Below are 72,089 nucleotides of genomic sequence, written 5' to 3'. Positions count from 1 at the left end.
TTATATGTGGATGACATATTACTGATCGGAAATAATATAGAATTTCTGGATAGCATAAAGGGATAGTTGAATAAGAGTTTTTCAATGAAAGACCTCGGTGAAGCTGCTTACATATTAGGCATAAAGATTTATAAAGATAGATCAAGATGCCTAATTGGACTTTCACAAAGCACATACCTTGACAAGATTTTGAAAAAATTCAAAATGGATCAAGCAAAGAAAGGGTTCTTGCCTGTGTTACAAGGTGTGAAGTTGAGTCAGACTCAATGCCCGACCACTGCAGAAGATAGAGAGAAAATGAAAGATGTTCCCTATGCTTCAGCCATAGGCTCTATCATGTATGCAGTGCTGTGTACCAGACCTGATGTGTGCCTTGCCATAAGTTTAGCAGGGAGGTACCAAAGTAATCCAGGAGTGGATCACTGGACATCGGTCAAGAACATGCTGAAGTACCTGAAAAGGACTAAGGATATGTTTCTCGTATATGGAGGTGACAAAGAGCTCATCGTAAACGGTTACGTTGATGCAAGCTTTGACACTGATCCGGACGATTCTAAATCGCAAAGCGGATACGTGTTTAAATTAAACAGTGGAGCTGTCAGTTGGTGCAGTTCTAAACAAAGCGTCGTAGCGGGATCTACATGTGAAGCGGAGTACATAGCTGCTTCGGAAGCAGCAAATGAAGGAGTCTGGATGAAGGAGTTCATATCCGATCTAGGTGTCATACCTAGTGCATCGGGTCCAATGAAAATCTTTTGTGACAATACTGGTGCAATTGCCTTGGCAAAGGAATCCAGATTTCACAAGAGAACCAAAAACATCAAGAGATGCTTCAATTCCATCCGGGATCTAGTCCAGGTGGGAGACATAGAGATTTGCAAGATACATACAGATCTGAATGTTGCAGACCCGTTGACTAAGCCTCTTCCACGAGCAAAACATGATCAGCACCAAAGCTCCATGGGTGTTAAAATCATTACTGTGTAATCTAGATTATTGACTCTAGTGCAAGTGGGAGACTGAAGGAAATATGCCCTAGAGGCAATAATAAAGTTATTATTTATTTCCTTATATCATGATAAAAGTTTATTATTCATGCTAGAATTGTATTAACCGGAAACATAATACATGTGTGAATACATAGACAAACAGAGTGTCACTAGTATGCCTCTACTTGACTAGCTCGTTAATCCAAGATGGTTATGTTTCCTAACCATGAACAAAGAGTTGTTATCTGATTAACGAGATCACATCATTAGTTGAATGATCTGATTGACATGACCCATTCCATTAGCTTAGCACCCGATCGTTTAGTATGTTGCTATTACTTTCTTCATGACTTATACATGTTCCTATGACTATGAGATTATGCAACTCCCGTTTGCCGGAGGAACACTTTGTGTGCTACCAAATGTCACAACGTAACTGGGTGATTATAAATGAGCTCTACAAGTGTCTCCAAAGGTAGATGTTGGGTTGGCGTATTTCGAGATTAGGATTTGTCACTCTGATTGTCGGAGAGGTATCTCTGGGCCCTCTCGGTAATGCACATCACATAAGCCTTGCAAGCATTACAACTAATAAGTTAGTTGTGAGATGATGTATTACGGAACGAGTAAAGAGACTTGCCGATAACGAGATTGAACTAGGTATTGGATACCGACGATCGAATCTCGGGCAAGTAACATACCGATGACAAAGGGAACAACATATGTTGTTATGCGGTCTGACCGATAAAGACTTCGTAGAATATGTAGGAGCCAATATGGGCATCCAGGTCCCGCTATTGGTTATTGACTGGAGATTTGTCTCAGTCATGTCTACATTGTTCTCGAACCGTAGGGTCCGCACGCTTAACGTTACGATGACATTTATTATGAGTTTATGCATTTTGATGTACCGAAGTTTGTTCGGAGTCCCGGATGTGATCACGGACATGACGAGGAGTCTCGAAATGGTCGAGACATAAAGATCGATATATTGGAAGCCTATATTTGGACATCGGAATCGTTCCGGGTGAAATCGGCATTTTTCCGGAGTACTGGGGGGTTACCGGAACCCCCCCGGGGGTTATTGGGCCTACATGGGCCTTAAGGGAGAAGAGGAGAGGAGGTAAGAGGTGGTCGTGCACCCCTCCCCTTCCTAGTCCGAATAGGACAAGGGAAGGGGGGCGGCGCCCCCCCTTTCCTTCCTCTCTTCCTCCTCTTTCCCCTCTCTCTCCTTGTCCAACTAGGAAAAGAAAGGAGTCCTACTCCCAGTGGGAGTAGGACTCCCCCTTGGCGCGCCCACCTTGGCCGGCCGCCCCTCCCCTTGGCTCCTTTATATACGGGGGTAGGGGGGCACCCCAAGACACACAAGTTGATCCACGTGATCGTTCCTTAGCCGTGTGCGGTGCCCCCTGCCACCATATTCCACCTCGATCATATCGTTGTAGTGCTTAGGCGAAGCCCTGCGTCGGTAGAACATCATCATCATCACCACGCCGTTGTGCTGACGGAACTCATCCCCAAAGCTTTGCTGGATCGGAGCCTGGGGAGCGTCATCGAGCTGTACGTGTGCCAAGAACTCGGAGGTGCCGGAGTAACGGTGCTTGGATCGGTCGGATCGGGAAGACGTACGACTACTTCCTCTACATTGCGTCAACGCTTCCCTTGCGGTCTACGAGGGTACGTAGACAACACTCTCCCCTCTTGTTGCTATGCATCACCATGATCTTGCGTGTGCGTAGGAATTTTTTTGAAATTACTACGTTCCCCAACAGAACTCACATATATTCATGAAAACATAATAGGTTTAGATCTGAAATCATGGCACTCGGGCCCTAGTGACAAGCATTAAGCATAGCAAAGTCATAGCAACATCAATCTCAGAACATAATGGATACTAGGGAACAAACCCTAACAAAACTAACTCGATTACATGATAAATCTCATCCAAACCATCACCGTCCAGCAAGCCTGTGATGGAATTACTCACGCACGGCGGTGAGCATCATGAAATTGGTGATGGAGGATGGTTGATGATGACGATGGCGACGGATTGCCCTCTCCAGAGCCCCGAACGGACTCCAGATCAGCCCTCCCAACAGAGTTTAGGGCTTGGCGGCGGCTCCGTATCGTAAAACGCGATGAATCTTTCTCTCTAATTTTTTCTCCCCGAACATGAATATATAGAGTTGGAGTCGAGGTCGGTGGAGCTCCAGGGGGCCCACGAGGCAGGGGGCGCGCCACCCACCCTCGTGGACAGGGTCTGGGCTCGCTGGCCTTGATTCTTTCGCTAGTATTTTTTGTTATTTTCAAAAATAATCTCCGTGAAGTTTCAGGTCATTCCGAAAACTTTTGTTTCTGCACAAAGATAACACCATGGCAATTCTGCTGAAAACAACGTCAGTCCGGGTTAGTTCCATTCAAATCATGCAAGTTAGAGTCCAAAACAAGGGCAAAAGTGTTTGGAAAAGTAGATACGACGGAGACGTATCACACATCACTATAAGCCTTGCAAGCAATGTGACTAATGAGTTAGTTACGGGATGATGCATTACGGAATGTGTAAAGAGACTTGCCTGTGATGAGATTGAACTAGGTATTGAGATACCGACGATCAAATCTCGGGCAAGTAACATACCAATGAAAAAGGGAACAACGTATGTTGTTATGCGGTTTGACTGATAAAGATCGATCTTCGTAGAATATGTGGGAGCCAATATGAGCATCCAGGTTCCGCTATTGGTTATTGATGGAGACGTGTCTCGGTCATGTCTACATAGTTCTCGAACCCATAGGGTCTGCACGCTTAACGTCCGGTGACGATCAGCATTATGAGTTTATGTGTTTTGATGTACCGAAGATAGTTCGGAGCCCCAAATGTGATCACGGACATGACGAGGAGTCTCGAAATGGTCGAGACATAAAGATTGATATATTGGATGACTATATTCGGACACCGGATGAGTTCCGGGGGTCACCGGATAATTATCAGAGTGTAGGGGGCAAGCGCGCCTCCCACCCTCGTGGACAGGGTGTGGGCCCCATGGCCTTGCTTCTTTCGCCAGTATTTTTTGTTATTTACAAAAATAATCTCCGTGAAGTTTCAGGTCATTCCGAGAACTTTTGTTTCTGCACAAAGATAACACCATGGCAATTCTGCTGAAAACAGTGTCAGTTCGGGTTAGTTCCATTCAAATCATGCAAGTTAGAGTCGAAAACAAGGGCAAAAGAGTTTGGAAAAGTAGATACAACGGAGACATATCAACTCCCCCAAGCTTAAACCTTTGCTTGTCCTCAAGCAATTCAGTTGATAAACTGAAAGTAATAAAGAAAAACTTTTACAAACTCTGTTTGCTCTTGTTGTTGTAAATATGTAAAGCCAGCATTCAAGTTTTTAGCAAGGATTATGAACTAACCATATTCACAATAACATTTAGGTCTCATGTTTACTCATATCAATGGCATAATCAACTAGCGAGCAATAATAATAAATCTCGGATGACAATACTTTCTCAAAACAATCATGATATGATATAACAAGATGGTATCTCGCTAGCCCTTTCTGAGACCGCAAAACATAAATGTAGAGCACCTTTAAAGATCAAGGACTGACTAGACATTGTAATTCATGGTAAAAGAGATCCAATCATAGTCATACCCAATATAAATTAACAGTAATGAATGCAAATGACAGCGGTGTTCTCCAGCTGGTGCTTTTTAATAAGAGGGTGATGACTCAACATAAAAGTAAATAGATAGGCCCTTCGCAGAGGGAAGAAGGGATTTGTAGAGGTGCCAGAGCTCGGTTTTGAAATAGAGATAAATAATATTTTGAGCGGTATACTTTCATTGTCAACATAACAACCAAGAGATGGCGATATCTTCCATGCTACAGACATTATAGGCGGTTCCCAAACAGAATGGTAAAGTTTATACTCCCCCTCCACCAACAAGCATCAATCCATGGCTTGCTCGAAACAACGAGTGCCTCCAACTAACAAGAGTCCCGGGGGAGTTTTTTTTGCAATTATTTTGATTTGGTTTGCATAAAGCATGGGACTGGGCATCCCGGTGACCAGCCATTTTCTCGTGAGTGAGGAGCGGAGTCCACTCCTCTTGAGAATAACCCGCCTAACATGGAAGATACGGACAACCCTAGTTGATACATGAGCTATTCGAGCATACAAAACAGAATTTCATTTGAAGGTTTAGAGTTTGGCACATACAAATTTACTTGGAACGGCAGGTAGATACAGCATATAGGAAGGTATGGTGGACTCATATGGAATAACTTTGGGGTTTAAGGGATTGGATGCACAAGCAGTATTCCCGCTTAGTACAAGTGAAGGCTAGCAAAAGACGAGGAAGCAACCAACTAGAGAGCGACAATAGTCATGAACATGCATTAAAATTAATAAACATTGAGCGCAATCATGAGTAGGATATAATCCACCATGAACATAAATATCGTGAAGGCTATGTTGATTTGTTTCAAATACATGTGTGAACATGTGCCAAGTCAAGTTACTCGAATCATTCAAAGGAGGATACCACCCTATCATACCACATCACAACCATTTTAATAGCATGTTGGCACGCAAGGTAAACCATTATAAGCTCCTAGCTAATTAAGCATGGCATAAGTAACTATAATCTCTAATTGTCATTGCAAACATGTTTATTCATAATAGGCTGAATCAAGAACGATGAACTAATCATATTTACAAAAACAAGAGAGGTCGAGTTCATACCAGCTTCTCTCATCTCAATCAGTCCATCATATATCGTCATAATTGCCTTTCACTTGCACGACCGAACGATGTGAATAATAATAATAGTGCACGTGCATTGGACTAAGCTGGAATCTGCGAGCATTCAATAAACAGGAGAAGACAAGGCAATATGGGCTCTTGGTTAAATCAACAACAATGCATATAAGAGCCACTTCAACAATTTTATTATGGTCTTCTCCTATTGACCCCCAAAGAAAAGAAAAGAAATAAAACTATTTACACCGGTAAGCTCCCAACAAGCAAAAGAAGAATAGGAAATATTTTTGGGTTTTCTTTTAATTATTACTACTCAAACAAGGAAAGTAACTAACTAAAATCTACTACTAATTTTTTTTGGTTTTTCTTAAAGTTTTTCAAACACACAAGAAGAAAGCATAAAAAGGAAAATAAACTAGCATGGATATTACAGTGAAAAAGTATGAGCACCGACAATTAGCAATGAGTGTGTGAACATAAATGTAATGTCGGTGAGAGATACGTACTCCCCCAAGATTAGGCTTTTGTCCTAAGTTGGTCTATTGCCACAGCTGGCCTGGCGGATATCCAAAGTTATAGTTGGGGTCGTACTGAGATGCAGTGGCTATTGCATCATGGGCTGCAGCTTGGAGGCGAGCTGCGCTCATCCTCCTCTCATACTCATTTGCCTCCTCCCTAGTTATGACATATCTCCATTTTGCCTGAAAGTCAAAGAGAGTAGGAGTAGGGAGGGCAATATTGACGGCGTGACGCCTGTCAAAGATTAGTCGTTACTGGAGAGGCGGTTCATTCCTCTCAACAAGCCGATGGTGAACCATGGCATTAAAATCTAGATAAGAAGGAGGCAATTCCATATCATAATCACGAATGGGTATATTAAGAAAATTAGCTAAACGGGTTGCATAAATTCCACCAAAGAAATCTCCATTAAATCTATTATTATGCAACCTACGTGCAACAATGGCTCCCAAATTATAATGTTTATCTCCTAATACAGCACTCCTGAGAACACTGAGATCAGGGACACACATGTGGCATGCTTCATCCTTACCATTTATGCACCTACCTATGAAGAGAGCAAAATCATGTATAGCAGGAAAATGAGTGCTCCCTATGGTATCTTGTGTTATGTCTCTAGATTCCCCCACAGTTATACTAGCAAGAAAATCTCTAAATTCAGATTTGCGGGGTTCACTTGGACTACCCCATTGTGGAAGTTTGCAAGCAGTATTAAAATCCTCTAAGTCCATAGTATAAGAATTTTCATAAAGATCAAACAAGACAGTTTGAGAATTGCGTGATGATGAAAATTCAAACCTCCTCACAAAGGAATCAGTGAGATATTGGTACTGGCGGCACTTATCTGCCTCGAAGCTCACAAGATCAGCGTTACGCACATATGCGTTAAATTCTTCCTTGATTACTGCTCGATCCATGAAGTCCTCTGAAGGCCATTCACAAGCCCGCACTTGAGCATCCCTTGGTGGTTCATGGCCGGCATCGCGCATTGCGAGCCTGGGTCCTTGCTTCCTTGAAGGGCCACCTTGGTACATTTTCCTAAACATATTTATTCCTCTGAAAAATTTCTGAAAATTTAGTAACTTGAAAATAAAAGTGAACCAAACTCAACAAAATTGATAGCAACTACTTCCACAAGTGCCTAGAGACTATATCATGCATTAGAACTACATGGAACCATATAAATTTGACATGCAAGCTCAAGAACATGGTCACCTAGGCAGCACAAATTTGCAATGAATAAAGCACTAGAACAAAAAACTAATTGGACCATTGGAGGAGTCACATACCGAAGAACAATCCCCCAAAGCAGTTTTGTGAGTGGAGCTTTAAGCAAGGAGATCGAAAATCACAGCAAAATGAGCTAGAACTCGTGCTTGAGCTGGTTGGTGATTTTTTTTGGGAGGAAGAAGGAGTGTGTGGTGGCTGGAATAAGTGGAGGGGAGACACCATGGGCCCACGAGGCAGGGGTACTAGGGGTGGGCGCGCCCTGGACCCTCGTGGCTAGGTGCTTGCTCCCCCTACTGTGTTCTCAGTGCCAGATATTCTCAAATATTCCAGAAAAAATCATATTTCAATTTTGGGGTATTTGGAGAACTTTTATTTTCAAGGTATTTTTTATTGCAAGGATAATTCAGAAAACTGACAGAAAATACTATTTTTAACTCTATTTCAACTAAACAATAGAAAGTGAAAGGAGGGTACAGAAGGTTGTGCTTTCTAATTTCATGCATCTCATGCTCATCAAAAGGAATCCACTAACAAGGTTGATCAAGTCTTGTTAACAAACTCTTTCCGAATAACATGGAACCGGAGAAATTTTGAATAGCACTAGGTTACCTCAACGGGGATATGCACGTCCCCAATAGTAAGAATATCATATCTCTTTGTGACAGTAGGAGGAGGAAATTCAAAACCTGCAAAAATAATCGATGGAATTTTTCCAATAGAATTTATACTATGAACTTGAGGTTGTTTCCTCGGAAAGTGTACCATATGCTCATTACCATTAACATGAAAAGTGACATTGTCTTTGTTGCAATCAATAACAACCCCTGCAGTATTCAAAAAGGGTCTTCCAATAATAATAGACATACTATCGTCCTCGGGGATATCAAGAATATCAAAGTCCGTTAAAATAGTAACATTTGCAACCATAACAGGCACATCCTCACAAATACCGACAGGTATAGTAGTTGATTTATCGGCCATTTGCAAAGATATTTTAGTAGGTGTCAACTTATTAAAATCAAGTCTACGATATAAAGAGAGAGGCATAACACTAACACCGGCTCCAAGATCACATAAAGCAGTTCTAACATAATTTCTTTTAATGGAGCATGGTATAGTGGGTACTCCTGGATCTCCAAGTTTCTTTGGTGTTCCACCCTTAAAAGTATAATTAGCAAGCATGGTGGAAATTTCAGCTTCCGGTATCTTTCTTTTATTAGTAACAATTTCTTTCATATACTTAGCATAAGGATTCATTTTGAGCATATCAGTTAAACGCATACGCAAGAAGATAGGTCTAATGATTCAGCAAAGCGCTCAAAATCCTCATCATCCTTTTTCTTGGATGGTTTAGGAGGAAAAGGCATGGGTTTCTGAACCCATGGCTCTCTTTCTTTATCGTGCCTCCTAGCAACAAAGTCTCTCTTATCATAACGTTGATTCTTTGATTGTGGGTTAGCAAGATCAACAGCAGGTTCAATTTCTACATCATTATCATTGCTAGGTTGAGCATCAACATGAACATCACCATTAACATTATCACTAGGTTCATGTTCGTCACCAGATTGTGTTTCAGCATCAGAAATAGAAATAGCATTGGGATTCTTAGGTGTGTCAACAACAAGTTCACTAGAAGCATGCAAAGTCCTATCATTTTTCTTTTTCCTCTTCTTAGAAGGACTAGGCGCATCAATATTATTTCTCTGAGAGTCCCGCTCGATTCTCTTAGAGTGACCTTCAGGATACAAAGGTTCCTGAGTCACTTTACCCCCTCTAGTTGCAACTCTAACGGCAAAGTCATTATTCTTACTATTCAATTCATTTAGCAAATCATTCTGAGCTTTAAGTACTTGTTCTACTTGAGTGGTAACCATAGAAGCATGTTTACTAATGAGTTTGAGTTCACCTTTAACTCTAGACATATAATCAATCAAGTGTTCAATGATATAAGCATTGTGTTTTAATTGTCCACCAACATAAGCATTGAAGTTTTCTTGTTGGACAACAAAATTATCAAACTCATCTAAGCATTGGCTAGCAGACTTATAACGAGGAATATCACCTTCATCAAATCAATAGAGAGAATTTACCTTTACTACCTGTGTTGGGTTATCAAGACCCACTACTAGGGAAAAGCCTAGCAGCAGCGAGGGTTTTGGGCCTCTCAGTAGCGCGGGTACCGGCGCTACTAATAAGGTGCTACAGCTATTTCTTAGCAGTAACGCATGCCCGCATGCGCTACTGCTAGGACAAGTACCTGCAGCGTTTGTTCAATCCCACGCTACTGCTAATGTAACTACTGTCAGCGCGTTTTCTGTCCATCGCTACTAGTATTCTTTTTTTATTTTTTTATTTTTAGTGTATTTATGCACTGTCATACAAATATTGGTACAATACCAGTTATGAGGTTTACATCATTATGTCCATAACAGTGTGTCAAATGAAGGTGGATTAGTTTCAAGTGGAGGCAATATGTGGTGCATGTCAAAAGTATACTACAAATCCAAACTTGATCTAGTTTGGACTAGTAGTACTTTCGATGTGCACCACATGTTTCCTCCACTTGAATCTAATCCTCCAACACAAGTGTCGGGGGTGCTGATCCCACGTACACCTATGGGGATCGGCGGACCGAGCCCCTTTTGGTTCGGCAGGGGGCGGAGAATGCACAAAGAGCAGATCGAGGCGAACGCACGAACGACGCGATCGGTTTACCCAGGTTCGGGCCGCATGGATGCGTAAAACCCTACTCCTGCTTTGGTTTGTATTGGTGTTCCTGCTCGGGAGCGATGATTGCTACAGTACGCTCGGGTGGCTAGCGAGACCGAGCGTGAGAATGGCCCTCCCCCCCACTGTTGCGCATGGGCCTCCTTTTATATGTCAAAGGGGTCACCGACAGGTGGCAACAGAGATGGGGGTAAAAAGGTAAAAGAGGTGGTGGTTGGGCTCCACCGCTTGCTACAGTTGTATCATACCTAACCCTGATGGCAGGGGACAAAGGCATTAAATGCCTGTCTGTGTCGCCTAGATGATGCGGAAAGGGACCGTCAGGGGCGCCACCGTTTGCCACGATGGCTATCTTGTCAGCGCCTGCTTGCCACCACATGCCCCTGGCTGCACAGCCTCCCGCCACTTACGCTAGGAGCGGTCCCAGAGCGACACGTTGGTGGGTGAGCTGGAGCGCGGGCTGCGGAGTAGTAGCTTGCCGCGGCAAGTGCCTTGCCGCGGATGTTGTCTTGTCGCGTCCGGGAGCTTGTCGCTCACCGGGTCTCGCCGGGACGCGTGGCATGCTGCGGCGAGTTCCTCGGGATGCCTTGGTTGGTCTTCCTGGCAAGCTCCTCTTGCCGGGGTCTTGTCTCCTTCCCGGCAAGCTCCTCTTGCCCGGGTCTTCGTGCTTCGAGCGGCCTTCTCGGCAAGCTCCTCTTGCCGGGGCCTTGGATACTTTGTTCTTGAATGGCTCCAAGGGAAACACGGAGGGTCTTGGCGGTCGCCTGGCAAGCCTTGCCGCGGGGTGCTGCGACTGCCCGTGCACAAGTTCGGGATACTAAGGTACCCCTACTTTAGTACACCGACAGGAGCCCCCGGGCCTGGGCCATACACGGTGCCGAACGCTGTTGGGCCAGGCCCAAAACAGTGCACGGGCACGCGCGGCCTGGGTCACTAGGACCGGCAAGAAGGAATCTTATCTGGAGGGGGAGTTCCGCGACAAGTGGGAGGAGTGGAGAGCGGATTGGTGTTGGATTGTTGAGGAGAGCCCGCAGCCATTCACCGTCCGGCATCAAGTAGCAGCAGTGCGCGGTAGTGACTGGAGCGACGTGGCCCCGGAGGACGGCAGGCTGAAGATCGCCGTCACCAGGATCCAGCGCCTTAGGCTTGCCGGACTCACTGTAGGGGCCGTCGGCGCGGACTTTCTTCGTCGCCGCATCGCTTCCCTGCAGGAACGGGGGAGGCCTGCTTGGGAGTTCAAGAACGCGGCAGACGTCATGAGGCTGCGCCCAGGCCTCAACTACAATTTCACCGTCCTCGAGCTCAACGGAGTACTGCAGGAGCTCTTCAAGTACGATTCAGATCACCCCGAGGTCTTCAGATTGCCGCAAGGCGTCGTCCCTCTGTGCAACAATTCGGCGCTCGACCACATCAGGGCGATGATGCCACTGTTCGATTCGCACGGAATCGTGCCAACCTGGCAAGAGCCGGAGGACGAGGTTGTGCAGCAATTCTTCGACGACTTGGTGGAAGTGCCAATCCGCGCCGACGAGAAGGACGCTCTCACCCGCGACACCACCGAGGCGGAACTGGCGTACATCGCCACCAGGTTGGAAGAGGCGGCAGCAGTTGCCGCGGCGGGCGAGTTCGGCTTCACCTTGGAGGAGGCTGCGGCGGCAGAGGCGGCAAACCGTGCCGAGCGGGAAGCTCTTGCCGGCAGGAAGGATCTTGCCGGCAAGAAAGAGGTCGCTGGGCGCGATGCCGGGCCAAGCCAAGTTGCCGGGCACGACGCCGAACCGAGCGAGCCTGCCGATGATGCGAGCGGCTCTTTGGAGATCGGTTCCTCCTCCACCTCGTCCTCCGACAGCACGCCGCCAGCGGCGTCTCCGTCCCCACCAAGAAGGCGTCTCCGCAAGGCCGGGGATGCGGCGTGGCGGCAGGTGGGCCGGCAGTCGCCGCGCCGCACGACGCGCTCCACCGCGGCAAGCACCGTTGCCGCGGGAGCGCCCCATGCTGCTGCTTCGACTGGAGCGGGGTCTTCCCGGACTGCCGCTTCGGCTCCCGGTAAGCGACCAAGGGAGCCTACTCCTCCACCTTCCTGCGCCAGACGCGGGCCAGATTTTGACTTCTCCGCATTTAGCTCCGATGAGGAAGAAGAAGAAGAGTAAGTTCTTCTTATTGCACTTGCAATTCTTTGTTCTTTGCTATTTTTGTCTTGTCTTGCTCCTCACTTGTCTTTCCCCGTATCTGTTCCTTTTTAGGACTCTGGCGCAGAGGGCGGCAAAGAGAGCCAAGGTGCCAGTGATCGTCATCGAGGACGAACCCACTGCATCAACAGGGGACGTGCCTGAGACGAACTTGCCGGACCCAGCGGCTGATCTTCGGAGCAGCCCCCAGCGTAAGTGTCTTGTTTACTTCCCGCTGTTGGGCGCCCACGAAGATTCTTGCTGTGTTGATACTTGTCTGCTGACTTGTGCAGGAGCAGAGCAGCCTCACCAGGAGAGCCTGGAGGCCGCTCCCGAAGCGCCAAGGGAGAGTCCTCCGGTGAGGAAGAGGTCTCCGGCAAGGGAGAGCTCTCCGGCGAGGGAGGAGACTCCAACAAGGGAGGAGCCCCCGGCGAGGAAGGAGGCTCCGGCAAGGGAGGAGCCCCCAGCAGGGGAAGGATCTCCGGCAAGGGAGGGGACTCCAACAAGGGAGGAGCCCCCGGCGACGGAGACCACAGCTGCAGACCCTGGCACAGGTAACTCCCTTGCTTCCAAACTCCCCTTGGCTTCTTCGTCTTCTTGATCTTTCTCTTGGGTTTTGCTCGAATTTTGCTTGAATCTTTTCCCCTCTTCCGGCCGTCATATCCGTCTGCTGCAGAGCCGATGGAGATGGAGGTCGCCGCCAAGGAAGCAGCCGGTGCCGGCGAGGAGGCCGCCGGGGGTGCCGCCGCAGACGCGGGCGGGGAGTCTGGCGGTCGTACTGACGACCCAGAGGCCGCAGGAGCGCCAGGCGCTGCTCCGACTACCGACTCCTCCGCCGCAGCCACCGCGCCAGGCTCCGATGAGCCCCAGCCTGGCGTCTACCTGAAGGCCGGCGAGAACATCTTCATCAGCCTCCCCTGGGCGTCGGGCTCCAGGGCGCCGGTCGAGGGAGAAATGCTTAACGGAGAGGTGCTTGCTTCCGCCGGGCTGAAGCTGGTCAACGCGCCAAGCAGCAGCAGCGGCGAACCTAAAGAGGAGCGCCTGCTGCGGAAGCTAGTGGCGCTCTACTGTGCCCGGCAGGCCAAGCTGGAGTCCCGTGAAGCACTCGCGGCGATGGCTGGCGCTTATATCGAGAAGCGCGCAGAAGAGCTCCGAGGCGCCAACCAGGAAGCTCTCCGTTCCTTGGCAAAGGAGCAGGAAGATCTTGCCGAAGCGCAGCAGGCCTTCCTCCTCGAGAAGGCCGATGCCGAAGAGCGCCAAAGGCTTGCCACGGAGAAGCTGTCTTCGCGGGAGGGTGACTTGGTGCAGCGGAAGGTCCACCTCGACAGCCACGAAGAGGAACTTGCTGCGCGCGAGCGGGCAGTTGGCGGAGCTGTCAAGCAGGCCGAAGACGCCGCCGCAGCTGCCGAGGCCGCCAAGACTGAGCTGGAGCTGAAGGTGGTGCAGCTGGAGGCGGGCCTCAAGGCGAGCGGCGACGAGCTTGCCGCGCTCAAGCTTGAGCGTGAGAAGGACGCCAACAGCTACGCGGAGCTGCAGGCCCTTTTCGCCGAGAAGGGCAAGGAACTGGACGCCGCCAAGAACTCTAACGCCGATCTCGAAGCGAAGCTGGCGGCTCTAACGCAATCTCTGGACAGTGCCAAGGAGCGGGAGACGGCCTTGAAGGAGGAGGTCAAGGCTGGCAAGGTGCTGCTGGCGAAGGCCGCTGCCGCCCGGAAGACTTTGTCAGAGAATGTGGAGCACTGGACGGAGGGTCTGGTGGACGTCGCCGCGGACGTCGACAGGGAGCTGGCGCAATTGGGGATGGTAGATCTCGGGTACTCCTCCGACGAGAATCTCCAACCCAGCGCCAAGCTGACTATGTTCTTCAAGGGCGTGGCGACGGCGCTCCAGCGACTCCGGGAGCAGATCCCAAAGCAGCTTGCCGACGAGTCGCGCAAGATTTGCGCGGGAGCTCTCGAGAAGGTGCTGATGAAGGTGGCCTTCCGCAACCTAGGCCTCCGCCTCACCAACGTCCTCCGAAGCCTGCCGCCAGATGCTGATTTGGCGGAGCTCAAGGCCCTTGTCGCACCTATTGTGGACAGGGTGAGCGGAATCAGAAGGGTCGAGGGCGACCGCGTGGACTAGGCCATTTATCTTCTTCTTTCTTGGTCGCTATCAATCATGTTATGAAAAAATAGTCTGTTAGAGCTGGGACAAGTTATTTTGTAATATATTCTATCCTGGGTAGTAATCGCTATGTTATTTCCTTTACTTGACTCCTTCCCTTGTATGTTTTTACCCTACGCTTTTAGGGAACTTGCCGGCGCAGGCACCATTGCCGCGAGCGCTGAGTGCGGAACATTAGCAGCCTGCAGACACTGCCGCGGTTGGCAAGAAACCTCGTCGCAGAGCTAGTCGCAGCTCACTTAAGTTGTTGAGCGGACTCGAAACAACAGTAAGGGGGCGACTAGCTACGAGTTGGCGGTGCCGCGGCCGGCAAGAAACCTTGTCGCAGAGCTAGTCGCGGCTCACTTAAGTTGTTGAGCGGACTCAAAACAATAGTAAGGGCGCAACTAGCTACGAGTCGGCTCCTCCGCGCCCAGGTTATCCATACAAGGGATGGTTGTTCAAGGAAGATAACTCTATGAATTTAATTGCTATGTTATTTCCTTTACTTGACTCCTTCCTTTGTATGTTTTTACCCTACGCTTTTAGGGAACTTGCCGCCGCGGGCACGCTTGCCGTGAGTGCTGAGTGCGGAACGTCAGCAACCTGCTGGCGGTGCCGCGACCGACAAGAAACCTTGTCGCAGAGCTAGTTGCAGCTCACTTAAGTTGTTGAGCGGACTCGAAACAACAGTAAGGGCGCAACTAGCTACGAGTCGGTTCCTCCGCGCACAGGTTTTCCATACAAAGTACGGTCGTTCGAGGAAGATAACTTAAAAATTTAAAGGAAATTTGATTGCTCAGACTTTGGCAACTTATCTTTTCTGTTATTTGCTCCCGGCGAGGCAAAACCTTCTTGAACGGCGCCTGGTCCATACCGTATCTTCTCCCCTCCCCCTCCGGCAAACTTGTGCGCGAGGGAACCTCCTTTTCTTTGCGAAAAAAGAAAGAAGACGAGGTAACAGTATGGAGCCTTATGGCTCGTTATTGCTTACCGGGAGTAAGCGCTGCACAAAATGTTAGATAATACATGCAAAATTTAAAAATCATGAAATAGACAAGGTGTGCTGAGCACATAATCTTTATGCACGGGATCTGCGCCCGGCTTTGTACAAAGGATTACATGCAGCAGCGGCAAGACTTTGCACAAAAGGGTGGTTGCCGGACAGGGTCCGACAACCGCGCCTTACGGGTAAAACTTACGAAGATGCTCAATATTCCAGGAGTTGCTCACTGGGATGCCATCTTCGGTCTCCAGGTGGACAGCGCCAGGCCTGGTGACTCGCTTTACCCGGTAAGGGCCTTCCCACTTCGGTGTCAACTTGTTGGAATTCTTGGCAGACTGAACACGCCGAAGAACAAGGTCGCCTTCCTCGAAGCTTCTGGCTTTAACTTTGCGGCTATGATAGCGGCGCAAAGCTTGCTGGCAGCGAGCGGCTTGCACAGCAGCCTGAAGACGATCTTCCTCAAGGAGCAGCGCGTCATCTTGCCGCAGCTGCTCTTGCTCAAGCTCATCATAAGCGAGCACTCGAGGTGACCCGTATACGAGTTCCGTGGGGATAACTGCCTCCGCTCCATAGACTAGAGCGAAGGGTGCGGCGGGCGGCGGCGGCGAACGGTGCAAGGAGCGGGATATGCTCGGACTTCTAACTACGTTAGAAGGAGCAATATCTCGCCCAAGCAACCGTGCCACGCTCGTGCCAGCATGTTGGTCTTGAGCGCTCCGAGATCCGCCAGCTTGATCTTGGCCCGGCAAACGTATGGTACCGTGGGTACCATGACGCTGCTAGTCCCGCGCCTCCTGGGACGGGCGCGGAGCGTGTACGGACGCTGAGGTCTTGGAGTGCGCTCGGTCATTGTGGGAGCCGACCGCGCCGCCGACATGCAGCGCAGTCTTGTCCTTGGACCTGGCAGCACCACGAGCCTCCTCGTCGGCACCCGCTCTTCCGCCGGCGCCTTCTCCACCAGCCGCTCGCTCCGGCGATGGTGGGATCAGCGCAGACGGAGCAGCTGCCTCCGAAATCTTCTTCTTCGGCGGCATGTTGATGAAGATGACGAAGATTCGGCTCGTGCGAACGCCGGATGAGATTCACACAGCCTCGACGCACCCCTACCTGGCGCGCCAAAGATGTCGGCTAGCGAGAACGAGCGTGAGAATGGCCCTCCCCCCACTGTTGCGCATGGGCCTCCTTTTATATGTCAAAGGGGTCACCGACAGGTGGCAACAGAGATGGGGGTAAAAAGTTAAAAGAGGTGGTGGTTGGGTGCCACCGCTTGCTACAGTTGTATCATACCTAACCCTGACGGCAGGGGACAAAGGCATTAAATTCCTGTCTGTGTCACCTAGACGGTGCGGAAAGGGACCGTCAGGGGCGCCACCGTTTGCCACGATGGCTATCTTGTCAGCGCCTGCTTGCCACCGCATGCCCCTGGCTGCACAGCCTCCCGCCACGTACGCTAGGAGCGGTCCCAGAGCGACACGTTGGCGGGTGAGCTGGAGCGCGGGCTGCGGAGTAGTAGCTTGCTGCGGCAAGTGCCTTGCCGCGGATGTTGTCTTGTCGCGTCCGGGAGCTTGTCGCTCACCGGGTCTCGCCGGGACGCGTGGCGTGCTGCGGCGAGTTCCTCGGGATGCCTTGGTTGGTCTTCCCGGCAAGCTCCTCTTGCCGGGGTCTTGTCTCCTTCCCGGCAAGCTCCTCTTGCCGGGGTCTTTGTGCTTCAAGCGGCCTTCCCGGCAAGCTCCTCTTGCCGGGGCCTTGGATACTTTGTTCTTGAATGGCTCCAAGGGAAACACGGAGGGTCTTGGCGGTCGCCTGGCAAGCCTTGCCGCGGGGTGCTGCGACTGCCCGTGCACAATTTCGGGATACTAAGGTACCCCTACTTTAGTACACCGACAACAAGCTATTTAATCATCATCATAGTCATTACCACCAACATTAGCTATTTAATCATCATAGTCAAAGTGTAGCACACATCATCATCTTCAAACTCTCATTCTAGCTAGCTAATCACCACCAACACTAGCTAATAATAATCATCATAGTCATTACCACCAACACTAGCTATTTTATCATCATAGTAATAGTGTAGCACATCATCATCCTCAAACTCATTTCTAGCTAGCTAATCACTCCTGCTGCTCTCTCTTAGGTAAAATAACATAAAACATGCGTAGCTCTCTTCCTTGATCAAGTTGGAGCATGCAAATGAACCTGTCTCCTAATTTTGGGTAGCACATCTGTTTGCTGCCCCCTAGTACTTCTCTGCGCTCCCCCATCACATATTTGGTCCAGTCTTGCACTATTAAGCATTCATCGCTGATCTTGAATGCACTAAAGTAACATGTAGGATATCTTGGCCGTAAGCTAATAATACTCATGGTACCTTTAGTCTCGATCCCATAAGGCACAACATTTATTGGGAGTCCCTGTTGAAGAACATCGTATGGTAACATACTTAGCAATGAAGTTTAGCTTCACAAATAATGTATGGAAAAGATGCACTGAGGACAAATAGTAAAAATCTTACCATCCTTCCTAAATAGATGTGACCGTAGTTCATTACGAACACTATTGGTCGCACGTTTTCAGTACTAACATTTCTAAGTCCAGGAAGAAAATTTGTCTTGACAGTATCAAGATCCTCAAGCCATGAAACATAATGACTTAGCTCTTCGCAGTTTAGTTCAGCCCCGGGACAATAGTAGGTCCTGTCTACCAAGCGCTGGACATGTTTGCTTGCACCGAAATAAGCTTACAATACAATATCAAAGACATAAATATGGTTGAGAAACTTACATAATGGTGTAACTGGAGGCGTCTGCACATCGAACCAGATGTCGGTATTACCTTCAATATCATCTTCCGGACGAATATCAAAGGTGATAACCATATCAGGCTCAAATGCATAAGTCTTGCATAGTGCTCGCCATGTTTTGCATCCAAAATAGGTGTAGTCGTCTGAATTGTATAATTTTGCGTGGAAAATATGACCATGCTCGGTCTTCAAGTAAACTTTCTTTACCTCCATACTATGACTGAAACCTATCTTATCCAATACAAAAACTCTTGCATGGCAGGGGATACGCTAGTAGAATAGTAAAAAAAATATAAGTTGAAGCAAATGAAGCAGATGTCATGCTTAATTACGAAAAAAGACTTGTCGTTGTGACTTACTGTATCCACTTAGAAGTTCTCGTCCAGCTTGATGCTGAAGCGCCTATCATCATCTAGGAAGATTCCGTCGCACAGGCCGTGCTCGTCTTTGCAGTATTTGCAAATACCGAAATCCTTTTCGTTGTCAGACATTTCCTATGTTCATAGTTAAAACATTAATTGAAAATCGATAGAAGACAACTACCAGGATACTCAACACACAAATCCGGGGCACTCGATATTTCCTACATATTCTGGCAAAAGTCATGCCAAAATTCACGGAAAAATCCGGCATGACCTTTGCTAAAATAGGACATATCGAGCGCCCGATATTTGCCGGAACGGAAATGAATCAACACTCCGGCAAAACATAGGCCACTCGGAGGTGTAACCTGCAAACGTGACCGGCCACTTGGATATTGAGCAACACAAGATATAAATTTCAAAATATCTTATAGGACTCAAATTAGCATGCATTCAATAAGCAAAAGTAAATCATCTCATGCGTCCGTACATCATCGAATATTATCACTAATACATCCCGAATAGTGTCATACATATAACATCACTAATACAACTAAAACCCTAGCACATGACGGGTATCGGCGCGGGCGGTGGACACCCATAGAGAAGGAACCATCACGGGATCATAGCTCCAATGAGATCCCTGGAGAACCTGCCAGGTATTGGAGAACCTGTGCTCCAACGCAAACAAGTAGCGACGGACGTGCGCGTCCTCCTCACTGACACGGTGACGCACCACCTCCGCGGAGTCCTCGAGCCTCTGGACCGTCACTGGCCCACGCGACCGCCCCCAAAGAAGGTTCGGGTCAACGACAGGCTGGCTCCTCACCAACCTGCGCCCCCCGGTAGGTAGCGCCTCCTAGTACCACCCCGGCGGAGCCCAGTCCCAGACATGGCCCATCTGGTCAAGCAGGTGTCGTCCTCCGCCGACTCGATGACGAGGATGCGGGATAGTCATCGTCCACGTCGATGCGGGAAAATTGCTTTAACTAAAAAAATAGCAACAAGTTCTTACTAACTAGTTCTATTAATTCAACTAGTTCTTACTAAAAATAAACTTACTATAAATAAAAATATTCTAGTACCTAATTAGTACCTAGTTCTTACTAACTAATTAGTACCTAGGAACTACTGCCCTAATTACCATCTAATTTGATGAACCTATAGGGGTGGAAAGTGGTAGCGGATATTCCAATTATCCAACTATAAAGTGAAATAAATGGTCAAATTTTACTCGTTTTATGATTCATCTTAGAAATTTGATTCGTTTCCACCCTTACATGAACCCTAACTCATTTGAGCCGCATTCGCATCCGATTCGTTTCCACCCTTACATGAACCCTAACTAATTTGATGGAGGTAGAAACACTAGGAAGAGGTAGGGGAGAGGGAGGAGCAGGCGTGCTCACCTCGGGTGCCTGCGACGAGGGAGGGGCAGGCGGCGTCGAGGTCGTGGTCGGGGCTCCGGGGCGGCGTTGAGGTCGGGGGCGGGGGCGGCGTCCGGGGCGGCATTGAGGTCGGGGTCGGGGGCGGCGTCTGGGGAGGCGTTGAGGTCGGGGGCGGGGGCAGCGTTGAGGCCGGGGGCGGGGGCGGCGTTGAATCTGGAGTCGAGGGCGGCATAGAGGGTGTGCGGAGAGCGCGCGGCGGCCGACGGGCGACGGCGGTGGCGAGAGTGGAGTTGGATTTGGGGGATGAAGTGGCCGTGGGGAAGGACGAACCCCGTGGTTAAGTCAGAAGTACCAGTAGCGCGTTCCAGAAAGGGCGCTACTGCTACGTTAGCTACAGCGCGTTCTGGAATACACGCTACTGCTACACCATTCTCCTTTTCCCCTTTTTCATTTAGTTTTCTTCACATTTTATTTTTTTCCTTTCACCTTATTCTATTTGTTTTATTTTCAATTACCTTTCTATTTGCTTTCCATTTAATTTTATATCCTCTAGCAGTAGCGAGTTTAGACTAAAATGCACTGCTACAAAGAAAGTAGCGGTAGCGCGGTTCGTTATACGTCGCTACTACTATGTGTAGCCTATCGGCTAAGCCGTGGGAATTTTAGTAGTAACGTGTTTAGAACAAGATGCGCTACTGCTAGAACTTTATCTGCAGCGTAGTTTGCGTAGGCGCACTACTGCTACTTAGCACCAGCGTGCTTTTTTGACCCTCGCTACTGCTAAAGTTCTGTGTATAAGGTTTTCCCTAGTAGTGACCATGTGTTTCTTCAACAGGCGGTTAATTAAGAGCATGTATTTCTTCAATAGGAGGTAAATTCTTAACATCTTCAGCTTTTATACCTTTTTCTTTCATAGATTTCTTTGCCTCTTGCATATCTTCAGGACTGAGAAATAGAACATCCCTTTTCTTTGGAGTTGGCTTAGGAGTTGGTTCAGGGAGTGTCCAATTATTTTAATTAGTCAACATATTATTCAATAGAATTTCAGCTTCATCGACACTTCTTTCCCTGAAAACAGAACCAGCACAACTATCCAGGTGGTCTCTGGAAGCTTTGGTTAGTCCATTATAAAAGATATCAAGTATTTCATTTTTCTTGAGAGGATGATCACACAAAGCATTAAGTAATTGGAGAAGCCTCCCCCAAGCTTGTGGGAGACTCTCTTCTTCAATTTGCACAAAATTATATATATCCCTTAAAGCAACTTGTTTCTTATGAGTAGGGAAATATTTAGCAGAGAAGTAATAAATCATATCCTGGGGACTATGCACACAACCAAGATCAAGAGAATTAAACCATATCTTAGCATCACCCTTTAATGAGAACGGAAATATTTTAAGGATATAATAGTAGCGAGTTTTCTCATCATTAGTGAACATGGTGGCTATATCATTTAATTTAGTAAGATGTGCCACAACAGTTTCAGATTCATAGCCATAGAAGGGATCAGATTCAACCAAAGTAATTATATTAGGGTCAACAGAGAATTCATAATCCTTATCAGTAACAAAGATAGGTGAAGTAGCATAAGCAGGATCATATTTCATTCTAGCATTCAGAGTTTTTTGTTTCAGCTTAGCTAATAATTTCTTAAGATCACTTCTATCATTGCAAGCAAGAAAGTCTCTAGCAGTTTCTTCATCCATAACATAGCCCTCGGGCAGAACAGGCAATTCATATCTAGGGGGAGAATCATCATCATCACTTTCATCAATATTATTAGTTTCAATAATTTCATTCTCTCTAGCCCTAGCAAGTTGTTCATCAAGAAATTCACCAAGTGGCACAGTAGTATCAAGCATAGAAGTAGTTTCATCATAAGTATCATGCATAGTAGAAGTGGCATCATCAATAACATGCGACATATCAGAATTTATAGCAGAAGCAGGTTTAGGTGTCGCAAGCTTACTAAAAACAGAAGGTGAATCAAGTGCAGAGCTAGATGGCAGTTCCTTACCTCCCCTCGTAGTTGAGGGATAAATTTTAGTTTTCTCGTCTTTCAAGTTCTTCATAGTGACCAGCAGATATAAATCCCAAGTGACTCAAAGAATAGAGCTATGCTCCCCAGCAATGGCGCCAGAAAATAGTCTTGATAACCCACAAGTATAGGGGATCGCAGCAGTTTTTGAGGGTAGAGTATTCAACTCAAATTTATTGATTCGACACAAGGGGAGCCAAAGAATATTCTCAAGTATTAGCAGTTGAGTTGTCAATTCAACCACACTTGGATAACTTAATATCTGCAGCAAAGTATTTAGTAGCAAAGTAGTATGGAAGTAACGGTAACGGTAGCAAAAGTAATATTTTTGGGTTTTGTAGTGATTGTAACAGTAGCAATGGAAAATTAAATAAGTGAAGAACAGTATGTGAAAAGCTCGTAGGCATTGGATCGGTGATGGAGAATTATGCCGGATGCGGTTCATCATGTAACAGTCATAACATAGGGTGACACAGAACTAGCTCCAATTCATCAATGTAATGTAGGCATGTATTCCGAATATAGTCATACGTGCTTATGGAAAAGAACTTGCATGACATCTTTTGTCCTACCCTCCCATGGCAGCAGGGTCCTAATGGAAACTAAGGGATATTAAGGCCTCCTTTTAATAGAGTACCGGACCAAAGCATTAACACATAGTGAATACATGAACTCCTCAAACTATGGTCATCACCGGGAGTGGTCCCGATTATTGTCACTTCAGGGGCCAAATCATAACACATAGTAGGTGACTATAGACTTGCAAGATAGGATCAAGAACTGACATATATTCATGAAAACAGAATAGGTTCAGATCTGAAATCATGGCACTCGGGCCCTAGTGACAAGCATTAAGCATAGCAAAGTCATAGCAACATCAATCTCAGAACATAATGGATACTAGGGATCAAACCCTAACAAAACTAACTCGATTACATGATAAATCTCATCCAACCCATCACCGTCCAGCAAGCCTACGATAGAATTACTCACGCACGATGGTGAGCATCATGAAATTGGTGATGGCGGATGGTTGATGATGACGATGGCGACGGATTCCCCTCTCCGGAGCCCCGAACGGACTCCAGATCAGCCCTCCCGAGAGAGTTTAGGGCCCCCTGGCCTTGATTCTTCCGCCGGTATTTTTTGTTGTTTCCAAAAATAATCTCCGCGAAGTTTCAGGTCATTCCGAGAACTTTTGTTTCTGCACAAAGATAACACCATGGCAATTCTGCTGAAAACAACATCAGTCTGGGTTAGTTCCATTCAAATCATGCAAGTTAGAGTCCAAAACAAGGGCAAAAGTGTTTGGAAAAGTAGATACGATGGAGACGTATCACACATCACTATAAGCCTTGCAAGCAATGTGACTAATGAGTTAGTTACGTGATGATGCATTACGGAATGAGTAAAGAGACTTGCCGGTAACAAGATTGAACTAGGTATTGAGATATCGACAATCGAATCTTGGGCAAGTAACATACCAATGACAAAGGGAACAACGTATGTTGTTATGCGGTTTGACTGATAAAGATCGATCTTCGTAGAATATGTGGGAGCCAATATGAGCATCCAGGTTCCGCTATTGGTTATTGACGGAGACTTGTCTCGGTCATGTCTACATAGTTCTCGAACCCATAGGGTCCTCACGCTTAACGTCTGGTGACGATCGGTATTATGAGTTTATGTGTTTTGATGTACCGAAGATAGTTCAGAGTCCCAAATGTGATCACGGACATGACTAGGAGTCTCGAAATGGTCGAGACATAAAGATTGATATATTGGATGACTATATTCGGACACCAGATGAGTTCCGGGGGTCACCGAATAATTATCGGAGTGTTGGGGGGTTATCGGAAACCCCAGGGGAACTAATGGGCCTACATGGGCCTTGTGTGTGAGAGAGGAGGGGGCCTTAGGGCTGCCCCCTCCCTAAGGAGTCCGAATTGGATAAGGAGGGGGCGGCTCCCCCTCTTTCCCTCCCTCTCTCCGTCTCCTTCCTTCCCCCTTCCTCCTCCTAGTTGGACTAGGAAAGGGGGAGTCCCACTCCTACTAGGAGGAGGACTCCTCCCCTCCTTGGCGCACCCTAGGGCCAGCCGGCCTCCCCCTTACTCCTTTATATACGGGGGCAGGGGGCACCCTAGAACACAACAACATACATTGTCTTAGCCGTGTGCGGTGCCCCCCTCTACCATAATCCACCTCGGTCATATCGTTGCAGTGCTTAGGCGAAGGCCTGTGCCGGTAGCTTCATCATCACCATCATCACGCCGTTGTGCTGACAAAGCTATCCCTCGACACTCAGTTGGATCAAGATTTCATGGGACGTCACCGAGCCGAACGTGTGCAGATCGCGTAGGTGCCGTACTTTCGGTATAAGGATTGGTCGGATCATGAAGACGTACGACTACATCAATCGCGTTGTCATAACGCTTCCACTTACGGTCTACGAGGCTACGTGGACTACACTCTCCCCTCTCGTTGCTATGCATCACCATGATCTTGCGTGTGCGTAGGAATTTTTTTGCAATTACTGCGTTCCCCAATAGTGGTATCTGAGCCAGGTTTATAACACAAGTGAGTTGTGGGCGATAATAGTCATACTGCTTACCAGCATGTCATACTTTGATTCAGCGATATTGTTGGATGAAGCGGCCCGGACCGACATTACGCGTACGCTTACGCGAGACTGGTTCTATCGACGTGCTTCGCACACAGGTGGCTGGCGGGTGTCAGTTTCTCCAACTTTAGTTGAATCGAGTGTGGCTACGCCCGGTCCTTGTTGAAGGTTAAAATAGCACATACTTGATGAAAAATCGTTGTGGTTTTGATGCGTAGGTAAGAACGGTTCTTGCTCAGCCCATAGCAGCCATGTAAAACTTGCAACAACAAAGTAGAGGACGTCTAACTTGTTTTTGCAGGGCATGTTGTGATGTGATATGGTCAAGACATGATGAGATATAAATTGTTATATGAGATGATCATGTTTTGTTAAAGTTATCGGCAACTGGCAGGAGCCTTATGGTTGTCTCTTCATTGTATAAGATGCAAGCGCCATATAATTGCTTTACTTTATCGCTATGCGATAGCAATAGTTGCAAAAGAAATAGTTGGCGAGACAACCATGTGATGACACATTGATAGAGATCAAGATGATGGAGATCATGGTGTCATGCCGGTGATGATGGAGATCATGACGGTACTTTGGAGATGGAGATCAAAGGCACAAGATGATGATGGCCATATCATGTCACATATTTTGATTGCATGTGATGTTTATCTTTTATGCATCTTATTTTGCTTAGTACGACCCACAAGTATAGGGGATCACAACAGTTTTCGAGGATAGAGTATTCAACCCAAATTTAATTATTCGACACAAGGGGAGCCAAAGAATATTCTCAAGTATTAGCAGTTGAGTTATCAATTCAACCACACCTGGATAACTTATTATATGTAGCAAAGTATTTAGTAGCAAAGTAGTATGATAGTAACGGTAACAGTAGCAAAAGTAATATTTTTGGGTTTTGTACTGATTGTAATAGTAGCAACAGAAAAGTAAATAAGCGGAGTACAATATAGGAAAAGCTCGTAGGCATTGGATCGGTGATGGAGAATTATGCCGGATGCGGTTCGTCAGGTAACAATCATAACATAGGGTGACACAGAACTAGCTCCAATTCATCAATGTAATGTAGGCATGTATTCCGAATATAGTCACACATGCTTATGGAAAAGAACTTGCATGGCATCTTTTGTCCTACCCTCCCGTGGCAGCGGGGTCCTATTGGAAACTAAGGGATATTAAGGCCTCCTTTTAATAGAGTACTAGACCAAAGCATTAACACATAGTGAATACATGAACTCCTCAAACTACGGTCATCACCGGGAGTGGTCCCGATTATTGTCACTTCGGGGTTGCCGGATCATAACACATAGTAGGTGACTATAGACTTGCAAGATAGGATCAAGAACTCACATATATTCATGGAAACATAATAGGTTCAGATATGAAATCATGGCACTCGGGCCCTAGTGACAAGCATTAAGCATAGCAAAGTCATAGCAACATCAATCTCAGAACATAGTGGATACTAGGGATCAAACCCTAACAAAACTAACTCAATTACATGATAAATCTCATCCAACCCATCACCGTCCAGCAAGCCTATGATGGAACAACTCACGCACGGCGGTGAGCATCGTGAAATTGGTGATGGAGGATGGTTGATGATGACGCGCGACAGATTCCCCTCTCCGGAGCCCCGAACGGACTCCAGATCAGCCCTCCCGAGAGAGTTTAGGGCTTGGCAGTGGCTCCGTATCATAAAACGCGATGAATCTTTCTCTCTGATTTTTTTCTCCCCGAACACGAATATATGGAGTTGGAGTTGAGGTCGGTGGAGCTCCAGGGGGCCCACGAGGCAGGGGGCGCACCCAGGGGGGCTGCCGCGCCCCCACCCTCGTGGAAAGGGTGTGGGCCCCCCGGCCTTGATTCTTTTGCCAGTATTTTTTATTATTTCCAAAAATAATCTCCGTGAAGTTTCAGGTCATTCCGAGAACTTTTGTTTCTGCACAAAGATAACACCATGGCAATTCTGCTGAAAACAACGCCAATCCGGTTTAGTTCCATTCAAATCATGCAAGTTAGAGTCCAAAACAAGGGCAAAAGTGTTTGGAAAAGTAGATACAACGAAGGCATATCAACTCCCCCAAGCTTAAACCTTTGCTTGTCCTCAAGCAATTCAGTTGATAAACTGAAAGTGATAAAGAAAAACTTTTACAAACTCTGTTTGCTCTTGTTGTTGTAAATATGTAAAGCCAGCATTCAAGTTTTCAGCAAAGATCATGAACTAACCACATTCAAAATAACACTTAGGTCTCGTGTTTACTCATATCAATGGTATAATCACCTAGCGAGCAATAATAATAAATCTCGGATGACAGCACTTTCTCAAAAGAATCATGATATGATATAACAAGATGGTATCTCGCTAGCCTTTTCTGAGACCGCAAAACTTAAATGCAGAGCACCTTTAAAGATCAAGGACTGAATAGACACAGTAATTCATGGTAAAAGGGATCCAATCATAGTCATACCCAATATAAATTAATAGTAATGGATGCAAATGACAGCGGTGCTTTTTAATGAGAGGGTGATGACTCAACATAAAAGTAAATAGATAGGCCTGTCGCAGAGGGAAGCAGGGATTTGTAGAGGTGCCATAGCTCGATTTTGAAATAGAGATAAATAATATTTTGAGCGGCATACTTTCATTGTCAACATAACAACCAAGAGATGGCGATATCTTCCATGCTACACACATTATAGGCGGTTCCCAAACAGACTGGTAAAGTTTATACTCCCCCTCCACCAACAAGCATCAATCCATGGCTTGCTCGAAACAACGAGTGCCTCCAACTAACAAGAGTCCCGAGGGAGTTTTGTTTGCAATTATTTTGATTTGGTTTGCATAAAGCATGGGACTGGGCATCCCGGTGACCAGCCATTTTCTCTTGAGTGAGGAGCGGAGTCCACTCCTCTTGAGAATAACCCGCCTAACATGGAAGATACGGACAGCCCTAGTTGATACATGAGCTATTCGAGCATACAAAACATAATTTTATTTGAAGGTTTAGAGTTTGGCACATACAAATTTACTTGGAACGGCAGGTAGATGCTACCTCTTAAGCACTGCGTTGTATTTCCCCGAAGAGGAAAGGATGATGCAGCAAAGTAGCGTAAGTATTTCCCTCAGTTTTTGAGAACCAAGGTATCAATCCTGTAGGATGCTACGCGCGAGTCCCTCGTACCTACACAAAGCAAATAACTCCTCACAACCAACGCGAATAGGGGTTGTCAATCCCTTCACGGTCACTTACGAGAGTGAGATCTGATAGAGATGATAGATAATATTTTTGGTATTTTTGTTATAAAGATGCAAAGTAAAATAAAAGGCAAAGTAAAAAAGCAAAGCAATAATAAAGTGATGGAAGATTAATATGATGAAGATAGACCCGGGGGCAATAGATTTCACTAGTGGCTTCTCTCAAGAGCGTAAGTATTTCTACGGTGGGTGAACAAATTACTGTTGAGCAATTAACAGAATTGAGCATAGTTATGAGAGTATCTAGGTATGATCATGTATATAGGCATCACGTCCAAGACAAGTAGACCGACTCCTGCCTGCATCTACTACTATTACTCCACTCATCGACCGCTATCCAGCATGCATCTAGAGTATTAAGTTCAAGAAAACAGAGTAACGCCTTAAACAAGATGACATGATGTAGAGGGATAAATTCATGCAATATGATAAAAACCCAATCTTGTTATCCTCGATGACAACAATACAATACGTGCCTTGCTGCTCCTACTGTCACTGGGAAAGGACACCGCAAGATTGAACCCAAAGCTAAGCACTTCTCCCATTGCAAGAAAAACCAATCTAGTAGGCCAAACCAAACTGATAATTCGAAGAGACTTGCAAAGATAACCAATCATACATAAAAGAATTCAGAGAAGATTCAAATATTGTTCATAGATAATCTTGATCATAAACCCACAATTCATCGGTCTCAACAAACACACCGCAAAAAGAAGATTACATCGAATAAATCTCCACGAGAGAGGGGGAGAACATTGTATTGAGATCCAAAAAGAGAGAAGAAGCCATCTAGCTACTAACTATGGACCCGAAGGTCTAAGGTAAACTACTCACACTTCATCGGAGGGGCTATGATGATGTAGAAGCCCTCCGTGGTGGATGCCCTCTCCAGCGGAGCTCCGGAACAGGCCCCAAGATGGGATCTCGTGGGTACAGAAGGTTGTGGCGGTGGAATTAGGTTTTTGGCTCCGTATATGATCGTTTGGGGGTACATAGGTATATATAGGAGGAAGAAGTACGTCGGTGGAGCAAGGTGGGGCCCATGAGGGTAGAGGGCGCGCCTTGGGGGGTAGGGCGCGCCCCCTACCTCGTGCCCACCTCCTGGCTTTCTTGACATTAGGTCCAAGACTCCTGGATCATATTCGGTGAGAAAATCACGTTCCCGAAGGTTTTATTCCGTTTGGACTCCGTTTGATATTCGGTTTCTTGGAAACTCTGAAATAGGCAAAAAACAACAATTCTGGGCTGGGCCTCCGGTTAATAGGTTAGTCCCAAAAGTAATATAAAAGTGGAAAATAAAGCCCAATATGGTCCAATACAGTAGATAATATAGCATGGAGCAATCAAAAATTATAGATACGTTGGAGACGTATCAGGCTTCCCCAAGCTTAATTCCTTCTCGTCCTCGAGTAGGTAAATGATAAAAACAGAATTTTTGATGTGGAGTGCTACTTGGCATAATTTCAGTGTAATTCTTCTTAATTGTGGTATGAATATTCATATCCGAAAGATTCAAGACAAAAGTTCATATTGACATAAAAATAATAATATTTCAAGCATACTAACAAAGCAATCATGTCTTCTCAAAATAACATGGCCAAAGAAAGTTATCCCTACAAAATCATATAGTCTGGCTATGCTCTATCTTCACCACACAAAGTATTTAAATCATGCACAACCCCGATGATAAGCCAAGCAATTGTTTCATACTTTTCACATTGTCAAAACTTTTTCAATCTTCACACAATACATGAGCGTGAGCCATGGATATAGCACTATATGTGGAATAGAATGGTGGTTGTGGAGAAGACAAAAAGAGGGGAAGATAGTCTCACATCAACTAGGCATATCAACGGGCTATGGAGATGCCCATCAATAGATATCAATGTGAGTGAGTAGGGATTGCCATGCAACGGATGCACTAGAGCTATAAGTATATGAAAGCTCAACAAAAGAAACTAAGTGGGTGTGCATCCAACTCGCTTGCTCACGAAGACCTAGGGCATTTTGAGGAAGCCCATCATTGGAATATACAAGCCAAGTTCTATAATGAAAAATTCCCACTAGTATATGGAAGTGAAAAAATGAGAGACTCTCTATCATGAAGATCATGGTGCTACTTTGAAGCACAAGTGTAGTAAAAGGATAGTAACATTGTCCCTTCTCTCTTTTTCTCTCATATTTTTTTTATTTTATTTGGGACTTTTCTCTCTTTTTTATGGCCTCTTTTTTTCGTCCGGAGTCTCATCCCGACTTGTGGGGGAATCATAGTCTCCATCATCCTTTTCCTCACTTGGGACAATGCTCTAAAAATAATGATCATCACACTTTTATTTTCTTACAACTCAACAATTACAACTCGATACTTAGAACAAAATATGACTCTATATGAATGCCTCCGGCGGTGTACCGGGACATGCAATGAATCAAGAGTGACATGTATGAAAGAATTATGAATGGTGGCTTTGCCACAAATACGATGTCAACTACATGATCATGCTAGCAATATGACAATGATGGAGCGTGTCATAATAAATGGAACGGTGGAAAGTTGCATAGCAATATATCTCGGAATGGCTATGGAAATGCCATAATAGGTAGGTATGGTGGCTGTTTTGAGGAAGGTATATGGTGGGTGTATGATACCGGCGAAAAGTGCGCGGTATTAGAGAGGCGAGCAATGGTGGAAGGAAGAAAAGTGCGTATAATCCATAGACTCAACATTAGTCATGAAGAACTCATATACTTATTGCAAAAATCTACAAGTTATCAAAGCAAAGTATTACGCGCATGCTCCTAGGGGTATAGATTGGTAGGAAAAGAATATCGCTCATCCCCGACCGCCACTCATAAGGAAGACAATCAATAAATAAATCATTCTCTGACTTCATCACATAACGGTTCACCATACGTGCATGCTACGGGAATCACAGACTTTAACACATGTATTTCTCAAATTCACAACTACTCAACTAGCATGACTCTAATATCACCATCTTCATATCTCAAAACAATTATCAAGCATCAAACTTTTCTTAGTATGCAACACACTCAAAAGAAAGTTTTACAAATCCCGAATACCAAGCATATTAATATTTTTTAAGCAAATTACCATGCTATTTAAGACTCTCAAAATAATCTAATTGAAGCATGAGAGATCAATAGTTTCTATAAAACAAATCCACCACCGTGCTCTAAAAGATATAAGTGAAGCACTAGAGCAAAACTATATAGCTCAAAAGATATAAGTGAAGCACATAGAGTATTCTAACAAATTCCAAATCATGTATGGCTCTCTCAAAATGTGTGTACAGCAAGGATGAATGTGGTAAACTAAAAAGCAAAGACTCAAATCATACAAGACGCTCCAAGCAAAACACATATCATGTGGTGAATAAAAATATAGCTCCAAGTAAAGTTACCGATGGAAGTAGACGAAAGAGGGGATGCCTTCCGGGGCATCCCCAAGCTTTGACTTTTTGGTGTCCTTAGATTATATTTGGGGTGCCATGGGCATCCCCAAGCTTAGGCTCTTGCCACTCCTTGTTCCATAATCCATCAAAAGATTTCACCCAAAACTTGAAAACTTCACAACACAAAACTCAACAGAAATCTCGTGAACTTCGTTAGCGAAAGAAAACAAAAGACCACTTCAAGGTACTGTAATGAACTCATTCTTTATTTATATTGGTGTTAAACCTACTGTATTCCAACTTGTATATGGTTTATAATCTATTTTACTAGCCATAGATTCATCAAAATAAGCAAACAACACACGAAAAACAGAATCTGTCAAAAACAGAACAGTCTGTAGTAATCTGTAACTAACGCAAACTTCTGGAACTCCAAACATTCAGCCAAAATAGGAAGACCTAGGCAATTTGTTTATTGATCAGAAGAAATTGGAATCACTATTTTATCATGTCCTGGTAATTTTTAACAATTGTTTTCGTGAACAGAAAGTTTCTGGAAATTACAGCAAGATCAAATAAGTATCATCCAAGAAGATCCTATAGTTTTAACTTGGCACAAACACTAATTAAAACATAAAAACACATCTAACCAGAGGCTAGATCACAGATTTATTCCTAAACATAAGCAAAAGCAAAAAAACTAAAAATAAAATTGGGTTGCCTCCCAACAAGCGCTATCGTTTGACGCCCCTAGCTAGGCATAAAAGCAAGGATAGATCTAGGTATTGCCATCTTTGGTAGGCAATTCTTCAATGAGGAATCTACATTCCTTAGTAATTTCTTTCTTTCTAGTTATTATCAAACTTTTAGGCACAAGATCAAAAAATTCATTCGTAGCAAATGGTTCCTTAATGATAGCAAAAAGATTGGGATGAATACTTATAGATTTAAGATCCGCAGTTTCCTTACTAGAGGATTCACCCTTATTTTTAGGAACATACATAAGCTTAGCAACTTTATTAGAAGGACTTGGAGTATTCTTTACGGAAGAAAAAGCGGTTCCCAAGTTGGTAATGATACCCTCAAGTTTATCAATTCTAGTGGAATCTTGATTTATTCTTTCATTAACTACGGGTTCCTTCTCCTTAATATTTTTCAAAGTTACTCCTACCTTAGATCCATATTGGGTAATTTGATTGTGGATATTTTTATCTACATTTTCAATTAATTCAATGGTAGCAACTTTATTTTCAATAATTTCAAGTCTTTGCATTACATGCTCCAAAGTTAACATAGTTCCATTAACCAAAAGAGGTGGTGAGCCAAATAAATCTATCATAGCATTATAAGAGTCAAAAGTGTGGCTACCCAAGAAATTCCCTCCGGTAATGGTATCAAGGATATATCTATACCAAGGATTAGCACCTACATAAAAATTGCGGAGAAGAACAGAAGTAGATTGCTTCCTGGTAGATCTATTTTGAGCATTGCAAATTCTATACCAACCGTCTTTTAGATTTTCTCCCTCCCTTTGCTTAAAATTTAGAACTTCATTCTCAGGAGACAATGGAGAAGATATAAGATTAGCCATAACGACAAGAAAGAGAGAAAAAGGCAAACGAAAAAGAGAGGGCGAATAAAACGGCAAGGGTGAAGTGGGGGAGAGGAAAACGAGAGGCAAATGGCAAATAATGTAGTGCGAGAGATAAGGGATTGTGATGGGTACTTGGTATGTTGACTTTTGCGTAGACTCCCCGGCAACGGCGCCCGAAATGGCTCGTTGTCGGGAGTCAAATCTTGAATTGACTTCGCGCCTACCCTCCTCGGCAACGGCGCCAGAAATTCTTCTTGCTACCTCTTGAGCACTGCGTTGGATTTCCCCGAAGAGGAAAGGATGATGCAGCAAAGTAGCATAAGTATTTCCCTCAGTTTTTTAGAACCAAGGTATCAATCCAGTAGGAGGCTATGCGCGAGTCCCTCGTACCTACACAAAGCAAACAACTCCTCGCAATCAACGCGAATAGGGGTTGTCAATCCCTTCATGGTCACTTACGAGAGTGAGATCTGATAGAGATGATAGATAATATTTTTGGTATTTTTGTTATAAAGACGCAAAGTAAAATAAAAGGCAAAGTAAAAAGCAAAGCAATAATAAAGTGATGGAAGATTAATATGATGAAGATAGACCCGGGGGCCATAGATTTCACTAGTGGCTTCTCTCAAGAGCATAAGTATTTCTAAGGTGGGTGAACAAATTACTGTTGAGCAATTGACATAATTGAGCATAGTTATGAGAGTATCTAGGTATGATCTTGTATATAGGCATCACGTCCGAGATAAGTAGACCGACTCCTGCCTGCATCTATTACTATTACTCCACTCATCGACCGCTATCCAGCATGCATCTAGAGTATTAAGTTCAAGAAAACAGAGTAACACCTTAAGCAAGATGACATGATGTAGAGGGATAAATTCATGCAATATGATAAAAAAACCCATCTTGTTATCCTCGATGACAACAATACAATACGTGCCTTGCTGCCCATACTGTCACTCGGAAAGGACACCGCAAGATTGAACCCAAAGCTAAGCACTTCTCCCATTGCAAGAAAAACCAATCTAGTAGGCCAAACCAAACTGATAATTCGAAGAGACTTGCAAAGATAACCAATCATACATAAAAGAATTCAGAGAAGATTCAAATATTGTTCATAGATAATATTGATCATAAACCCACAATTCATCGGTCTCAACAAACACACCGCAAAAGAAGATTACATCGAATATATCTCCACGAGAGAGGGCGAGAACATTGTATTAAGATCCAAAAAGAGAGAAGAAGCCATCTAGCTACTAACTATGGACCCGAAGGTCTGAGGTAAACTACTCACACTTCATCAGAGGGGCTATGATGATGTAGAAGCCCTCCGTGGTGGATGCCCTCTCCGGCGGAGCTCCGGAACAGGCCCCAAGATGGGATCTCATGGGTACAGAAGGTTGCGGCGGTGGAATTAGGTTTTTGGCTCGGTATCTGATCGTTTGGGGGTATGTAGGTATATATAGGAGGAAGAAGTACGTCGGTGGAGCAAGGTGGGGCCCACAAGGGCGGAGGGCGCGCTTGGGGGGTAGGGCCTACCCCATACCTCGTGCCCACCTCCTAGTTTTCTTGACGTAGGGTCCACCTGGATCATATTCGGTGAGAAAATCACATTCCCAAAGTTTCATTCCGTTTGGACTCCGTTTGATATTCCGTTTCTTCGAAACTCTGAAATAGGCAAAAAACAGCAATTCTGGGCTGGGCCTCCGGTTAACAGGTTAGTCCCAAAAGTAATATAAAAGTGGAAAATAAAGCCCAATATGTTCCAAAACAGTAGATAATATAGCATGGAGCAATCAAAAATTATAGATACGTTGGAGACGTATCAGTAGATACCGCATATAGGAAGGTATAGTGGACTCATGTGGAATAACTTTGGGGTTTAAGGGATTGGATGCACAAGCAGTATTCCCGCTTAGTACAAGTGAAGGCTAGCAAAAGACTGGGAAGTGACCAACTAGAGAGCAACAATAGTCATGAACATGCATTAAAATTAATGAACATTGAGTGCAAGCATGAGTAGGATATAATCCACCATGAACATAAATATCGTGAAGGCTATGTTGATTTGTTTCAACTACATGCGTGAACATGTGCCAAGTCAATTCACTTAAATCATTCAAAGGAGGATACCACCCCATCATACCACATCACAACCATTTTAATAGCATGTTGGCACGCAAGGTAAACCATTATAAGCTCCTAGCCAATTAAGCATGGCATAAGTAACTATACTCTCTAATTGTCAATGCGAACATGTTTATTCATAATAGGCTGAATCAGGAACGATGAACTAATCATATTTACAAAAACAAGAGAGGTCGAGTTCATACCAGCTTCTCTCATCTCAATAAATCCATCATATGTCGTCATAATTGCCTTTCACTTGCACGACCGAACGATGTGAATAATAATAATAATAGTGCACGTGCATTGGACTAAGCTGGAATCTGCAGGCATTCAATAAACAGGAGAAGACAAGGCAAATAGGCCTCTTGGTTAAATCAACAATAGTGCATATAAGAGCCACTTCAACAATTTTATCATGGTCTTCTCCTATGGACCCCCAAAGAAAAGAAAAGAAATAAAACTATGTACACGGGAAGCTCCCAACAAGGAAAAGAAGAACGAGAAATATTTTTGGATTTTCTTTTAATTATTACTACTACAGCAAGAAAGGTAAACTAGCTAAAAGCTACAACTAATTTTTTTAGGTTTTCTTAAGATTTTTCAAACACACAAAAAGAAATCGAGAAAAATAAACTCGCATGGATATTACAGTGAAAAAGTATGAGCACCGACAACTAGCAATGAGTGTGTGAACATAAATGTAATGTCGGTGAGAGATACGTACTCCCCCAAGCTTAGGCTTTTGGCCTAAGTTGGTCTATTGCCACGGCTGGCTTGGCAGATATCAAAAGCTGTAGCTGGAGTTGTACTGAGGAGAAGCCTCGGATTGCCACAGGTTGGCAATCACCTCCGGATCCCACTGACAATCAGGCTGTCGTGGAGGATCAAATTGTGGTTCTGGCTCTGGCTCTGTAGCTGATGTAGGGTTCCGGTAGGCGTGGATGGCCGCCAGCGGAACGAGATACTAGCTGTTCGCGTTGGTCGCGGAGGAAGTCAGTGAGGCTTGCATTCTCAGCCAACTCATAAAAATCATCATAAATCCCGGCTTCTCTCAAGAAATCATCGCAAGGCCATTCACACAGCCGAACCTCCGCGGTGCGAGGTAGATTATATTTGGGCCTCTCTTCTTCTTCACTTTGCTTATCCTTTGAGCTTCGGCTCAAAGAGCCCCTCAGAAATCTCTTCATCATTTTCTGAAAATTTCTGAAATTTTAGTAACTTCAAATAAAAGTGAACCAAGCTCAACAAAATTGATAGCAACTACTCCCACAAGTGCCTAGAGACTATATCATGCATTAGAACTACTTGGAACCATATAAATTTGACATGCAAGCTCAAGAACATGGTTACCTAGGCAGCACAAATTTGCAATGAATAAAGCACTAGAACAAAAACTAATTGGACCATTGGAGGAGTCACATACCAAGGAACAATCCCCCAAAGCAGTTTTGTGAGAGGTGCTTTGAGCAAGGAGATCGAAAATCGCAGCAAAATGAGCTAGAACTCGTGCTTGAGCTGGTTGGTGATTTTTTGGGAGGAAGGAGTGTGTGGGTGCAGGAATAAGGGGAGGGGAGCCATCGTGGGCCCACGGGGCAGGGGGGCATGTCCTAGACCCTCGAGGCCAGGTGCTTGCTCCCCCTACTGTGTTCTCAGTGCCAGATATTCTCAAATATTTCAAAAAAAAATCATATTTCAATTTTGGGGCATTTGGAGAACTTTTATTTTTGGGGTATTTTTTTATTGCACGGATAATTCAGAAAACTGACAGAATATACTATTTTTACTTTATTTCAACTAAATAACAGAAAGTAAAAGGAGGGTACAGAAGGTTGGGCTTTCTAACTTCATCCATCTCATGCTCATCAAAAGGAATCCACTAACAAGGTTGATCAGGTCTTGTTAACAAACTCATTTCAAATAACATGAAACCGGAGAATTTCGAATAACACTATGTTACCTGAACGGGGGTATGCACATCCCCAATAATAAGAATATCATATTTCTTCTTGACAGTGGGTAGAGGAAATTCAAAACCTCCAAAAATAATCGATGGAGTTTTTCCAATAGAGTTGATACTATGAACTTGAGGTTTTTTCCTCAGGAAGTGTACCGTATGCTCATTGCCATTAACATGAAAAGTGACATTGCTTTTGTTGCAATCAATAACAGCCCCTGCAGTATGCAAAAAGGGTCTTCCATGAATAATAGACATACTATCGTCCTCGGGAATATCAAGAATAACAAAGTCCGTTAAAATAGTAACGTTTGCAACCACAACAGGCACATCCTCACAAATACCGACATGTATAGCAGTTGATTTATCGGCCATTTGCAAAGATATTTCAGTAGGTGTCAACTTGTTCAAATCAACTCTACGATATAAAGAGAGAGGCATAACACTAACACCGGCTCCAAGATCACATAAAGCAGTTTTAACATAGTTACTTTATATGAAGCATGGTATAGTTGGTACTCCTGGATCTCCTAGTTTCTTAGGTATTCCACCCTTAAAAGTATAATTAGCAAGCATGGTGGAAATTTCAGCTTTCGATATCTTTCTTTTATTTGTAACAATTTCTTTCATGTACTTAGCATAAGGATTCATTTTGAGCATATCAGTCAAACGCATACGCAAAAATATAGGTCTAATCATTTCAGCAAAGCGCTCAAAATCCTCATCATCCTTTTTCTTGGATGGTTTGGGAGGAAAAGGCATGGGTTTCTGAACCCATGGTTCTCTTTCCTTACCGTGCTTCCTAGCAACAAAGTCTCTCTTATCATAACATTGATTCTTTGATTGTGGGTTATCAAGATCAACAACAGGTTCAGTTTCTACATCATTATCATTGCTAGGCTGAGCATCAACATGACCATTATCATTAACATTATCACTAGGTTCATGTTCATTACCAGATTGTGTTTCAGCATCAGAGATAGAAATATCATTGGGATTCTCAGGTGTGTCAGCAACAGGTTCACTAGAAGCATACAAAGTCCTATCATTTTTCTTTTTCCTCTTCTTAGAAGGACTAGGTGCATCTAAATTATTTCTCTGAGGATCCTGCTCAATTCTCTTAGGATGGCCTTCAGGATACAAAGGTTCATGAGTCATTTTACCAGTTCTAGTAGCCACTCTAACAACAAAATTATTATTCTTACTATTCAATTCATTGAGAAAATCATTCTGAGCTTTAAGTACTTGTTCTACTTGAGTGGTAACCATAGAAGCATGTTTACTAATGAGTTTAAGTTCACCTTTAACTCTAGACATATAATCACTCAAGTGTTCAAGCATATAAGAATTGTGTTTCAATTGTCTACCAACATAAGCATTGAAGTTTTCTTGTTTGACAATAAAATTACCAAACTCATCTAAGCATTGGCTAGCAGACTTATAATGAGGAATATCACCTTCATCAAATCTATAGAGAGAATTTACCTTTACTACCTGTGTCGGGTTATCAAGACCATGTGTTTCTTCAATAGGCTATAGATTAAGACCATATATTTCTTCAACAGGCGGTAAATTAAGGCCATGTATTTCTTCAATAGGAGGTGAATTCTTAACATCTTCAGCTTTTATACCTTTTTCTTTCATAGATTTCTTTGCCTCTTGCATATCTTCAGGAGTGAGAAATAGAACACCCCTTTTCTTCGGAGTTGGCTTAGGAGTTGGTTCAGGAAGTGTCCAATTATTTTCATTTCTCAACATATTATTCAATCGAATTTCAGCTTCATCTGGTGTTGTTTCCCTGAAAACACAACCAGCAGAACTATCCAGGTGGTCTCTCCCCTCGTAGTTGAGGGATAAATTTTTGTTTTCGCATCTTTCAAGTTCTTCATAGTGACCAGCAGATATAAATCCCAAGTGACTCAAAGAATAGAGCTATGCTCCCCGGCAATGGCGTCAGAAAATAGTCTTCATAACCCACAAGTATAGGGGATCGCAACAGTTTTCGAGGGTAGAGTGTTCAGCCCAAATTTATTGATTCGACGCAAGGGGAGCCAAAGAATATTCTCAAGTATTAGCAGTTGAGTTGTCAATTCAACCACACCTGGATAACTTAGTATCTGCAGCAAAGTATTTAGTAGCAAAGTAGTATGATAATAACGGTAACGGTAGCAAAAGTAATATTTTTGGGTTTTGTACTGATTGTAACAGTAGCAACTGAAAAGTAAATAAGAGGAGAACAATATAGGAAAAGCTCGTAGGCATTGGATCGGTGATGGAGAATTATGCCGGATGCGGTTCATCATGTAACAATCATAACATAGGGTGACACAGAATTAGCTCCAATTCATCAATGTAATGTAGGCATGTATTCCGAATATAGTCATGCATGCTTATGGAAAAGAACTTGCATGACATCTTTTGTCCTACCCTCCCGTGGAAGCGGGGTCCTATTGGAAACTAAGGGATATTAAGGCCTCCTTTTAATAGAGTACCGGACCAAAGCATTAACACATAGTGAATACATGAACTCCTCAAACTACGGTCATCATCAGGAGTGGTCCCGATTATTGTCACTTCGGGGTTGCCGGATCATAACACATAGTAGGTGACTATAGACTTGCAAGATAGGATCAAGAACTCACATATATTCATGGAAACATAATAGGTTGAGATCTGAAATCATGGCACTCGGGCCCTAGTGACAAGCATTAAGCATAGCAAAGTCATAGGAACATCAATCTCAGAACATAGTGGATACTAGGGATCAAACCCTAACAAACTAACTCGATTACATGATAAATCTCATCCAACCCATCACCGTCTAGCAAGCCTATGATGGAATTACTCACACACGGCGGTGAGCATCATGAAATTGGTGATGGAGGATGGTTGATGATGATGATGGCGACGGATTCCCCTCTCCGGAGCCCCGAACGGACTCCAGATCAGCCCTCCCGAGAGAGTTTAGGGCTTGGCGGCGGCTCCATATCGTAAAACGCGATGAATCTTTCTCTCTGATTTTTTTCTCCTCGAACACGAATATATGGAGTTGGAGTTTAGGTCGGTGGAGCTCCAGGGGCCCATGAGGCAGGGGGGCGCGCCCAGGGCAGGCAGGCGCGCCCCCACCCTCATGGAAAGGGTGTGGCCCCCCTGGACTTGATTCTTTCGCTAGTATTTTTTATTAGTTCCAAAAATAATCTCCGTGAAGTTTCAGGTCATTTCGAGAACTTTTGTTTCTGCACAAAGATAACACCATGGCAATTCTGCTGAAAACAGCGTCAGTCCGGGTTAGTTCCATTCAAATCATGCAAGTTAGAGTCCAAAACAAGGGCAAATGTGTTTGGAAAAGTAGATACGACGGAGACGTATCAGGCGCGCCCCTGACCCTCGTGAACACCCCATAAGGTCGTTGTTGCCCTTCTTTTGCCGCAAGAAAGCTAATATCCAGATAAAAATCATGTTCAAATTTCAATCCAATCGGAGTTACAGATCTCTGGTTATAAAAGAAATGGTGAAAGGGCAGAATCCAAAACGCAGAAATAGAGAGAGACAGAGAGACATATCCAATATCGGAGGGGCTCTCGCCCCTCCCATGCCATGGAGTCCATGGACCAGAGGGGAAACCCTTCTCCCCTCTAGGGAGAAGGTCAAGGAAGAAGAATAAGAATGGGTGCTCTCTCCCCCTCTCTCCCGGTGGCGCCGGAACGCTGCCGGGGTCATCATCATCACCGCAATCTACACCAACACCTCCGCCATCTTCACCAACATCTCCATCACCTTCGCCCATCTATCTACAGCGGTCCACTCTCCCGCAACCCGCTGTACCCTCTACTTGAACATGGTGCTTTATGCTTCATATTATTATCCAATGATGTGTTGCCATCCTATGATGTGTGAGTAAATTTTCGTTGTTCTATTGGTAATTGGTGAATTGCTATGATTGGTTTAATTTGCTTGTGGTTATGTTGCTGTCCTTTGGTGCCCATCATATGAGCGCGCGCGTGGATCACACCATAGGGTTAGTTGTATGTTGATAGGAGTATGTATTGGAGGGCAAGAGTGACAGAAACTTCAACCTAGCATAGAAATTGATGCATACGGGATTGAAGGGGGACCAATATATCTTAATGCTATGGTTGGGTTCTACCTTAATGAATGTTAGTAGTTGCGGATGCTTGTTAATAGTTCCAATCATAAGTGCATAGAGTTCCAAGTCAAGGATGGCATGCTAGAAGTGGCCTCTCCCACATAAAACTTGCTATCGATCTAGTAAAGTAGTTAATTGCTTAGGGACAATTTCGCAACTCCTACCACCACTTGTCCACACTCGCTATACTAACTTTATTTCTTCTTTACCTAAAAAGCCCCTAGTTTTTATTTACGTGCTCTTTATATTCTTGCAAACCTATCCCACAACACCTACAAAGTACTTCTAGTTTCATACTTGTTCTAGGTAAAGCGAACATTAGGCGTGCGAAGAGTTGTATCGATGGTCGATAGAACTTGAGGGAATATTTGTTCTACCTTTTGCTCCTCGTTGGGTTCGACAATCTTACTTATCAAAAGAGGCTACAATTGATCCCCTATACTTGTGTGTTATCAAGACCTTTTTCTGGTGCCGTTGCCGGGGAGTTATAGCGTGGGGTGAATATTCTCGTGTGTGCTTGTTTGCTTTATCACTAAGTAGTTTTTATTTTGTGCTCTTTTTTTCTATCTTTAGTTATGGGTAGGAAACGTAAAATACCAAAAAAATTAGTTGTACCTACTACACCAATGGTTGAAGAACCACTCAAAATCTATCACACTCCTGAAGCTTTTTACTAGGATCATCTCCGATCCCTATGTGCTCGTGCTGAAACCCCAACTATCTTAGTTGAGGGCAAATCTTTAGATGAGCATGCTTGTTATGTGCGACACCGCATATCTGAAAAAGGGAAACTTTTACTGGATCAAATTCATCGTTTGCAGTGCTATGCTTGGAATTTATGTGAAATATATGATTGTACTTGTTGTTCTAAAGACCCTAATAAACACCTTCCTTACCAATGTGAGTTTAGTGATAATGGAATCGTATCTGTGTATACTAAGGGTGTTTGTAATTACTATGATGTTCAACAAATTGAAGAATTTGTTGCTTTTAGGGGTACTTGTGAAATTGCTTCTTTTATTGAAGAGTGTGATACTACTCTCTACAAATCTGAAAATTTGGCCATACTTAAATATTGCTATGATAATTATGCTTCTAATCATTATATTAAACCATATATTGAGGACTCCTCCGCTGTCCAAGAAGAGACTAATATTTTGCAGGAGTCTATGGAAGAAGGAATTGATGAAACTGTGGGCTCATTGGATGAAAAAGATGACGAGGAGAGCGAAGAACAAAAGGAGGAAGAACGGATTAGCTACCCATGCCCACCTTCTAATGAGAGTAACTCTTCAACTCATACATTGTTTAATTTCCCTTCGGCTTACCGAAGGATGGATGCTATGATGATTGTTATGATCCCGTTGATTCTTTTGAAATATCCCTTTTTGATGATGCTTGCTATGCTTGTGGCCAAGATGCCAATATGAATTATGCTTATGGAGATGAACTTGCTATAGTTCCTTATGTTGAACTTGAAATTGTTGCTATTGCACCCGCACATGATAGTCCTATTATATTTTTGAATTCTCCAAACTACACTATATCGGAGAAGTTTGCCCTTATTAAGGATTATATTGATGGGTTGCGTTTCACTACTACACATGATGATTTTGATAGATATAATATGCATGTGTTTGCTGCTCCTACTTGCAATTATTATGAGAGAGGAACTATATCTCCGCCTCTCCATGTTTCCAATATGATAAAATTGTAAGAAACTGTTTATACTATGCATTGGCCTTTACTATGTGTGCATGAGTTGTTCTTTTATGACATGCCGATGCATAGGAAGAGAGTTAGACTTCGTTGTTGCATGATATATGCTACTTTATGCTCACTACTAAATCACAAATCATTGTTAATTAAAATGGCTTTGATATACCTTGGGATCCGGGTGGATCCATTACTTGAGCACTATATGCCTAGCTTAATGGCTTTAAAGAAAGCGCTGCCAGGGAGACAACCCGGAAGTTTTAGAGAGTCATTTATTTCTGTTGAGTGCTTTTATATAGTTTAAAAACAAAAAAATTAAAGAGGGGAACACAAAGCTTTTCAAAAAGGAAAGTGAAAGTGAGAGAAACAAGCATTATTGAAGTGGGGGAGCTCCTTGAACTTCGTTCATGCTCATGGAAACTTTGTGAATCTTGATTACAGAAAATTTTCAACAAAAAAAATTATCCTATTGTACAATTCCATTGTATTATAAAAATAATGTGCCAAGGTTTTCCTTTAGGATGTTTACATTGCTTGTTGGTTTGTGTGGTGCAAAACAGAAACTTTGGCTGTAGTGCATGATTTTACATTTTTTACCGGAACGTCGAACGGTTCTGAAACATTTTGCACTGTCTTTCTATACAAATATTTTATTTGTCCTAATTTGTTCAGAATTTTTGGAGTATCAGAGGTATGGTAAATGTTCAGAGTACTACAGACTCTCCTGTTGAAGACAAATTCTGTTTTTGATGCATAGTTTGCTTGTTTAGATGAAACTATCAATTTCTATCAGTGGATTAAGCCATGAAAAAGTTATATTACAGTAGCTACAATGTAAAAACAAAATATGAATTGGTTTGCCACAGTACTTAGAGTAGTGATTTTCTTTATTATACTAACGGATCTTACCGAACTTTCTATTAAGTTTTGTGTGATTGAAGTTTTTAAGTTTTGGGTGAGATCACGATGGATGAAGAAATAAGGAGTGGCAAGAGCCTAAGCTTGGGGATGCCCGAGGCACCCCCAAGGTAATATTCAAGGACTCCCAAGCAACCAATCTTGGGGATGCCCCGGAAGGCATCCCCTCTTTCTTCTAATGATCATTGGTAATTTTACTTGGAGCTATATTTTTATTCGTCACATGATATGCGTAAATCTTGGAGCGTCTTTTGCATTTAGTTTTCACTTTTCTTTGATGCACCATGCTGGTATGAGATAGTCCTTGGTTGATTTATAGAATGCTCATTGCACTTCACTTATATCTTTTGGGTATGGCTTTATAGAATGCTTCATGTGCTTCACTTATATCTTTTGAAGTTTGGATTGCCTGTTTCTCTTCACATAGAAAACCGCCATTTGTAGAATGCTCTTTTGCTTCACTCATATTTGTTAGAGCATGGGAATATCTTTTGAAGAAAGAATTAAACTCTCTTGCTTCACTTATATCTATTTAGAGAGATGACAGGAACTGGTCATTCACATGGTTAGTCATAAAATCCTACATAAAACTTGTAGATCACTGAATATGATATGTTTGATTCCTTGCAATAGTTTTGCAATATAAAGATGGTGATATTAGAGTCATGCTAGTGGGTAGTTGTGGATCATAGAAATACTTGTGTTGAAGTTTGTGATTCCCGTAGCATGCACGTATGGTGAACCGTTATGTGCTGAAGTCGGAGCATGATTTATTTATTGATTGTCTTCCTTATGAGTGGCGGTCGGGGACGAGCGATGGTCTTTTCCTACCAATCTATCCCCCTAGGAGCATGCGTGTAGTACTTTGTTTCCATAGCTAATAGACATTTGCAATAAATATGTGAGTTCTTTATGACTAATGTTGAGTCCATGGATTATACGCACTATCACCCTTCCATCATTGCTAGCCTCTTCGGTACCGTGCATTGCCCTTTCTCACCTTGAGAGTTGGTGCAAACTTCGCCGGTGCATCCAAACCCCGTGATATGATACACTCTATCACATATAAGCCTCCTTATATCTTCCTCAAAACAGCCACCACACATACCTATTATAGCATTTCCATAGTCATTCCGAGATATATTGCCATGCAACTTCCATCATCATCATATACATGACTTGAGCATTTATTGTCATATTGCTTTGCATGATCGTAAGATAGCTAGCATGATGTTTTCATGACTTGTCCATTTTTATGTCATTGCTACGCCAGATCATTGCACATCCCGGTACATCGCCCGAGGCATTCATATAGAGTCATATCTTTGTTCTAGTATCGAGTTGTAATATTGAGTTGTAAGTAAATAAAAGTGTGGTGATAATCATTATTAGAACATTGTCCCAGGTGAGGTTATCAAAATAAAAGAGGCCAAAGAAGCCCAAATAAAAAGAGAGGCCAAAGAAGCCCACAAAAAAAGGAAAAAATTAAAAAATGAGAGAAAAGAGAGAAGGGACAATGTTACTATCCTTTTACCACACTTGTGCTTCGAAGTAGCACCATGTTCTTCATATAGAGAGTCTCTTGAGTCATCACTTTTATATACTAGTGGGAATTTTCATTATAGAACTTGGTTTGTATATTCCAATGATGGGCTTCCTTAAATGCCCGAGGTCTTCATGAGCAAGCAAGTTGGATGCACACCCGCTTAGTTTCCAGTTTGAGCTTTCATAACTTATAGCTCTTAGTGCATCCGTTGCATGGCAATCCCTACTCCTCACATTGACATCAATTGATGGGCATCTCCATAGCCCGTTGATTAGCCGCGTCGATGTGAGACTTTATCCTTTTTGTCTTCCCCACAACCTCCACCATCATATTCTATTCCACCTATAGTACTATTTCCATGGCTCACGCTCATGTATTGCGTGAAAGTTGAAAAGGCTTGAGAACGTCAAAAGTATGAAACAATTGCTTGGCTTGTCATCGGGGTTGTGCATGATTTGAATATTTTGTGTGGTGAAGATGGAGCATAACCAGACTATATGATTTTGTAGGGAGAACTTTATTTGGCCATGTTATTTTGAAAAGACATGATTGCTTTATTAGTATGCTTGAAGTATTATTATCTTAATGTCAAATGATAGACTATTGCTTTGAATCACTCGTGTCCTAATATTCATGCCATGATTAGATTATGTGATCAAGATTATGCTAGGTAGAATTCCACATCAAAAATTATCTTTTTTATCATTTACCTACTCGAGGACGAGCAGGAATTAAGCTTGGGGATGCTGATACGTCTCCGTCGTATCTATAATTTTTGATTGTTCCATGCCAATATTATACAACTTTCATATACTTTTGGCAATTTTTATACTATTTTTGGGACTAACATATTGATCCAGTGCCCAGTGCCAGTTCCTGTTTATTGCATGTTTTTTTTGTTTCGCAGAAAATCCATATCAAACGGAGTCCAAACGGGATAAAAACTGACGAAGATTGTTTTTGGAATAAATGTGAATTTTGGGAAGTGGAATCAACGCGAGACGATGCCCGAGGGGGCCACGAGGCAGGGGCCATGCCCCTGACCCTCATGGACACCTCATAAGGCGGTTGTTGCCCTTCTTTCGTCACAAGAAAGCTAATATCCGGATAAAAATCATGTTCAAATTTCAATCCAATCGGAGTTACGGTTCTCCGGTTATTAAAGAAACGGTGAAAGGGCAGAATCCAAAACGCAGAAACAGAGAGAGACAGAGAGACAGATCCAATCTTGGAGGGGCTCTCGCCCATCCCATGCCATGGAGGCCATGGACCAAAGGGGAAACCCTTCTTCCATCTAGGGAGGAGGTCAAGGAAGAAGAAGAAGGGGGGCTCTCTCCCGATGGCGCCGAAACGCCACCGGGGCCATCATCATCACCGCAATGTACACCAACACCTCCGCCATCTTCACCAACATGTCCATCACCTTCCCCCTATCTATCTAAAATGGTCCACTCTCCCGCAACCTGCTGTACCCTCTACTTTAACATGGTGCTTTATGCTTCATATTATTATCCAATGATGTGTTGCCATCCTATGATGTGTGAGTAAATTTTCGTTGTTCTATTGGTAATTGGTGAATTGCTATGATTGGTTTAATTTGCTTGTGGTTATGTTGCTGTCCTTTGGTGCCCATCATATGAGCGCGTGCGTGGATCACACCATAGGGTTAGTTGTATGTTGATAGGAGTATGTATTGGAGGGCAAGAGTGACAGAAACTTCAACCTAGCATAGAAATTGATGCATACGGGATTGAAGGGGGACCAATATATCTTAATGCTATGGTTGGGTTCTACCTTAATGAATGTTAGTAGTTGCGGATGCTTGTTAATAGTTCCAATCATAAGTGCATAGAGTTCCAAGTCAAGGATGGCATGCTAGAAGTGGCCTCTCGCACATAATACTTGCTATCGATCTATTAAAGTAGTCAATTTCTTAGGGACAATTTCGCAACTCCTACCACCACTTTTCCACACTCGCTATACTAACTTTATTGCTTCTTTACCTAAACAGCCCCTAGTTTTTATTTGCGTGCTCTTTATATTCTTGCAAACCTATTCCACAACACCTACAAAGTACTTCTAGTTTCATACTTGTTCTAGGTAAAGCGAACGTTAAGCATGCGTACAGTTGTATCGATGGTCGATAGAACTTGAGGGAATATTTGTTTTACCTTTAGCTGCTCGTTGGGTTCGACACTCTTACTTATCGAAAGAGGCTACAATTGATCCCCTATACTTGTGGGTTATCATTCACCATTGAAAACTACTCCATCTCATGTGATTATCGGACATGGTTTAGTTGATTTGGATCACGTGATCATTTAGATGACTAGAGGGATGTCTATCTAAGTGGGAGTTCTTAAGTAATATGATTAATTGAAGTTTAATTTATCACGAACTTAGTCCTGATAGTATTTGCATAACTATGTTGTAGATCAATAGCTCGCGATGTAGCTCCCCATTTATTTTTGATATGTTCCTAGACAAAAACTATGTTGAAATATGATAGTAGCAATGATGCGGACTAGGTCCATGATCTGAGGATTATCCTCATTTCTGTACAGAAGAATTATGTCCTTGGTGCACCGCTAGGTGATGAACCTATTGCAGGAGCAAATGCAGACATTATGAATGTTTGGCAAGCTCGGTATGATTACTTGATAGTTTAGTGCACCATGCTTTACGGCTTAGAACCGGGACTTCAAAAACATTTTGAACGCCATGGAGCATATGAGATGTTCCAAGAGCTGAAATTGGTATTTCAGACTCATGCCCGAGTCGAGAGGTATGAGACCTCTAACAAGTACTTTGCCTACAAGATGGAGGAGAATAGCTCAACGAGTGAGCATGTGCTCAGAATGTCTGAGTACTACAATCACTTGAATCATGTGGGAGTTAATCTTCCCGACAAGATAGTGATTGACAGAGTTCTCTAGTCACTATCACCAAGTTACTAGAACTTCATGATGAACTATAATATGCAAGGGATAACAGAAACGATTCCCAAGCTCTTCGCGATGCTGAAATTGGCGAAGGTAGAAATCAAGAAAAAGCATCAAGTGTTGATGGTTGAAACGACCACTAGTTTCAAGTAAAGCGGCAAGGGAAAGAAAGGGAACTTCAAGAAGAATGGCAAGCAAGTTGCCACTCCCATGAGGAAGCCCAAAGCTAGACCCAAGCCTGAAACTGAGTGCTTCTAACTTCAAAGGAAATGATCACTTGAAGTGGAACTGCCCTAGATACTTGGCGGATAAGAAGGATGGCAAAGTGAACAAAGGTATACTTGATATACATGTTATCAATGTGTACTTTACTAGTGTTTATAGCAACCCCTCAGTATTTGATACTGGTTGAATTGCTAAGAGTAGCAACTCAAAACGGGACTTGCAAAATAAACAGAGACTAGTTAAGGGCGAGGTGATGATGTGAGTTGGAAGTGATTCCAAGGTTGATAAGATCACCATCACACACTCCCTTTACCTTCGGGATTAGTGTTGAACCCAAAATAAATGTTATTTGCTGTTTGCTTTTTATTGAATCTCGATCGTAGCGATACACATATTGATAATATTGAAACCAAAAGATGCAAAGTTAATAATGATAGTGCAACTTATTTGTGGCACTGCCGTTTAGGTCATATTGGTGTAAAGCGCATGAAGAAACTCCATGCTGATGGGCTTTTGGAATCACTTGATTATGAATCACTTGATGCTTGCGAACCATGCCTCATGGGCAAGATCACTAAGACTCCATTCTCCAGGACAATGGAGCGAGCAACTGACTTATTGGAAATAATACATACTGATGTATGCAGTCCGATAAGTATTGAGGCTCGCGGTGGGTATCGTTATTTTCTAACCTTCACAGATGATTTGAGAAGATATGGGTATATCTACTTGATGAAACATAAGTCTGAAACATTTGAAAAGTTCAAAGAATTTCAGAGTGAAGTAGAAAATCATCGTAACAAGAAAATAAAGTTTCTACGATCTGACCGTGGAGACGAATATTTGAGTTACGAGTTTGGTTTTAGTTTGAAACAATGTGGAATAATTTCACAAACTCATGCCACCTGGAACACTACAGCATAATGGTGTGTCTGAACGTCATAACCGTACTTTATTCGATATAGTGCAATCTATGATGTCTCTTACTGATTTACCACTATCGTTTTGGGGTTATGCATTAGAGACAACTACATTACATTAAATAGGGCACCGTCTAATCCGTTGAGACGACACCGTATGAACTATGGTTTGGCTAGAATCCTAAGCTGTCGTTTCTTATAGTTTGGGGTTGCGATGCTTATGTGAAATAGTTTCAACCTGATAAGCTCGAAGCCAAATCGGAGAAGTGTGTCTTCATAGGATACCAAAAAGAAAATGTTGGGTACACCTCCTATCACAGATCCGATGGCAAGATCTTTGTTGCTAAGAAGGGATTCTTTCTAGAGAAGAAGTTTCTCTCAAAAGAAGTGAGTGGGAGGAAAGTAGAACTTGATGAGGTAATTGTACCTTCTCTCGAATTGGAAAGTAGCTCTTCACTGAAATCAGTTCTAGTGATGCCTACACCAATTATTGAGGAAGTTAATGATGATGATCATGAAACTTCAGATCAAGTTACTACCGAACCTTGTAGGTAAACCAGATTACGATCCACACCAGAGTGGTACGGTAATCCTGTTCTGGAAGTCATGTTACTAGACCATGATGAACCTACAAACTATGAGGAAGCGATGATGAGCCCAGATTCCGCGAAATGGCTTGAGGCGATGAAATCTGAGATGGGATCCATGTATAAGAACAAAGTGTGGACTTTGGTTGACTTTCCCGATGATCGGCAAGCCATCGAGAATAAATGGGTCTACAAGAAGAAGACTGACGCTGACGGTAATGTTACTGTCTACAAAGCTCTATGATAAATGAGTGCTATTATGATGAAAGAAGAAGACTGACGCTGACGGTAATGTTACTGTCTACAAAGCTCTATTATAACTAACTATTTTTCTACATGTTGGATGATCCATGACAATATACTTTATCTTAGATATAAGAAACCATAACCCATTACGTTGTCTTCCTTGTCGAACATCAACTCTTTAGCATGTCATATTTTAATGAGTGCTCACAATCATAAAAGATGTCCAAGATAGTATATTTATATGTGAAACCTCTCTTTCTTTATTACTTCCTATTAGTTGCAACGATGACCAAAACTATGTTTGTCAACTGTCAACAAATTTTAATCATCATACTCTTTATATGTGAAGTCATTACTCTCCATAAGATCAATGTGATATCTTTTTTTCTTTATACTCTTTCCCTTTTCTTTTATTCCCTCAAGATCATGGCAAAATAATCAAGCCCTTGACTCAACACTAATCTTTATCATATAGCTCACGGACTCGATTACATAAAGGGATCATAAAGCAAAACTCAAAACTAGATCATATCAAAACTTTATTCTACTAGATCAAGATATTACTAAGAGGATCGAACTAACAAAAACGGTAAAGATAGAGATGTGCTGGTGATACGATACCGAGGCAGCTCCCCCAAGCTTGGAAGTTGCCAAGGGGAGTGCCCATACCCATATGATTATGTCTCCTTTGCTGGTGAAGAAGATGGTCGTGATGATGGGTAGTCACACATCAAGCGTAAGAGATCCTCCAACTTGCAGATAATGCCCTAGAGTGCGACGATATGCTCCTTCAACAAAATATTTTCACGTGTGAGATACTTGTTTTGTATACGAGCTAACTCAATCATCTTGAAAGCTTCGATCTCAGTTGGGGTAAGAAGATTGTGATCTAGTTGAAGGATGTCTTCTGCCGCTGGAGCTTGGTCCTCCGTGGCCTTCTTGATCCCTTCATCCTTGTTGATCTCCATGGGTTCTTCCCTCTTCAGCTCTATCTTCATTAGCCAAGCATTGTCACCATTGTTAGAGGAGGGAGACGAGATGATGCCTGGCCTTGACAACCCTGACAGAAAACAGCTCGAAAGAAGAACGGAGGATATTTGCATGGTACAGGAGTCAAAACCTTTGGGAGATTATATAATGAATTTTTACCGACCGAAAGAAGTATTGTGCAATAAAATGGAGTCCGGAGAGCGCATGAGGTGCCCACGAGGCAGGGGAGTGCACCCAAGGGGTAGGGCGCGCCCTCCACCCTCGTGGATGCCCCGTGTCCTTCCCAGACTGCTTCTTATTTTCCTATTTTTCTAAATATTCCAAAACGGAGAAAAATTGCCATTAGAACTGTTTTGGAGTCGGTTTGCTTACCGTACCACATACCTATTCTTTTTCGAAGTCTGAAGCATCCTGGAAGGTGTCCCTTATGTATTCCTCCGGGGTTACGGTTTCAATAACGTTGGTTTCAACATTTATAGGATTACCTGAGATATAATGTTTGATTCTTTGGCCGTTCACCACCTTCGGATTTGTGCCTTCGAAGTTGTTGATTTTTATGGCACCGGAATGATAGACCTCCTCGATAACGTAAGGGCCTTCCCGTCTAGAGAGAAGTTTTCCTGCAAAAAATCTAAAACGAGAGTTGTATAATAATACATAATCACCTACATTAAACTCACACTTTTGTATTCTTTTGTCATGCCATCTTTCAACTTTTTCTTTAAACAACTTGGCATTCTCATAGGCTTGGGTTCTCCATTCATCAAGTGAGCTAATGTCAAATAACATCTTCTCACCGGCAAGTTTGAAATCATAGTTGAGCCCTTTAATGGCCCAATATGCCTTATGTTCTAGTTCGAGAGGTAAGTGACATGCTTTTCCATAAACCATTTTATACGGAGACATACCCATAGGATTTTTATATGCAGTTCTATAGGCCCATAATGCATCATCAAGTTTCTTGGACCAATTCTTTCTAGATCTATTAACAGTCTTTTGCAAAATTAATTTGAGTTCTCTATTACTCAATTCTACTTGACCACTAGACTGTGGGTGACAAGGAGATGCAATTCCATGATTAACATCATACTTGGCAAGCATTTTACGGAAAGCATCATGAATAAAATGTGAACCACCATCAGTCATTAAATATCTAGGGACTCCAAACCTCAGGAAAATAACTTCTTTAAGCATCTTAATAGAAGTGTTATGATCAGCACTACTAGTTGGAATAGCTTCTACCCACTTAGTAACGTAATCAACAACAACTAAAATATGTGTATACCCATTAGAGGCAGGAAACGGTCCCATATAATCAAAGCCCCAAACATCAAATGGTTCAATAACAAGTGAATAATTCATAGGCATTTCCTGACGTCTACTAATATTACAAATTCTTTGACATTCATCATAAGATAAGACAAACTTACAAGCATTCTTGAAGAGAGTAGACCAATAAAAACCGGATTACAATACCTTATGTGCAGTTCTATCTCCAGCGTGGTGCCCTCCATAAGCCTCGGACTGACACTTGCGTAGGATCTGTTCCTGTTCATGCTCAGGTTCACAACGTCTAATGACACCATCTACTCCTTCTTTATGATGTGGGTCATCCCAAAAGTAATGTCTCAAATCATATAAAAACTTTTTCTTTTGCTGATATGTGAAACTAGGTGTTATAAATTTAGCAACAATGTAATTAGCATAATCAGCATACCATGGAGCATTTCGAGAAGCATTTATGACATTTAATTGTTCATCAAGAAAGCTATCATCAATAGGTAGTGGGTCATCAAGAACATTCTCTAACCTAGACAAGTTGTCTGCAACGGGGTTCTCAGCTCCCTTTCTATCAATAATATGTAAATCAAATTCTTGTAGCAAGAGAACCCATCTAATAAGTCTAGGTTTAGCATCTTTCTTTTCCATAAGATATTTAATAACAGCATGATCCGTGTGAATAGTTACTTTAGAATCAACAATATAAGGTCTGAACTTATCACAAGCAAATACAACTGCTAAGAATTCTTTTTCAGTAGTAGCATAATTTCTCTGAGCACTGTCTAGAGTCTTACTAGCATATTGAATAACATTTAATTTCTTATCAACTCTTTGTTCTAGAATAACACCTACAACATAATCACTAGCATCACACATAATTTCAAAGGGTAAATTCCAATCAGATGGCTGAACAATAGTTGCAGAAATCAATGCTTTCTTAAGTATTTCAAATGCTTCTACACAATCATCATCAAAGACAAAAGGTACATCTTTTTGTAATAGATTAGTCAGAGGTCGTGAAATTTTTGAGAAGTCCTTAATGAACCTCTATAAAAACCGGCATGTCGGTGTACTAAAGTAGGGGTACCTTAGTATCCCGAACTTGTGCACGGGCAGTCGCAGCACCCCGCGGCAAGGCTTGCCGGGCGACCGCCAAGACCCTCCGTGGTTCTTTTGGAGCCATTCAAGGACAAAGTATCCGAGCCAAGGCGCAAGACCCCGGCAAGAAGGAGCTTGCCGGGAAGGCCACTCAAAGTATCCAAGACCCCGACAAGAGGAGCTTGCCGGGAGGAAGCACAAAGACCCCGGCAAGAGGAGCTTGCCGGGAAGACCAACCAAGGCATCCCGGGGAACTCGCCGCAGCACACCACGTGTCCCGGCAAGACCCGGTGAGCGACAAGCTCCCGGACGCGACAAGACAACATTCGCGGCAAGGCACTTGCCGCGGCAAGCTACTACTCCGCAGCCCGCGCTCCAGCTCACCCGCCAACGTGTCGCTCTAGGACCATTCCTGGCGTACGTGGCGGGAGGCTGTGCAGCCAGGGGCATGCGGTGGCAAGCAGGCGCTGACAAGATAGCCATCGTGGCAAACGGTGGCGCCCCTGACGGTCCCTTTCCGCACCGTCTAGGCGACACAGACAGGCATTTAATGCCTTTGTCCCCTGCCGTCAGGGTTAGGTATGATACAACTGTAGCAAGCGGTGGCGCCAACTACCACCTCTTTTACATTTTTACCCTCACCTCTGTTGCCACCTGTCGGTGACCCCTTTGGCATATAAAAGGAGGCCCATGCGCAACAGTTGGGGGGGGACAACCATTCTCACGCTCGGTCTCGCTGGCCACCCAAGTGTACTATAGCAGTCATCGCTCCCGAGCAAGAACACCAATACAAGCCAAAGCAGGAGTAGGGTTTTACGCATCCGTGCGGCCCGAACCTGGGTAAACTGATCGCGTCGTTCGTGCGTTCGCCTCGATCTGCTCTTTGTGCATTCTCCGCCCCCTGCCGAACCAAAAGGGGCTCGGTCCGCCGATCCCCATAGGTGTACGTGGGATCAGCACCCCCGACATCTTTGGCGCGCCAGGTAGGGGTGCGTCGAGGCTGTGTGAATCTGATCCGGTGTTCGCACGAGCCGAATCTTCGTCATCTTCATCAACATGCCACCGAAGAAGAAGATTTCGGAGGCAGCTGCTCCGTCTGCGCCGATCCCACCATCGCCGGAGCGAGCGGCTGGTGGAGAAGGCGCCGGCGGAAGAGCGGGCACCGACGAGGAGGCTCGTGGTGCTGCCAGGTCCAAGGACAAGACCGCGCTGCACATCGGCGGCGCGGTCGGCTCCCACAACGACCGGGCGCACTCCAAGACCTCGGCGTCCGTACACGCACCGCCCCCATCTCAGGAGGCGCGGGACCAGCAGCGTCATGGTACCCATGGTACCATACGTCTGCTGGGCCAAGATCAAGCTGACGGATCCCGGAGCGCTCAAGACCAGCATGCACGCCAGCATCCTGGTGCGAGCATGGCACGGTCGCTCGGACGAGATATTGCTCCTTCTAACGTAGTTAGAAGTCCGAGCATGTCCCGTTCCTCGCACCGTTTGCCGCCACCGCCTGCCACTCCGGCAGAAGCGTTGGCATAGGCCCAACTGCTTCTAGATTACCCTCCAGCGCCAGAGAAGATCGATGACTGGAGGGCCACTATCCAGAGCCTCATCGGCTTCGCCAACGGTGACAACCCACGGCAGCCGAGCGCGTCACTGCCGCGGCAAGTCAGCCAGGCGCGAGCCGGTGGCGACAAGACTGGCGAGGGTGCAACCACTGTGCACTCTCTGCCCCGAAGGCCAAGATCGCCGACCCACCGGATCCACCACGACAGCGGCTCCACCGCGTCATCAGATCCGCGGGCTCATCGCGATCAGCGCCGAGTCCTTCATGAGAGACAGCAAGAAGACGCCCGAACACGCATCGAGCGCCGAAGAGAAGCGCGGCGTCAATCAGACCTGCGCGCTGGGCCCTCTGTTGACATGCATGCGCCCGGAGAACCGGGTGACTTGCCGTACGCGGTAGGTTGCCCTGCGTTTACCCGTGAGCTGCGGCAAGTCCAGTGGCCCAGCCAGAAGCATTTCAAGCCAGACGTGCCGGAGAAGTACGACGGCAAGTCACACCCGTCAGAGTTCCTTAGCATCTGCACCATTGCGGTGCAAGCTGCCGGGGGGCGAGACGACAAGGTCCTTGCCAACTACTTCCCGCTCGTGCTCAAGCCCGAAGTCAGATCCTGGCTGATGCACTTGCCGAACAACTCCATATCCTCTTAGGCAGACTTGTGCCATCAGTTTGTCGGCGCCTTTACAGGCGGCCACAAGCCACATGGCCAGGAAAGTGACCTTCACCTGCTTGCCCAGAAGGAAGGGGAGCCCCTGCGCAAGTATATTCAGAGGTTCAGCCGTGTGCAGCGCAACATCCCAGACATCCACCCTGCCGCGGTTATCAGCGCGTTCCATCAGAACGTGCGTAACCGCAGGATGCGGGAGGAGATGGCGATGAGCAGGATCAGGGACGTCAGCGAGCTTTACGCCCTGGCCGACAAGTGTGCACGCGCTGAAGAAGGGAGGAAACTCCCTGGAGAGGACACTGGAGCAGGAGGATCTGACAGTGAAGATGCTGCCCCGGCAAAGAAAAACCGGAGGCGCAACAGGAAGAAGAGCGGCAAAGAGGTACTAGTCGTTGAGCAGTCTGGCGATGACGGCCCCGCCAAGCAAGCCAAAGTTGGTAGCTCTGGCAAGGAGGTTGCTGCGTGCACCAACTGCCAAGCTGTGGCCGCCGCCGACAAGCAGGACGGCTCCGACAAACAGTACTGCAAGATTCACCGCACCAAGGGCCATGATCTCCAGAACTGCAAGAGGGTCGAGTAGCTTGTCCAGCAACAAAAAGCTGAGTACGAGCGGCGCGACAAGGAGAGAGCCCAAGGAGGCGGTGGAGAAGCCGGCAAGAAGCGCGCTGGCCAGGGAGGAAGCCGCGGCAAGGCCAAGCAGCGGCAAGGAGACAGACCTCCCCGCGGCCGCGACAAGGACGAAGACAAAGACGACGACGAAGACATGGATGATGTTGAGAACAGTGAGCAGGAGTTCCAGAAAGCCACGAAAGTTTTGTGCGTTGACGGCGGTGCTTCACTGCAACTTCCCACCGCCAACTCAAACAGTGGCTGCGGGAAGTTAACGCGGCAGAGCCACCTGTCGAGTCGCGCAAACTTCTGAAATGGTCCAGCATGCCTATCATCTTTGACATTGAGGACCACCCTGATCGCACAACTGCGGTCGGGTGCTTGCCGCTGTTGGTTTCACCAACCATACGCAACCTCAAGGTCACGAAGATGTTAGTTGACGGCGGGGCCGGCTTAAATCTGATCTCCTCCACTGTACTCCAGAAACTCCAGATCCCCGACAGCGAGCTCGAAGAGACCGGCACCTTCCAAGGAATTAACCCGGGAAGGAGCAAGCCAAAGGGGAAGGTCACGTTGCCGGTAACGTTTGGCAGCGAAATGAACTTCAGAACTGAGAGGGTCACCTTTGACGTTGCCGATTTCCCATTGCCCTACAATGGCATACTTGGCCATCCAGCACTGGCCAAGTTCATGGCAGCCTCTCACTATGCGTACAACTTGCTCAAGATGCCAGGCCCGATAAGCGTCATCTCTGTCCCTGGCGACAAGAAGGACGCCCTTATCTGCGCCGACAAGATCTACCAGGAAGCAGCTGCTGCGACAGATCACAAGGCACTTGCCGCTGAAGCTCCCGGGGGGACGAAGAAGACCAAGTCTGGCAAGAGCTCTGATGCTCACTCCGGCAAGCGCACCTCCTCGGAGTGCTGCGCTGCCGTCGAGGACGCACCATCGAGCTCCACCGGCTAGTGTAAGAAGGCCATGGCAGCTCCACCGCATACCAAGAAGGTGTACGCCAAGGAGGACGGCACTGATGGTACCTTCACCATCAGTGCCACGCTTGACCCTAAATAGGAAAGTGCGCTCGTTGCTTTCCTGCGGGCGAATGTCGACGTGTTTGCATGGCAGCCGTCTGACATCCCCGGTGTTCCCAGGAAAGTAATTGAGCACCACCTTGCCGTTTGTCCTCATGCGCGGCCCGTCAAGCAAAGGGTCAGAAAGCAGGCAGTGGAGCGCCAAGAATTCATAGCAGAAGAAATCAAGAAGTTGGAAGCAGCAGGCCTTGTCAGAGGAGTTCTCCATCCCACGTGGTTGGCCAATCCTGTGGTAGTGCGCAAGGCAAATGGAAAATGGAGGCTTTGTATTGACTTCACTGATGTTAATAAAGCTTGTCCCAAAGATCCATTTCCTTTGCCGCGCATTGACCAGATTGTTGACTCCACAGCCGGATGTGATCTGCTTTCATTTCCTGACGCATATTCAGGATACCATCAGATCTTCATGGCAGAAGAGGATGAGGAGAAAACCGCATTCATTACTCCATGTGGCACGTACTGTTTCATACGGATGCCTTTTGGTTTAAAGAATGCTGGTTCAACATTTGCCAGAGTAGTCCATATCGCTTTGAAGCCACATATACACCGAAATGTAGAAGCTTACATGGATGATATAGTGGTCAAAAGCAAGGACAGGGCAACTCTGATCCAAGATTTAGAAGAGACTTTTGCAAATCTGCGCAAGATCAACCTCAAGCTCAACCCCGAGAAGTGCGTGTTTGGAGTCCCTTCCGGCAAGCTTCTCGGGTTCTTTGTGTCTCAGCGGGGAATCGAAGCCAATCCCGACAAGATCAAGGCCATTGAGCAGATCGAAGCACCAAAGCGCGTCAAGGATGTACGGAAGCTTGCTGGTTGCGTGGCTGCCCTCAGCAGGTTTATCTCTCGGTCTGCTGAGCGCGCCTTGCCGTTTTTCAAAATTTTGAAAAAGGCAGGTCCAATGAAATGGACTCCGGAAGCGGAGGCTGCGCTGCAGGACTTAAAGAGATACCTGTCCTCCACTCCAACACTTGTCGCGCCTAAGCCACAAGAGAGGTTGCTGCTGTACATAGCGGCAACCAATCAAGTGGTTAGTGCTGCGTTAGTAGCGGAGAGGGAGGCAGATGATGAGCCAGCAACCACGGCAAGCACATCCAGCGACAAGCAGGGGGCTTCCCCGACAAGGTCTGGTCCCGACAAGCATGGATCTGCGCAGATGCAAGAGGAGATACGAAAGAAGATGGTGCAGCGCCCAGTTTACTTTGTCAGTTCCCTTTTACAGGGGGCTAGGTCAAGGTACTCTGGTGTGCAGAAATTGCTTTTCGGCCTTCTCATGGCCTCGAGAAAGCTGCGCCATTACTTCCAAGCACATGAGATCACAGTTGTCACCCGCTTTCCGCTGAAGAGGATATTGCAAAATCCAGAAGCAATAGGCAGGATTGTCGAGTGGGCACTGGAACTGTCAAGCTTTGGCCTCAAATTTGAGAGTACCTCAACAATCCAAAGCGGAGCATTGGCAGAGTTCATAGCAGAATGGACGCCAACCCCAGATGAAGAAATTCCGGAGACAAGCATCCCCGCCAAGGAAACAAGCAAGGAGTGGCTCATGTACTTTGACGGTGCCTTCTTGCTGCAAGGCGCCGGTGCGGGAGTGCTGCTTATCGCACCAACCGGAGAGCACCTCAAGTACATAGTCCAGATGCACTTTCCCAAGGAGCAAGCGACAAACAACACTGCAGAGTATGAAGGCTTGCTTGCCGGTCTCAGGATCGCGGCAGAACTTGGGATTAAGAAGCTCATAGTCAAGGGTGACTCATAGCTTGTCGTCCGCCAAGTGAACAAGAATTATCAGAGTCCATTAATGGAAGCTTACGTCGACGAAGTGAGAAAGCTAGAAGAGCACTTTGACGGCCTACAGATGGAGCACATTCCAAGAGCTCAGAATGACATTGCCGATGGCCTGTCGAAGTGCGCTGCACTTAAATTACCTGTGGAACCAGGGACTTTTGTGCTCAAGCTAACTCAGCCGTCCGTAACGCTACCAAATGGACGGAGCAAGAAGAGGAAGTTGGTTTCTGGTGACTACTTTCCGGTAGAGCTTCCCGAAGCCGCCGCCAAGAAAGTCCCCAAAATCAACACCAAGAATGCTGAGGAGCAGTCTGCTCCGGCAAGCCCCAGGGTTTGTCCCGTTGAAGCAGGCGCTCCCGACAAATTTTGCTCCGGCAAGCTTGTCGGGGAACGTCAAGCTCCGGCAGAGCCGCAGGCTCTTGCCGTGGAAGCAGATGTTCCCGCAACAGCAGAATTGCCTTTAGTCCTTGTTGTCGAGCCACAGGCTCCAACATGGGCGCAACAGATTGTCCGTTTCCTCCAGACAGGAGAACTTCCCGAAGAACCAGAAGAAGTGGAAAGAGTAGCCCGGCAGTCTAGTATGTACCAGTTTGTCGACAACACACTGTGCAGAAGAAGACTCAATGGTGTGAAATTGAAGTGTATTCCCCGGGAAGATGGACAGAAGCTGTTGGCAAAGATACATGGAGGCATATGTGGTCACCACATTGGCGCAAGAGCCCTTGTCGGAAAAGCATTCCGGCAAGGTTTCTTCTGGCCGACAGCCCTCGAGGATGCAACTTCACAAGTAACCAAGTGTGAAGCGTGCCAGTTCCATTCCAAGTAGATACACCAGCCAGCTCAAGCTCTCCAGACGATCCCTTTATCCTGGCCATTTTCGGTCTGGGGGCTCGATATCCTCGGCCCCTTTCCCCGAGCTGTCGGGGGCTTTGAGTACTTGTACGTTGCAATCGACAAGTTCACAAAGTGGCCGGAAGTGGAACCAGTGAGGAAGGTGACAGCACAGTCAGCCGTCAAGTTCTTCAGGTCGATTGTTTGCCGTTTCGGGATCCCTAACAGGATAATCACCGACAACGGTATGCAATTTACGAGCCGCTCCTTCATGCAGTATGTCCAAGATCTTGGCACCAAGGTCTGTTTCGCTTCTGTTGCTCACTCGAGAAGCAACGGTCAAGCGGAAAGGGCAAATGCTGAAGTGCTGCGTGGGCTCAAGACCAGGACTTTCGACAGGCTGCACAAGTGCGGGCGCAACTGGATCGAGGAGCTGCCGGTGGTTCTTTGGTCGATCAGGACGACGCCAAATCGAGCCACTGGCCAGACACCTTTTGCTCTAGTCTATGGAGCAGAGGCAGTTATCCCCACGGAACTCGTATACGGGTCACCTCGAGTGCTCGCTTATGATGAGCTTGATCAAGAGCAGCTGCGTGAAGATGACGCGCTGCTCCTTGAGGAAGATCGTCTTCAGGCTGCTGTGCGAGCTGCTCGCTACCAGCAAGCTTTGCGCCGCTACCATAGCCACAAAGTTAAAGCCAGAAGCTTCGAGGAAGGCGACCTTATTCTTTGGCACGTTCAGTCCGCCAAGAATTCCAACAAGTTGACGCCGAAGTGGGAAGGCCCTTACCGGGTGAAATGAGTCACCAGGCCTGGCGCTGTCCGCCTGGAGACCGAAGATGGCGTCCCAGTGAGCAACTCCTGGAATATCGAGCTTCTTCGTAAGTTTTACCCGTAAGGCGCGGTTGTCGGACCCCGTCCGGCAACCACCCTTTTGTACAAGTCTTGCCGCTGTTGCATGTAATCCTTTGTACAAAGCCAGGCGCAGACCCTGAGCACAAGTAAATGAAGTGCTGGCGCCCTAAGTTATAGCATGCATGCTAGGTCGAGTCTTGTCCTTGGTTAGGGTTGATAGTGCTTAACAGAGGCTAACCCCTAACTTAGAGGTCGAGTGTGCGTCCCTTTGCCTTTCTTTCGGTTCCCTTGGTTCGCAGGGCTCGCATATCCTTGCCGGACCACCTAAGGACGAAAAGGAGAGGAAGGACGCACCGGCATCTGGGCCCCGGCAAGCTAGTGTCGCCGGGGGCTGCAAGTACCAAGATTCACCCACGGCAAGCTAGAGTTGCCGGGGGCTGCGATCTCAGATAAGTCTTTCATCCCTCATCATGCATTCTCTTATGGACTGGGGAATACGAAACCTCGTTTTCATCCTGGAAACTGCCGTGCTCCCTTAACTTTAGGCCCTGAGGCTCGTTCCTGGGGCCAAGTTTGGTCGTAGTCGCGGCAGCAAAGGGATGAAACGAGGGGCCGCACCCGCCTCATCCCTGCCTCCGTCAAAAGCATGAGAAAGGTTGAGCGACGTGGGAAAACGGCAGGGCCTGTTGCCGGAGAAAAAGTGTCTATCTGAAAGATGCCAAGGATTTGCTCCTTGCCGTGGGTTCTACCCGTGAGACAAATGACCCGGCAAGCATCCCCTTTTCATTAAAAAAACATTCCACTCAGGTACAGTCCATAGAGGATGAAAAACATGAAAGAGAGGATTACGAGTTTTAAATGCAACTAAGGCCCGAAGGCTTACAAATTAAAAAAGATAAGATGCCCGTAATCCTTTTGTTGTCCCTCTCTTCAGGAGGTATATCAAGGAGGCGAAAAGGGCAAAAGGAGCGCCTAGGTGAGCTACGGGTGCCAGAAGACACCAAGAGAACACCCCGGGGGCCGTCCGAAGGCTAGACGGTGACGGCGGCGCCGGAAGCAGGGCTCGAAGACGAGGCGGCAGGACGTCAGCACGCTGTCGAGGGCACCACGCCCTCGTACTCCGACTTGACGGCCTTGCCGCCAGCCCTCTTCCTCTTCCGCAGCCTCCCTACGCCAGCCGCCCAAGGAGACGACCCCGGGGAGTTCAAGGAGCCGGCGACACGGATGATGGGGTCACCGGCGCCGCGCGGAGCGGCGCCCGACACCTAGTCGGACCCGTCATCCTGCCGCCCGCTACCCTCGTCGTCGTTGTCGCTCCCCTCCTCGTCACTCTCGCTCGAGGAGGGGCCTTCGCTATCGGAGGAGCTGTCCACGCAGCACTTTGCCCGAGTGCCGAAGCACCCGAAGACCTTGACGGAGAGGAGATCACCCTCCATTAACTTAAAATGGAGGGTGAGCCCCGCCGTCAAGCTGTGGATACGGGCGAACGTCTTCCACCCTCGACCAAGATACATCACACCGGGGGCTGGGACTTCAACACGGACTCGCGTGCCGCTGATCCCACAGCCCCTCATGTGCAGTCTCAGTGTCTCGGACGGGTCCAGCTCCATCGCGCCCGCGAACGGAGCTGGGAGTCGGAGTCGACGACGAGGCACCCAGCGCAGCCTGACGAAGAACTCGCAAGGGTCGTCCCCAACATGGACCCCCGTGGGAAGAGGAACCGCCGGCGAAGGCAACGCCGGCGCGCCGCCCCGTCCACCTCTTCCCCGAGCGCCTCGACCTCGTCCTCGACCTCGTCCACGACCTCGCCCCCTCCCTCTTCCCCTTACGGCTGGCTCTGCCACCACGGGTGCGGGATAGGGAGGGATGCGCTGTTTGGCGGCGACCCTCGCCGCCACCGATGAAGGACCAGGGTTCCCTTTCTCCATGGCGAATGAGAGAAAGGGGAGCGGAAGCTGAAGGAAGGAGGAGATGAGGGAATGCGGGCTTCCGTCCTCCCCTCCCGCTCTTTATAAAGGAGCGAGGTGGGGGCTCGGCCGCCCCGCTCAGCGAATCAAGACACGGGAAGAGCAGGGAGCTGGGGCCGACCCACTGCCTCGACCCGCGACGGCCCAGTTTCCCGCCTCCACCGTCCGCGACCCCAAGCGCATGGGAGCCGCGTGGCAGGCGTGATGAACCAAGGCGACGGGTGAGGCGACCTCTCCCCACCCCGTGATCGTGGGGAGTGGGCACCTCGAAAACCGCGGATCGGCCCCGTCCAGTAAATGAACCACGCCTCCACGCCTCCCTCCGTTTATGGCGAGGGCGCGAACCGCCCACGACCTCTCCCACGATGCCGCATTCGACGCGTGCCTTGCGGGGAGGGTGCGGTGGATGCGGAGTCAGGAACGGCGTGACCCAGGCCGCGCGTGCCCGTGCACTGTTTTGGGCCTGGCCCAACAGCGCTCGGCACTGTGTATGACCCAGGCCCGGGGGCTCCTGTCGGTGTACTAAAGTAGGGGTACCTTAGTATCCCGAACTTGTGCACGGGCAGTCGCAGCACCCCGCGGCAAGGCTTGCCGGGCGACCGCCAAGACCCTCCGTGGTTCCTTTGGAGCCATTCAAGGACAAAGTATCCGAGCCAAGGCGCAAGACCCCGGCAAGAAGGAGCTTGCCGGGAACGCCACTCAAAGTATCCAAGACCCTGGCAAGAGGAGCTTGCCGGGAGGAAGCACAAAGACCCCGGCAAGAGGAGCTTGCCGAGAAGACCAACCAAGGCATCCCGGGGAGCTCGCCACAGCACGCCACGTGTCCCGGCAAGACCCGGTGAGCGACAAGCTCCCGGAAGCAACAAGACAAATTCCGCGGCAAGGCACTTGCCGCGGCAAGCTACTACTCCGCAGCCCGCGCTCCAGCTCACCCGCCAACGTGTCGCTCTAGGACCATTCCTGGCGTACGTGGCGGGAGGCTGTGCAGCCAGGGGCATGCGGTGGCAAGCAGGCACTGACAAGATAGCCATCGTGGCAAACGGTGGCGCCCCTGACGGTCCCTTTCCGCACCGTCTGGGCGACACAGACAGGCATTTAATGCCTTTGTCCCCTGCCGTCAGGGTTAGGTATGATACAACTGTACCAAGCGGTGGCGCCAACTACCACCTCTTTTACATTTTTACCCTCACCTCTCTTGCCACCTGTCGGTGACCCCTTTGGCATATAATAGGAGGCCCATGCGCAACAGTTCGGGGGGGGGGGGACAACCATTCTCACTTTCGGTCTCGCTAGCCACCCAAGTGTACTGTAGCAGTCATCGCTCCCGAGCAAGAACACCAATACAAGCCAAAGCAGGAGTAGGGTTTTATGCATCCGTGCGGCCTGAACCTGGGTAAACTGATCGCGTCGTTCGTGCGTTCGCCTCGATCTGCTCTTTGGGCATTCTCCGCCCCCTGCCGAACCAAAAGGGGCTCGGTCCGCCGATCCCCACAGGTGTACGTGGGATCAGCACCCCCGACACGGCATGACCAAGGAAACTTCTTATACCTTTGATGTCCTTGGGACGTGGCATCTTTTCAATAGCATCAATTTTAGCTTTATCAATTTCAATACCTCTTTCAGAAATTTTATGCCCCAAGACAATGCCTTCATTAACCATAAAGTGGCACTTTTCCCAATTCAAGACAAGATTAGTTTCTTCACATCTCTGCAAAACTGGATCAAGGTTGCTCAAGCAATCATCAAAAGAGGATCCATAAACGGAGAAGTCGTCCATGAAAACTTCACAAATCTTTTCACAAAAGTCAGAGAATATAGCCATCATGCATGTTTGAAAGGTAGCAGGTGCATTACATAAACCAAAAGGCATACGTCTATAAGCAAAAGTAACGAAAGGGCAAGTAAATATGGTCTTAGCTTGATCATCAGCTGACACAGGTATTTGAGAGAAACCGGAATAACCATCTAGAAAGCAAAAATATGTATGTTTGGATAATCTTTCTAGCATTTGATCAATAAAATGTAAGGGGTAATGATCCTTTTTAGTAGCCTTATTTAATTTGCGGAAATCAATTACCATCCTATAACCTGTAATAATTCTTTGTGGAATCAATTCATCTTTATCATTAGGGACGACAGTAATATCTCCCTTCTTAGGGACACAATGGACAGGACTTACCCACTGACTATCAGCAACGGGATAAATTATACCTGCCTCAAGGAGCTTTAGTATTTCCTTTCTTACCACTTGTTTCATCCCCTGTTCAAGAATTCGTCCGATTAACCAGTTAACTTGCCGATTAATCCCTACTCATAGGGTCACCGAGTAGCCGATAAACCAAAAATTCATCCGATTAATTGATTAAATGGCCGATTAACTTGCCGATTAGCCGATTAATCCCCTACTCGCTAGCCAACCGAGCAGCTACCAGTTAACGATTTCCTCAACAATGGTTTCATCTTAGGATTCAGCCATCGTTGATGATCAATAACTGGTTTGGCATCTTTCTCCAAATTTATTTTGTGTTGACATAGAGTGGGACTAATGCCCTTAAGATCATCAAGAGTATATCCAACAGCAGCACGGTGCTTCTTGAGAGTTTTCAATAATTTTTCTTCTTCCTTATCTGAAAGGTTAGCACTAATATAATAGGATATATCTTCTTTTCGTCAAGATAAGCATATTAAAGAGTATCAGGTAATGGTTTAAGTTCAAACATGGGATCACCCTTGGGTGGAGGAGGATCCCCTATGATTTCAATAGGCAAGTTGTGTTTCAGAATAGGTCCCTATTTAAAGAACACTTCATCTATTTCCCTTCTTTCATTCATAAACATATCATTTTCATGATCTAGCAAATATTGTTCTAAAGGATCACTAGGAGGTACGGCAATAGTAGCAAGACCAATAATTTCATCTTTACCAGGCAATTCCTCTTCACGGTGTTGTCTACGAAATTTAGAAAAATTGAATTGATGAGACATATCACCCAAACCAATAGTAACAACATCCTTTTCGCAGTCTATCTTAGCATTAATAGTGTTTAAGAAGGGTCTACCAAATATAATGGGACAAAAGCTATCTTGTGGGGAACCAAGAACAAGAAAATCAGCAGGATATTTAGTTTTCCCACACAAGACTTCAACATCTCTAACAATTCCAATTGATGATATAGTGTCTCTATTGGCAATCTTAATTGTGACATCAATTTCTTCTAACTCAGTAGGTGCAATATCATGCATAATTTATTTTTATAAGTCAATAGGTATTGCACTAGCACTAGAACCCATGTCACATAAGCCATGATAACAATGATCTCCTATCTTAACAGAAATAACATGCATGCCTACCACATGTTTATGTTTATCTTTAGCACTAGGTTTAGCAATTCTAGCAGTCTCATCACAGAAATAAATAGCATGCCCATCAATATTATCAACCAATAGATCTTTAAAAATAGCAATATTAGGTTCAACTTTAACTTGCTCAGGAGGTGTATAGGTTCTGATATTGCTTTTATGAACCACAATTGAAGCTTTAGCATGATCCTTTATCCTAACAGGAAAAGGTGGTTTCTCAACATAAGCAGTAGGAACAATAGGATCATTATAAGTGATAGTCTTTTCTTCAACTTTAATAGGTTCAACTACTTTTACTTCTATGGGAGGATGATATTTAAACACTTCTTGTCGGTGTCAAAACCGGCGTATCTCGGGTAGGGGGTCCCGAACTGTGCGTCTAGGCCAGATGGTAACAGGAGGCAGGGAACACGATGTTTTACCCAGGTTCGGGCCCTCTCGATGGAGGTAAAACCCTACATCCTGCTTGATTAATATTGATGATATGGGTAGTACAAGAGTAGATCTACCACGAGATCAAGGAGGCTAAACCCTAGAAGCTAGCCTACAGTATGATTGTTGTATATGGAGTTGATTGCCCACGGACTACAACCCTCCGGTTTATATAGACACCGGATAGGGTTAGGGTTACATAGAGTCGGTTACAATGGTAGGAGATCTTGAATATCCGCATCGCCAAGCTTGCCTTCCAAGCCAAGGAAAGTCCCATCCGGACACGGGACGTAGTCTGCAATCTTGTATCTTCATAGTCCTGGAGTCCGGCTGAAGGTATAGTCCGGCTACCCGAACACCCCCTAATCCAGGACTCCCTCAGTAGCCCCCGAACCAGGCTTCAATGACGTTAAGTCCGGCGCGCAGATTGTTCGGCATTACAAGGCGGGTTCTTCTCCCAATCCTGTGTACCTGTAGGAATAATGTCTGATTTTTGTAATGTATTGCTCCTTGGCTTCCACGCCCAATAATGGCCGTCTTCCACGTGTTAAACGAATGCGAAAAGCCAGGGCGTTTTTACATCCACACCCCTAGCCATATAAACGAGCCGCCTATTTAACGGGATGGGGATTCAGGTTCAAACCACATCTTCTCCTCTGCGCGAGTTATCATCAGAGCGCTTCCAGCGAAGGTCCATTCCAACATGACCAGCCGTCGCAGCTCCTCCCCTCGCCCCTCCAGTCCCAAACCCGGGGACTGGGAGAGTTGCACCATCCCGCATAGCGAGTTAGTGTCGCTTCAGGCCAAGGGATTTCTCCCTCAGGCATACATCGTCCCGGTCTGAGCCGGTCTCGCCACCTACAATGGCGGAAAACAAGCGGAGAGCACCCCCAATTCTTCTAAAGGAGAGCGGGTGTGCCTCGTCCCCTATCTAATAAGGGGACTGGGATTTCCAATTCATCCATTTCTCTGCGGGCTTCTGGAGTTCTACGGCCTCCACCTGCACAATCTCACGCCCGCCTCCGTATTACATATCGCGGGTTTCGTCGCCCTTTGCGAGCTATTTTTAGGCGTTGAGGCTCATTTCGCACTGTGGAAGAGGTTATTCTGCCTAGTGCCCCATTCTCAAGAGGGGTCCATATACCAAGTGGGCGGAGCCGAAGTATGGCGCATCGCCGGGACCGGATACCTACCCGGAACCCCAAAGGAGGCGTCCGAGGACTGGCCTTCGGAATGGTTTTACATAGATGACGTCCCGCTACCGGACCCTATCCGGGTCAGTCTTCCTGAGTTCAACAGTGCTCCATTGAAGAAACGCTTGAGCTGGCGTCCGCAGAGCTCTCAGAGAGAAAGCGACAGAGACGTCCTTTACCTGATGGGCCGGATAAGACTGTTGGCTTATTCCGGACTAACCATGATTGGAGTCATGGCCGCATGCATTATGCGGGGGGTGCAGCCGCTTCAATATAGAGGCCACCCCATGTGGGATTTCAACGAGGAGGATAACGCCACACGTTACGGTCGTAAGGGGCTGGCCTCAGCCGCCGCCTTAGTAATGATCTTATCCTCTTTGTACAAGGGAGAAAAGGAGGAATTCCTCTGCGTCAACCCGTAGGCCGGATTCAGTATGTATGATCCTCCAAGTTGGGTAAGTGAACAATTGCGCTTGCTCGTTTGTTTTATACTCCCACAGTTAGATAGGTAGTCTAACGACTTCAATGCAGGAACTGCGACAGGAGGTAAAGGATATAAATAGCCGCCCTCCACAGCCCGAGGACCCAGAATGGTCCCTCAATCCGGACTCCAAAGAGGATCCGGACATATCGGTGGAGCTTATGGACGGGGTGTTCCATCAACTAAGCAAGGACAATACCTTGGTAGCCATTACGGCGGATTACCCAGGGTTAATCCCGGCCTCCCAGGTGACAGAAACCGGGGTCTTATTCCCTTGAAAGAGATTCCACCCTCACGTATCCCGGTGTTTCTGACGACAACCGTGTTTTGCAGGGGAGATTTCCGAGGCAGGAGGCCGAACTTGCGGCGGCTAGCCAACGAGGGGCCGCAGGGCCTCGTGGGGCAAAAAGGAATGTAGTCCGGACTGAGATGCCGACGCAAAGGTATAGTGCACCCTCTGTTTCCCTGGAGTTATTCTGTCAGGGCATATTAACGTTCGTGCTATCTTCAGAACGAAGAGACCTCACCGGACTACATCCGGAGAGGTTGCCAATCGCGCCTCCACCAGACAGGCTCCAACGTCTGGCCAGGAAGCGGAGGCGAGCACAAGGCGCGCACCGGACGCTCCTCCGACAGAGGATGTGGACGGGCTGTCTGCCACAAATTCTGAAGTGGAGAGTGCCATGAACCACAGGCGTCGCCGGACAATTCTACGCGACGCTTGTTTCTCCCAAGAGGCTTTAGATGCCTTTAATTCGGGAGATGCGTACCTCCGTGCCGCTCAAAATGGTTTAGCCAGAGCCACGGAGCAGTATGTAAAAGACATACGGGTAAGAAAATTTTGGTTAAATATATATATATATATATATATATATATATGCCAGTAGGCCCTGAGACTTGAAGCAGTTAGAGCAACTGATTTAAGGATCATTTAATATGCAGGTTCTTGCAGAGAAGAATACCGTGCTGTCCCAGGAGCTGGAAAAGTGCAAGGCCCAACTAGAGGCCGCACTAGCCGCAGCAGGGGAGCCCAAAGAGACCCCCTCAGGTAAGATACACTTCGAAAGATTAGTATTGTGCGGTGTGGGTGCAAATCTGACAATTCATATTGCAGATGGCGCCGGACTCGATCCGAACAAGCAACAACTCTTACGCCGACGAAAGGCCGGTGAGAGTACGTTGACAAAGGTGAGGCGAGAGAAGAATGATCTTCAGGATGCCAACACCAAGGTGGACGTCGAACTTAAAGATGTTCGTGGCCAGCTATCGGACTCCACGAAGGAGAATCAACGGCTTCGACGCGGCATTTTTAGTAAGTGCTTGAACGAACTTTGAAAAAAGAGTTCGGCGAGGAAGTCGACTAATAGAGTAATATCTGTAGGTATGCTCACGTGTCGTCCTGCAGAGGAGATGCCCGGTTCTACGGGTGACCTTCTTCCCGAACTCTTGCAACTGCACGAGCAAGTTCGGCAGGCGATGCGAGGTATTGCCCATGCCTTATGGCCTGCCCACTCCGTGCCCGAGGGCCTTGGAGAGCTTACGGAGAAGCTGAAGGGAGCTCGGCGGCGCTTCCGGTTGTGGAAGATATCGGCCTGCCGACAAGGCGCTAGGGAGGCCTGGGCCATGGTGAAGACCCGTTTTACGAAGTCTGACCCGAACCACATGGCCGAGGTCGGACCAGTGGGGCCTGACGGGAAGGAGATCCCTGTAAGCTTAGTATACAACCAAGTAGAGTTGGCCGCGAAGTATTCCCAGCAGGACTGTAAATTAGACAGCCTGTTAGATGGTATAGAAGAGGAATACAATCAGTCAGAATGACTGTGTAATTTTGAATTGACATGTGTAATGCCTTCTAGCCGGATTGTAGATCGTTTGTCGTTGCCGACCTTTTCGCTTCAACCTCGGGACCTGACGGTCCGGAGTGTGTCCGAATACCCTAGCGGTTATATAAGAACCGGGGTATGCGTGGAGACCAGGCGTAGGGGTCATCAGTGCTTTATCAGACAAGTGCCCAACTAGTTATGTTATATTACATGGTTAGTAAGAAACATCTTCCAGAGAGAATAGTTCCGTTAAGGGTTCCTTTCGCTGGGAGGCATGCCCTAAGGTGCATGTCCGGACTGCGTGAAGAGACGCAGAGAAAAAGGCATCTGGGGGCGCATAAAATAAGTAAAAAGGTCATCTTTTATTTCACCGATCGAATATTCCCTTAAGAACGCTAGCTTTCGGCTTCACCCAGTCTGAGGTACACATCCGGCTGACCCGGCGGTAACAATCGCAGAGGTGCTCCCTTTACCGCCTAGCCAAACAATCAGGAATGTAGGGGTAAGCACAAGAGCCAGGCAACCCAGCTTGGCCAAAACTTAAGTCATATCGATGCATATAATGGTGAAGAAAAAGGTACATGCGGAAGTTTGACGCATGTGTGGGGCGTGAAGCCCATATAAATAAGCTTCTGTTAAAGAAGCCCCCAGGTTTAATGAGCGCGAGTGGCGCGTCACTATATGAGACTTTAAGGGCTATAAAAGAAAAAATGGGAAGTAGAGAAATGTAAGACAGAAAAATACAAAAAAGAATGGACAGAGGAAGGAGAAGAACACAGAGTCCGGCGCTAGGCATAGAATCTTCGGAGACGGGTGGCGTTCCACGAGTTCGGCTCGAGTCGGTTGTTCGACGCATCTCGCAGGCGGTACGCCCCACCAGTCAGAACTTGGTCGATTATGAATGGACCTTCCCACTTGGGCTTGAGTTTGTCCTTTTTCTTATCCGGCAGGCGTAGAACTAGTTCGCCAACATTGTAATTTTTGGCCCATACTTCTCTGCTTTGATATCTTCAGGCCTGCTATTGATAAAATGCAGAACGGGCTTTTGCCACATCGTGCTCCTCCTCCAAGGCGTCCAAGTGGTCCTGCCGATCGAGCTCGGCTTCTCTTTCTTCGTACATGCGCACTCTAGGTGAGTCATGAATTATGTCGCAGGGCAGAACTGCTTCTGCGCCATACACCATAAAAAATGGTGTGTATCCGGTGGTGCGATTTGGCGTGGTCCGCAGCCCCCATAGCACGGAGTCGAGCTCCTCTACCCAGTGCGTGTTAGATTCCTTGAGGGACCGCACTAGTCTGGGTTTAATGCCGCTCATGATAAGACCATTTGCACGTTCGACCTGGCCGTTGGTTTGTGGGTGATAGACGGAAGCATAATCGAGCTTGATGCCCATGTTTTTGCATCAGAGTTTTACCTCGTCGGCGGTAAAGTTTGTACCGTTATCGGTTATGATGCTGTGGGGGACGCCATAACGGTGTACAACCCCGGATATGAAGTCTATCACAGGTCTGGATTCGGCCGTTTTAACAGGCTTGGCTTCTATCCATTTGGTGAACTTATCCACCATGACCAGTAAGTATTTTTTCCTATGGGTTCCACATTTAAGGGGTCCGACCATGTCAAGCCCCCAGACCGCAAAAGGCCAGGTGATGGGTATAGTTTGGAGTGCAGTGGGTGGCATATGGCTTTGGTTGG

Source organism: Triticum urartu, chromosome 5A (assembly GCF_056163025.1).
Source record: "Triticum urartu cultivar PI428250 chromosome 5A, HENAU_Tu73, whole genome shotgun sequence".
NCBI lineage: Eukaryota > Viridiplantae > Streptophyta > Magnoliopsida > Poales > Poaceae > Triticum > Triticum urartu.
This window is presented reverse-complemented; position numbering follows the sequence as displayed.